Raw genomic sequence first — 51348 nt, 5'->3', positions numbered from 1 at the left:
TGTACAGATCCTTGCGACATGGTACGTGTATTACCATGCTCAAACATGAGGATATGGCGGTGGATGAATGGCACAACAATTGGCCTCTCATCACGGTATCTCTGTTCATTCAAATTGCCATCGATAAAATGCAATTGTGCTCATTGTCCGTAGCTTATGCCTGCCCATACCATAACCCCACCACCACTACGGGGCATTCTGATCACAACGTTGACATCAGCAAACCGCTCGCCCACACGACATCACACACCCTGTCTACCATCTGCCCGGTACAGTTGAAACCGGAATTAATCCGTGAAGAGCGCACTTGTCCATACTGCCAGTGGCCATCGAAGGTGAGCATTTGCCCACTGAAGTTGGTTACGACGCCAAACTGCAGTCAGGTCAAGACCCTGGTGAGGACGACGAGCACGCAGATGAGCTTCCCTGAGATAGTTTCTGATAGTTTGTGCAGACATTCTTTGGTTGTGCAAACCCACAGTTTTATCATCTGTCTGGGTGGCTGTTCTCAGAAGATCCCACAGGTGAAGAAGTGGAGTTCCTGGGCTGGCGTGGTTACACGTGGCAACAGTTATGAGGCCAGTTGGACGTACTGCCAAATTCTCTAAAATGACATTGGAGTTGGCTTATGGTAGAGAAATCAACATTAAATTATCTGGCAACAGCTCTGGTGGACATTCCTGCAGTCAGCATGCCAATTGCATGCTCCCTCAAAACTTTGACATTGTGTTGTGTGACAAAACTGCACATTTACAGTGGCCTTTTATTGTCCCCAGCACAAGGTGCATGATGCTGTTTAGCTTCTTGATATGCCACAGCTGTCAGGTAGATGGATTATCTGAACAAAGGAGAAATGCTCACTAACAGGGATGTAAACAAATTTGGGCACAACATTTTAGAGAAATAAGCTTTTTGTGCATATGGAACATTTTTGGGATCTTAAAATTTCAGCTCATGACACATGGGACCAACACTTTACATGTTGCGTTTAAATGTTGTGTTCAATGTTTATGGTAAACTATTTAGCAGACTTGTGGCTTGGGGGTAGAAGCTGTTCAGGGTCGGTACAGCTTGCCGTGCAGTAGCAGAGAGAATAGTTGAGGGAAAAGTTGTTGTCCTGGCACCTCCTCCCTATAGGTTGTTTCATCATCGTTGTTTCATCGTCGTTGTTGATCTGGCCTACCACCATTGTGTCGTCAGCAAACTTAATGATGGTGTTGGAATCGTACACAGTCGTGGGTGAACAGGGAGTACAGGAGGGGACTAAGCAACCACCCCTAAGGGGACCCGTGTTGAGGGTCAGCATGGCAGATGTGTTGTTACCTACCCTTACCACCTGGGCGCAGCCTGTCAGGAAGTTCAGGATCCAGTTGCAGAGGGAGGTGTCCCAGGGTCCTGAGCTTAGTGATGAGCTCGGAGGACACTATGGTGTTGAACGTCCCGCTGTAGTCAATGAAAAGCATTCTCTTTTAGTTGTTCCTCCCACCTCTTTTAGTTGTGCAGGTGGGAGAGAGCAGTGTGGAGTGCAAAAGAGATTGCGTCATATGTGGATCTGTTGGGGTGGAATGCGAATTGGAGTGGGTCCACAGTGTCTGAGGAACACAATTTATTTCCAGTGACTGCACATTCGCCAATTGCAGTCTATTTGTTCGCCGATGTAATCTCATTTTGAGGCTGCCTCGCCTGCCTCTTTTTCACCGCCGCTTCCTTTTCAAGTCCCGGGATTAGGTCCTGGTCCAGAGGAAGCAGAACGTCTAGAGCTGCTATCTCGTTGAAGTAAAAATCTTCATCCAAATCGAGGTTACTGATTGCTGTTCTGATGCAGAGACATTGTGTACAAAAAAGTTAAGATCAGCATAATAAAACACAGAAAATATCAGAATTAAAATCCACACGCACACACCCTTATCATACCCCATCTGAATTACAAATCACTTACATTACCTGCTTAGTTTTATTCTCTGTATCCCTGCCTGGCACACACAAACATCACTGTAATAACAAATGCCTTTCTGGCTGCCTAAATCGTGTGGGAGACGCTGGCAGTGGCCAGTTAATGTTCACGTAGCTCCTTTGCCCCTTATCCGCCACACACGCCCGCTGCAGGGTTCCGATTTATCGGTGCTAGTCACATTGGCAACTCCTCTGGCAGCGCCATTGCTCCCAGGCTCTGGCCATGCTAATGTAGCAGGCTGCTCCAACAATGGCCCAGGTCAATGGAGCCTCCAGTCGCTAATTGTTTGCAGAGATAACAGAGTTTAAAGATGCAACAGCTAGAAGCTCTGGGAGCAGACAGAGAGTGGAAAGGAACCTAGTGAATCCCCAGTAATTTCAGCAACAATATCAAATCAAATTGTATTTGTCACAGTGTGAAGTGCAATAGAGATTGCATCATCTGTGGATCTGTTAGGGTGGTATGCAAATTGGAGTGGGTCTAGGGTTTCTGGGATAATGGTGTTGATGTGAGCCATGACCAGCCTTTCAAAGCACTTCATGGCTACAGATGTGAGAGCTACGGGTTGGTAGTCATTTAGGCAGGTTACCTTAGTGTTCTTGGGCACAGGGACTATGGTGGTCTGCTTAAAACATGTTGGTATTACAGATTTGGACAGGGAGAGGTTGAAAATGTCAGTGAAGACACTTGGCAGTTGGTCAGCTCATGCTCGCAGTACACGTCCTGGTAATCCGTCTGGCCCTGCGGCCTTGTGAATGTTGACCTGTTAACAGGTCTTACTCACATCGGCTGCGGAGAGCGTGATCATAGAGTTGTCCGGATCAGCTGGTGCTCTCATGCATGTTTCAGTGTTATTTGCCTCGAAGCAAGCATAGAAGTAGTTTAGCTCATCTGGTAGGCTCGTGTCACTGGGCAGCTTTCGGCTGTGCTTCCCTTTGTAGTCTGTAATGGATTGAAAGCCCTGCCACATCCGACGAGTGTCGGAGCCGGTGTAGTACAATTCGATCTTCGTCCTGTATTGACGCTTTGCCTGTTTGATGGTTCGTCGGAGGGCATAGCGGGATTTCTTGTAAGCTTCCAGGTTAGAGTCCCGCTCCCTGAAAGCGGCAGCTCTAGCCTTTAGCTCAGTCCGGATGTTGCCTGTAATCCATGGCTTCTGGTTGGGGTATGTACATATGGTCAACATGGGGACAACGTCATCGATGCACTTATTAATGAAGCCAATGACTGATGTGGTGTACTCCTCAATGCCATCGGATGAATCCTGGAGCATATTCCAGTCAGTGCTAGCAAAACAATCCTGTAGCTTAGCATCTGCTTCATCTGACCACTTTTTTATTGACCGAGACACTGGTGCTTCCTGGTTTAGTTTTTGCTTGAAAGCAGGAATCAGGAGGATAGAATTATGGTCAGATTTGCCAAATGGAGGGCGAGGGAGAGCTTCGTATGCATCTCTGTGTGTGGAGTAAAGGTGGTCTAGAATTATTTTCCCTCTGGTTGCACGTGTTACATGCTGATAGAAATTTGGTTAAACGGATTTAAGTTTCTCTGCATTAAAGTCCCCGGCCACTAGGAGCGCCTCCTCTGGATGAGCGTTTTCCTGTTTGCTTATGGCGGAATACAGCTCATTGGGTGCGGTCTTAGTGGCAGCATCGGTCTGTGGTGGTATGTAGACAGCTACGAAAATACAGATGAAAACTCTCTAGGTAGATAGTGTGGTCTGCAGCTTATCATGAGATACTCTACCTCAGGTGTGCAAAACCTTGAGACTTCCTTAGATATCGTGCACCAGCTGTTGTTTACAAATATGCATAGTCCGCCCCCCCCTTGTCTTCCCAGACGCCACTGTTCTATCCTGCCGATACAGCATAGAACCAGCCAGCTGTATGTTGATAATGTCGTCGTTCAGCCATGACTTCATGAAGCATGAGATATTACAGTTTTTAATGTCCCGTTGGTAGTTCAATCTTCCTCATAGGTTGTTGGTTTTATTTTCCAATGATTGCATGTTAGCTAGTAAAATGGAAGGCAGTGGGGGTTTATTCTCAGAAGACAGCCCGACCTCCGTCCTCTTTTTCTCCGTCTTCTCTTCACACAAATGACAGGGATTTGGGCATGTTCCCGGGAAAGCAGTAGATCCTTCACATCGGGCTCGCCGGACTCGTTAAAGGAAACAAAAGCTTCTGCCAGTTCGTGGTGAGTGATCGCTGTTCTGATGTCCAGAAGTTATTTTCGGTCATAAGAGACGGTAGCAGCAACATCATGTACAGAATAAGTTAAAACAAAAAAGGTATAAACAATGCAAAAAAACGAACAAAAAAACACAGTTGGTTAGGAGCACGTAAAACGTCAGCCATTTTCTCTGGCGCCATGATACAATATCAGCCCCACACCGGCCCTGCAAATTAATCATTAAAGCTCCTGATTGTTTGATTGATCGTTTGATTGAATTCAAATGTCCTGTGTTGTTGTATTTGTTGTTTAAGACAGTGTGACTAATATAATTCATGATCACGCCATCACCTGAAGGCTAACAGAGTGGGTTAGCCAATAAGATCATGTCATACTATCATAATATGTCCCTCAGGGAAATGTAGTTACATTACATGAATGAACCACTCTCTCATTTAAAGAAACACATATGATGAATAATGCATTGGGAATGGGGTTGGAAATAGCATGGTCATTGCTCTACAAAGTCTGTTTGAATGAATGTCACGATACTCACTGTTATACCGTATGTGATACTGGTCCCTTGTGATACTGGTCCCTTGTGATACTGGTCCCTTGTGATACTGGTCCCTTGTGATACTGGTCCCTTGTGATACTGGTCCCTTGTGATACTGGTCTCTACATTATACCAAGTAAAATGCTAGAAAGGTTTGTTGTCCATCCATGATAATCCCATTTCAGAGAGCTGAGCTGAATAGTCACGTACATTTCACTGCCTATGACAGAATCAGTTGTTCATCAGAAGATTACCATTCTCACTGAACATGAATACGCCCCCCATTTCCAGGATTTGGCTGGAGGGTAATACAAATTGGACTTGACAATAGATGAGTGAAAAGCCAAAGTAGCTGTGTTTCCTGGGTTGATTTTCCCCCTCAGGTTGTGATTGTGTAAACTGCCGGGGAGTGTGATGATGGACCGGAGGAGCCGCACAGTTTGCCAATGCAAGTGGACTCTCGGGATCCACTGAGCTTAGAAAATAAACAATAGGATACTTAAAATACACCTCCCCTCTCTCTCTCTCTCTCTCTCTCGCTCTCTCACCCACTTTATCATTCTCCAATGGTCCCTCTCACTAACTCCAATTACTCGCAACCTCCATGTCACCCATATCTCCGACTCTTTCACACTCCCTCCATTCTGTCTGTCCTCATTTTAGTATCAATCTCTCTCTCTCCCTCCTGCTTTCTCTCTCTATCACTTCTTCTCTCATTAGCACGTTAATATGTAGTTAGTCCTGTCCTCAGGGCCACCAACTTCATAAGCTACCCAGAGATGAAAGGGACCAATCGCCATGGGCCATTTATCCACCAATCAAACATTCAGGCCAGATACCTGCAGACAGAGAGACACACCCCCTCCCAGGGACACCTTATTAGTACCTGTATAACAGAATATTACATATGGAATATGACAAAAACAAAAACCCTTTCTTTTATAGTATGACAAGGCATTTTTTTTTACTATTAAATGTCTTATCATGTAGTCCCAGTGTACGTCCTTCAGTAAAAGAGAGGCGACTCTCGATAACCCACCTGAATGTATAAAGGTTATTGAATGGGGCCAATGCTGCTGCCGTTCCACTCTCATCCTGCACAGGCTTGTGTTCAGGTGATGGCTGTTGGCTTAAAGGAGGGCAGAGTTCCTCTATTTCCTGCAGGGTTGTCTCTTCTCCACAGCAGTGGTAATTGTATACATGTTGTGCTGTGCAGTTTCTCAGTGAAATAATGGTGAACTGAGATGGGCTGTCTCATCTCTTCCTTTCCAAAGCCTGACTGGAGCTGCAGTGTCAGGCTCTGGCCACCAGGGAGCAGCGCCGCGCAAATTGTCCTCAAATATTGATTCTGTTGCAGAGAAGTGCAGGACGGTGCACGGCTCATATACAGCCCATAGCCCACTAAACCTCCCTCCAGAGAGCAGGGGAGAGGAAGAGAGAGAGAATGAGGGGGAGGGAGGCGGGAAAGCGAGCCATCGTCTGGCTTACTTTTGCACAGTAGACATACAGTATGTTTTGTGTGTGTGTGTGTGTGTGTGTGTGTGTGTGTGTGTGTGTGTGTGTGTGTGTGTGTGTGTGTGTGTGTGTGTGTGTGTGTGTGTGTGTGTGTGTGTGTGTGTGTGTGTGTGTGTGTGTGTGTGTGTTGACTTTAAATGGACCATTGGAGTTGAGAGAGAGGGCAGAGAGAGTGTGGCATTGCAACAATAAGGGCCCTTACACATTAGAGCCTTAAAATACATGTCAGTGGTCCTGAGAGGGGGCTAGTGCTATCCAGGCCTGGGTAATGAGAGAGTGGAGCTGCCACTAGCCATGCTGTCCCCAGCTCCCTTTGGCCTAGGGCTTAGCATTGGAAATGCACCATCTCAGATAGATTTATCATATCTCTCAAAGCAGCCAGTCTGAAGGGCCTCGCCTCTCACCCTGAGAAGGAGAGAGAGAGAGAGAGAGAGAGAGAGAGAGAGAGAGAGAGGGAAAGGGAGAGGGAGAGGGAGAGGGAGAGGGAGAGGGAGAGGGAGAGGGAGAGGTACAGGGCACCATTATGCTAAACACACAGTTATGATAGAGGCCTGTGGGGGGAAAACATGTTGGATGAAAATGCAAGCCAACAGCGGGCTGTAAAATAAAGCATTATCATAGATATTGTTCAAAATGTGGATGGACTGAAGGGTTAGTTATTAAAAACATGTTGTTTCCTTGTCAAACTGAAACACAACACAAGCAGAAGCATGTTTTAATGGTTTATGGGTGCTCTATTTTACAGTTTACATAAGAGATGTCAAGGGTATCATTGACTTTCAGTTTTCAAATGTTTCTGGACAGAACTAGAGACATGGGAAGCACATGTTGCTAGTCCACAGTTAGTGACAAGCACTATAAAAGGCTCTTTAGGGTTAGTTAAATCAAATTACACATTTCATTTATTTTATGGATAACTAGAAAGTAACATTCTGATCTAGAGAGTCGGTGACCAATTGATGTCTAGATTACTAGCTTCTTCTCAATGAATTAAAGTATAGGTTGCTATCAATAATAGGTCACAATAAAGGGAGCAGAATGTTCGATTTGGACTGCTGGGGGCGCAAGGAGACGCCAGCTCCGCTAAAACCATTGACAATCGCATGCCGTTTTCAAGGGATTGTTAAATAAATGTTAACTCTTTGGTTGTAATATCATCACCTCTTGAAGAACATAGTCAGAACTACAAATGTTTGATTATTCCATGCAAAACAATTGCGCACATTTAGCTCTCGATCGACAAAATTATACAGCAATAACTGCATGCTTTCATTGATCATGTCCTTTCAAATAGCCAACATGAGGGTAGCCTTACGATGTCCCTCAATATTGGCCAACATTAATTGGATATTTGAGTGATATAAAAGTGAACTATACCTGACAATTCTGAGTGGTTTAGGTTAATTTCCCGTCCTTTGTGGGTTCCACATTTGCCGATGTACTGTTAGCTGATAATGTTAACTTTGCAAGCTACCGGTAGAAACTTTGTGCAGTTTGTTAAACATAATGTTAAGTACACCTAATGTACCTTTTCCTCCAACCAACGTAGGCATACCTAGCGAAGTTAGCTAACATTATCCCCTCTTCAACATTGTTTTTATCACAATTGCGGCTGACAGACATGATAGGCTACATTGATTGATGAACCACATCAAATTGGCTAGCTAGCTAATAACAGATCATGTCAATATGGCTGTTTAACAAGCTACATTTCAGGGGATAAACTAGATGGCTAGCTATATCCAAATATTGTTTGATTTGCTTGCCATCTATTATGGTGATGGCAGTAACGTAAGTCCGACCAACAATTTTACCAGGACGATGTCAAGCTCTTTCCAAAAGCCTAATCTCTGACGAGGCAAGCTAAAGTGACATATTGTTTGCTTTGCTAGCTAGTTATTTTCCAAATGGATAGACTACTCTGATGTTAGATCTAAATGTGGAATCATTGGAAATGTGTAGTTGTGACTATGCTCTTCAGGAGGTGATGATATTTAAACCAAATTGTTCTCACATTTATTTAACAATCCCTTGAAAACAGCACATAGCCAAATCGAACACTCTGCACCGTATTGTGACGTTTTATTGATAACAACCTATAGAGTTAAATATGTTCAAAGTTAACTATCCCTTCAATCTGAGCCATGGATTAACTTGTATTATAATAAGCAAATCTACCAGGGAGAAGGGCAGTGGCATTTCTACTTCAACATCAGAGGCAGAACTCTTACAAAATATCTTCCTCTCTTTAATTCCATGTGACATCTACAGCAAAAGACGAGAAATAACTAGAAAAACAAAACATTCCGAAAACGGTTTTCAACTAGTGCAAATATCTTACATGAATTTTTTATATGTTATGATCCTACTTAGCAATCCTAATTAAAACTGCAAAATTACTCTCAGAAAACATCTCCATGGTAGTGACTTGACCCACAAGAGTAATTTGACAATAATGTGCAATTCACAAGTGATGAGCTCCACCCCCCTCCCAGCTCATGAATAGAAAGTAATCCTGATAGAGCAGCAAGACCCCACTCTCTAGTCGGAGTAATTCAGGATCCAGTCCAACAACCCTAGAATCACACTCTAACACAGTCTTTCTGCAGCTCTGGCGGCAACACATGTCCACAAATGCTTAGTCAAAACAGCCATCCATTACAACTCCTCAGACACTGTTCAAACCACCTCTCTTTGGATCTCCCCATCTCTATTAACAGGCAAAAGTCTTCCGACATGGTCTTCTCGAAAGTCTTCAGACGTAGTCTTTATTGACCATAAAGTATGCCCCCTGGGTATCCATAAAGTATGCCCCCTGGGTATCCATAAAGTATGCCCCCTGGGTATCCATAAATTCAGTAGTCCATAGTTGTTTTGGGCTGTACGTGTGACACTTTACCTCAGTGTCTCTGTCAATCAGAGTGTGTTCTTAATGGTTCTGTAGTTTTTGTCACACCTGGTATGATGGGATGACTAACAGTCTTCCCTTCATCGTCAGTCTAAGTGTCTCAGTTATGATTGCCATCCTTTCTTTACATATGGAGTTAACAGTTGAGAGACTTGGTGATGTCACTGCTCAGCGATTCTCTTGCTATCGTGTGACCTAGAAAAGAGAAAGCAAAGCACAGTAGATAAGAGAGTTGAACCAATGACACAGAAACAATTATCTTTGAGTGACAGAGCATGCACCTCTACAATATAAAACCTCTGACAGCCCCTCCCACCGCTCACATGATGTTAGAGGGAACTGACATCCATGAACCAGTGTATTTCCACTGTTAGTGATATCCTTCATTCTAAAGGACCATCAGAGCTAGACCCCCTCAGGCATCTACACCCCTGCAACGTGGGAGTGAGAGAGACAGACAGAAAAGAAAGGGAGTCTGCGTCACACAGAGGAACGCAGAGATAGATAGAGAGAGGGAAAGAAGGTCACAGATAGACGGAGGGAGAGAAAGAGGGAGACAGTCGCTGGAAGGAAGAGCTGTTGCCGTGGCGTCGGCTTCGTTACAGAAATCTCCTGTGACATCTGCCACCAAGTCTCTTAGTAACTGTGCTCCTATTCCACATTGAGCAAATGCAGAATGAATTTCCACTGATGCAGCACGGTTCTTCCTCGCCCTCCCTCCCCTCTTCTTAATAGCTGATTGGTTAGACAGTCAGAGAGAGAGAGAGAGAGAGAGAGAGAAAGCGATAGAGGATGGTGATGACTTTACCTATCAGTTTTTCAGCGGTTCAAAGGCCCAGGGTCATTCATTCTAACGGTAGTCTCTTAGCGGCCATTCATCCCTCCGTCTTTCCCCTCACCAATATAATTAGGACTCTTAAATTGAAAGCCTCCATGGAACCCCTAGCCATAATGCATTCTAATGAATGCGACAGATGTTCCGCTGTTATTCCGTCTCTCTGAGCAATTACTCTTATGGTGCCTGTGTGCTCCCCACAACTATTCTTCTTTTTATATTTCACCTGTGAGTAAACCACACCTGCTCCATCCCACAACACACAGACCCACACCACGTCTGTCAGTCAGTCCCGCAAATTAACTTTAACACATCAACAGATTAGAAAGACTGTGAAGGATCTTCATTAAAATCAATTTATCTCATATGAACAGCAATGATTACCATACTGCTTGTCAGGTTTACCGTTACAGTGTGTACATACAGTATGTGCAGCTTTGTTTTCTCTCTGCCATTCATTTTCCATCCCTCTTGTCACATCTTTACAGACGATTAACAAACAATGCTCACTTGGTGCTCCACAGACGATTGGTTCATTTCTTCCATAGTCTTCCTGTTTATGAAACATAAAGTGGGTCTTTTTGTGGTTATTTCTGATCAAACCATTCTGTGTTTAGAGGATTAGCCTAATACACTACCGTACCTACACTTCTGCCTCAACTTTGCCATCTTTAAAAAAAAAATGAATACCAGTGTAAGCTTCCTCACCTTGATAGTTTCTTTACGAAACATTCATTGAGACAAAATGCTGTATGGGAGAAAAGGGTGTCAATTGAAAGGACAACTGTCACGACTTCTACCGAAGGTAGTTCCTCTCCCTGTTCGGGCGGCGCTCGGCAGTCGGCATTGCCGGTCTACTAGCCACCACCGATCCTTTTTCCTTTTCTGTTTGTTTTGTCTTTGGTTCTTTTTCACACCTGGTTTCATTTGTGTTAATTTCTGTGTGTATAACTGTAACCTGTTGCCTGCCTAAGTTTGTGCGGGATTAGTCTTTTATTGTGACGTGCTCGATTAGATTATACCGTTATTTGTTTTCAAGGATTCTTAAGTGTAATCGTGTCGGAACTTTGTTTGTTCCTCCGTGCGTTTGTACGGGTTCTCTGTTGTCGAGGGCGTTGTACCTTTTCGATTGTGCCATTCCTGTGTTGGTGGACTTTCTTATTAAAACACGCTTCTCAGACATCCCTGCTCTCCTGCGCCTGACTCCTACACCTACCACCTAGACGCACATTATCACAACATCAAACTTTACCCAAGCTGGAGAATGTGATAGAACTGTCAGACATTTCCTAAGTACTTTGTGGACTTCATGGGTTCTTCAAGGGACACTTTCTGCTGTAAAAACTGATAGGATGTTTTCTTTTGTTGTTGATTTCAGACTGCATATTGATGAACCGCCCCCACGGAAATCTAATTAGCATAATAACAACATCCCCTTCAAAATCCGTCAGTTTAAGCTAGAGATATCTGTTTTTAGCATGGGCTGCTTCCCAATATATCGTATCCACCGGTCACCCTTCCTCTGCGGTAGAAGGTGGTAGAGCTAAAGCAGTGTTAGTCAGACCATGAGACATCCCGGAAATCGGACAAAAATGTCTGTAGCATCCTAACGGTTTGACCTGCAAAGTATTATAACCCCTATTGGAAAGATAAGACTCTCACAAACATCATGGACTTCTCTCCCACAAGCGTCACGGGACTTGTCTGAAGTTGGTACAGCCGATCTGTCACCTTCTGTCTGTAGCATCCAAAACATGGAATGGTGGGTCTCTCATGATCACGTACATGTAAGTTATTTTGCTCTAGGATGGCCACTAGCCTCACAAGACTAGTCTGAAGGTAGCTGGGTACCGGTTACATTTTTTTATGGAAGTATATATGGAGATAGTTTAGTGCCTAGAATACGGGGTTAAATATGTAAAAATATATATATCGTTTCCTGACCTAAATGATCCTTGGTATTACCATCTTAAAACAATTCCATATGTTAGCTTAGTAGAACTCCCCCCATAGCTTAGAATCTGAAGGATATAATGAAGGAATGTTATTTTGTCATTATCAAATACTGTAAATGAATTAGTGGCTAAACAATAATCTAAGTATAAACTTAAGCTCAAGTATTCTTCAGTTACACCTTCAGCAAAGACAAAATTGTGACAAGCCAAGGACCAACAAGGTCTCTTATTCGCCCCGTCATCCACACACACACACACACACACACACACACACACACACACACACACACACACACACACACACACACACACACACACACACACACACACACACACACACACACACACACACACACACAAAAGGAAAAGGACCCAGTCTTCTCACCTTGGTGGTTTTGACTTTGTTCCCAGTACTGCAGGACCAGCCGGTGAGGTCAGGGAGCACCTTACACTCCTCTCCCTCCATGCAGGGGTTCATCTGACACCACCACTTCTGAATCACGATGGAGGCTGGAGGAAGGGACAGGAGAGAGAGAGAGCACTGAGAGACCTGATACTGAGAGGATGGAAAGTACAGGGCAGAGCAGTGTGCAGGAGAGAATAGATTCTATAGAGAGGAGAGTAATCTGGAAGTAGGAGTAGATTGGCTCAGCCAGTCAGTATGTTTTTATACATTGATACAGCACAAAAGCAGACGTCCACCTGTTAAAACCACAAAAGCTTTTGCCAGCATTCTATCCTATTAAGCTATTAAGTGAACATTGTGAAAGCCTATTAAGTGAACATTGTGAAATTAAAACTTTTCAATGTCAAACCTGCATTTTTTTTGCCCTCTGTGTTTGGCGCGCGCGCGCACACACACACACACACACACACACACACACACACTGCAAATAGACAAACAGATTTGTCTTTACAGCAAAAAGAGTATGTGTAAGAAGTATCTACATTTACATTTAAGTCATTTAGCAGACGCTCTTATCCAGAGCGACTTACAAATTGGAAAGTTCATACATATTCATCCTGGTCCCCCCGTGGGAATTGAACCCTGGTCCCCCCGTGGGAATTGAACCCACAACCCTGGCGTTGCAAGCGCCATGCTCTACCAACTGAGCCACACGGGACCATCTGAGGATCTGTCTCCATCCATCCATCTATTCTTCCTTTTATACTGGTATGGGAGGATGGGAGAGTCATGGTGTGAACTCTCCAGCATGTATCCAACTTTGATAAACCAATCAATTAAAAGAGGCAAATGATAGTGGTTTAGAGGGAGTCTGCCATAGAGTCCTGTTATAAGGCCTATTGTTCCTCACAAAGGGAGGAGGGGGTGAAATCTGCAGCAAAATGGGCTTTAAATGGAATTATGCAAAAGAACACGAGCAAATCCTCTCAAGCGTCATGTAAGAACCCCCGACAGAGAGAGAGAGAGAGATGACGGGAGGAGTTCACCAAGACTGTTTCTTACCAAAGAGAGAGAGAGAGAGAGAGGGAAATATTGAAATTGTGAAATTGAGGGTGAAATTGAGGAAGAGATAGACGCAGAGGAGAAGAAAGAGAAACAGAGAGAGACAGAGCGTAAACGAGGGAGAGAGAGGAAGAAACCATTCAAGTAGACAAAGACTCCCCTCAATAAATGACGCTAAGCCTGGCAGAGCACTCTAGAGAACATGTTGTTATGATGCATGAGCTCCGTGACAGTAAGTGGTTCTAAAAACCAATGACTGCGTAATGGTCGTGAATGTTTCCATTATGGTGTCTGCCGTGGTGCTTTACGCTACCACCATGTTATTTAGAGTTAATGAGTATGGCCTGGAGAAGAGCCATTACAGTTGGAGTTCTTCACCTCAGGTTCTAGAGGGTGGGCGGGGAGGCTATGACATCGCAGACCTGCCTGTTATTCTGCAGAATGGACGGGAGTGGCTAATAGCTCATGTCATTGGAGGGTCAGAGGCTATTGGATAGATAGCAACAACAAGGCATCAGAGAGGAGTAGTGATGAGCCATGATAATGAAGAGAAGTACTGAGAGGTGCTGACATGGACTAGTTATTCATAGCCTACCTGTTCATCATAGGCTACCACTCAGCTACATAAATACATGCACTGCACTTACACATCCCTGATTCATTTAATTGATGTACAAATATGGAAATATGAACCAAACTTTTCCTAATCTCTTCTCCCAGAGATCCACCTCTCTTCATCAGCAGTCTGTGATGAGTCAGTCTAATGACAGAATTACCACCATTATCTGACAGAGAGCAGAGCAGCATGTCGCTAGCTACCCTCCAGAAGCCATACTCCACATAACATTAAACATCTGAATACTGGAGCTTCACTCAGAAATGATTCTAAACTTCTCTAGGAAATGTCTCAGTAACTCTGTTGAAAGCAGATGTCAATGGCACCTTCTATGAATGCCGTAACAGTGAGTGACTTAGTGTTGTCTTCCCAAATCCCTGGGTTTGTGGCTTGTCTCAGGGTGTGTCTATCTAAATAAGGTCTGTGGGGGAGCCATACCTGAAGTCTGCCTAGAGGATTACACAGAGATGATGTCAATCCACCGCAGCACTGACAAATGTCACAGGTCACAGCAGATTCATTCAGCCTGTGAATACACTGCCTGTCAAAACAGCAGGTTAAGTGTGTGTCTCCGTGTGTGCAGAAACAGATTCAGACTCACAATGCCATACACACACACGCGCGCACACCTGAGCGTAATCACATAGATGAACAGCGGGGTCGTATTAGTTAAGAGAAAACCAGCATTGAGGAGAGAGCTCAATAACACAGCACCTCACACAGAGTCCCCCACCGAAGCCAAGCTCAGCGATAACAATCTAAATCCATTCACGCTGCTCTATTAGATTATGCCTCTCCTCCCCCACCCTGCACTGCCCAGCCTGAAATGGCCTGATTTACATCCATATTGACTTGGCTGGTAATGCTGACTTTGACACAGGATAATGTTGTATAATAATGTAGTATAATCCAGTGCAGGCACCGAGCGCCCAACTCTCCACATGGACATCCCTACGGAGCATCCTGATAAATAGAGGTGATCTCCTCGACCTTTGCTTATTGGCCATTATGCGTTTCACCCCAGAGACTGAATTTAAGAGCCGTGAGCCGCCTGCAGCAGGAATGAAGTCATCAGGGGACTTCTCACCCTCTGCTTCTACCTCCAATCCAGCCGTTATTAACCACCACACAGATAAAAACAGTATTTCCCATGTAAAGCCCAAAGGGAATGCACTTCAAGAAAATAACAAAAGAAGAGGGAAAAAGCGGTGATATTCTGATATACAGTAATCAAGGAAAATGTTAGCAGGTGCTCTTTAGTAATCTAGCATATTGATAATAGGTGGGACTTAACGACCAGTAATGGACCAGACCATTCAGCACATGTCTCTTTCATTGACCATCAGTAATGGACTGACTATTTTCAGAATGTCTTTCCAATGTAGAGCTGTTGGAAACTGCAGTCTTTTACAGTTAATGTAGACGTCCCTCATCTAAACCTTAGAACACTCATCACCAGTACACCATAGAAGGTGAGGGGAAGGCCATCTGGCTGGTGACAGAGTATGGACGTCAGTCTGCCGAGGATACTTTATGGTTCTGAGCCGTTACGTCAGGACTTCTACTGTTACTGTGAGTGATGTGCCGCTCACACAGTGGAGACAGTATCTATAGTGATAGTTTGTTATATAAGACATGTTTTACTGCACTTCACCTTTATAATCATGAACTATATAACTATATAGGCCTACAAACATTTAGGGGGGAGAGATTGAGAGAGAAAAGAAAGAGACTTGTACTGTAACAGTATATGTTAACTGAGTTCAGTGTGTCAAATCGGAGGGCCTGTTGGCCTGTTGGACCTCTGGCAGTCTCAATGGGGGTGACACAGGGTTCAATTCTCTGGCCGACTCTTTTCTCTGTATATATCAATGATGTCGCTATTGCTGCGGGTGATTCTTTGATCCACCTCTACGCAGATGACACCATTCTGTATACCTCTGGCCCTTCTTTGGACACTGTGTTAACTAACCTCCAGACGAGCTTCAATGCCATACAACTCTCCTTCTGTGGCCTCCAACTGCTCTTAAATACAAGTAAAACTAAATGCATGCTCTTCAACCGATCGCTGCCCGCACCTGCCCGCCCGCCTAGCATCACTACTCTGGACTGTTCTGACTTAGAATATGTGGACAACTATAAATACCTAGGTGTCTGGCTAGACTGTAAACTCTCCTTCCAGACTCATATTAAGCATCTCCAATCCAAAATTAAATCTAGAATCGGCTTCCTATTTCGCAACAAAGCCTACTTCACTCATGCTGCTAAACATACCCTCGTAAAACTGACTATCCTGCCGATCCTTGACTTTGGCGATGTCATTTATAAAATATCATCCAACACTCTACTCAGCAAATTGGATGCAGTTTATCACAGTGCCATCCGTTTTGTCACTAAAGCCCCATACACTACCCACCATTGCGACCTGTATGCTCTCGTTGGCTGGTCCTCGCTACATATTCTCTGCCAAAGCCACTGGCTCCACGTCATCTATAAGTCTTTGCTAGGCAAAGCTCCACCTTATCTCAGCTCACTGGTCACCATAGCAACACCCACCCGTAGCACGCGCTCCAGCAGGTATATTTCACTGGTCATCCCCAAAGCAAAAACCTCTTTAAGCCACCTTTCCTTCCAGTTCTCTGCTGCCAATGACTGGAACGCATTGCAAAAATCACTGAAGTTGGAGACTTATATCTCCCTCACTAACTTCAAGCATCGGCTGTCAGAGCAGCTTACCGATCGCTGCAGCTGTACATAGCCCATCTGTAAATAGCCCATCTAACCTACTACCTACCTCATCCGCATATTTGCTTTTAGTTTTTTCTGCTCTTTTGCACACAAGTATTTTTACTTGCACATCCTCATCTGCACATCTATCACTCCAATGTTAATTGCTAAATTGTAATTACTTTGCCACTATGGCCTATTTATTGCCTTACCTCCTTACTTAATTTGCACATACTGTATACAGATTTTCTATTGTGTTATTGACTGTACATTTGTTTATCCCATGTTTAACTCTGTGTTGTTGTTTTTGTTGCACTGCTTTGCTTTATCTTGGCCAGGTCGCAGTTGTAAATGAGAACTTGTTCTCAACCGGCCTACCTGGCTAAATAAAGGTGAAATAAATACAAAATAAAAACAACATTGGAGTCCTCAGTCCAGTCAGCTCCCTCATAGAGAGCTGCCCCAGAGGGACTACACCATAACATCATGGACGATAGTGGAAAGAGCCTCTGTCGTTCTCTCTCTCTTTCTCCATTACCTGAGAGGCCACAGTGCCTGGCAGCAGACTCTAATGATATTTTAATAGCCATGTCCACAGTGGACTAGCTCCCTCTGACATTGTTGATGTTAGGAGGGAAAAGAGCTTTTCTGTGTACTGTATGTATGTTTATTAATTGAGGGTTTCGGCTCTTAACCAATACCTAACATACATCAAATCATAGTTATATTATTTCTCTTCATCATTATTTTCCATCAGGTTAAAAGATGCATGACAGATCTCTGGCTTCTCCCTAGCTTTGGGTACCAGCAGTCTACTACAAGACATATGACTGGTAAAGAGTGTCCTCTATTGGTCAGCTATAGGAAAAGCATCCCATATGTTTGATGTGTGTGAAAATGAATAGAGAAAAAAGCATTCATATGACAACATTCATACCATGATCACTATGCAATAGTTTATTTAAGTATTGTTGTTGAACATTGACAGTGTTATGGTAGTTTGTCATAAAATGACATAATTTACAAGCAACAACTGTACTTAATAACTGTAAGATGCCCTTGATTTGCAAATCTCCCATCAGTTCAATGCTTTTGTCCTTCATACACAGTACAATGACAAAGTCCCCCTCCAAGGTCTCCACATCTGTATCTGAGACATAAAGCAGCTTTTTGACTGGAGGTTCAGTCTTCACTGGAGCTGACCTGACCTTGCCAGCCTAGAACAACCTCTTTCTAAGGAAAGAGACGCATGGAAGAAGCTAAACAGAGACATTAATGCTAGAGTCTGAGGTTACTTTACCAGTCGCTGCGGGTCTGTCTGTCTACACATTTCTGTTCTGTTTGATTCATCCTCTCTGCTCACGTACGTGAAACCTATCTATTTTCCACTGGAGGGGGGTTAATGCATCTGGATTGGTTGTGAGACAGAGTTAGAGTTGAGTGTGTGTGTGTGTGTGTGTGTGTGTGTGTGTGTGTGTGTGTGTGTGTGTGTGTGTGTGTGTGTGTGTGTGTGTGTGTGTGTGTGTGTGTGTGTGTGTGTGTGTGTGTGTGTGTGTGTGTGTGTGTCTGTGTGTGTGTGTGTGTGTGTGTGTGTATGAGGGGTGATACAGGCCATAAATGAACCGAAGGGGACGACTGAACGCCTTACTAACACCGTGATGAAGTTGTGAATAAAAATATATACTGTACGTTTGCGTGTGAAAGCGTTTACGTGTGTGATTTTAATATTTTGTTATTAATCTTTTTATTATTTTTATTATTCAATACATTGAGCCAAAGCCTAGAACTGGATGCATGTGTGTAGCAGGCTAGCAGGCTATTGTCACTCCGCGGAAGGAGTGACAATATCAGGACCATGGCCGAACTCTCGGCCAAATTGATAATTGATAACAACCAAAATTAATGAATTTACTTTAGGAAAATGTCTTAATGGACATTGAGAGAATTAGCAAACTCACACACACACACACACACACACACACACACACACACACACACACACACACACACACACACACACACACACACACACACACACACACACACACACACACACACACACACACACACACACACACACACACGTCAAAAGGACCCATCAATCAAAGCCACCAGCGCAACTCAAACACACAACAGCTAATCTCATTTGTCACCGACCGGCTCGATTCTGTCTTACATAGCAACATTTGAAATGCTGTTTTTTACATTGAATAAAAGTAGAGACTAAGAGCTAAAAAATTCTATATCATACACTACAGTTGAGGAACAATGGGAAAGTAATTCTGCTTTGAAAGTAGATAAACTTGTAAGCTCACTTTTGAGAAAATGTCCCTTGAATATTTTGGTACACCTACTGGAGATGTCTTCTTTGTCTACACCTATTCAGCATCTTTCACACCCTCTTAAGCTTTAGCCCCACCCAGCTTTTTAAGGATTCACATGTGAGGCCATGTACTAAACAACCAAAGATTTCAAGACTAAAGGCTGGTTTATTCTATGAGTGTGTTCCACTGTTCATTCAACTGATTTCAAAACTCGGTCCTCCAGAAAGGGGAGAGCAACACCTTTGCAGTTCTACTACGTGATATATATTTTTTTAAAGCAGCATTAGAAAGGATTACCTACAAATACTGACCAGCTCATGTTATAGGCGTGCTACATGGTAGACCAATCCGAACTCATCTCTCAGCATGTCTAGCCTACCCATTTTTTCAGCCAATCATGGCTAGCGGGAAGGTTCCTGACTTTTTCTGTATCTAAACCAACTAGGCTCGTAATTTAACAATTTATTTGTATTTACAGATTGCATACAAGTTTGTTATTAAGTCTAGTGGCGCAGCGGCCCCCCGGGTGGCGCAGCGGTCGAAGGTACTGCATCTCAGTGCTAAAGGCATCACTACAGATCCTTGTTCGATCCCGTGCTCGTGATCGGGAGTCCCATAGGGTGGTGCACAATTGGCCCAGCATCGTCCGGGTAGGGGAGGGTTTGGCCATGGTAGGACATCAAAGTAAAATAAAAATATGTTCTTAACTGACTTGCCCAGTTAAATAAAGGTTTGATAAAAAATAAAATAATAAGGCACATGAAAGTTTACATGTTCCAGAAGGCATTTCTGCCCCAAAAAACGCATTTAGTTTAAAAAAAAAGTTTACGTTCAAATGGCACTCCTGTGAAGTAGTGACGCCCAACATAGAACTAGTTTCCTGAAATGAGTCACACTTATCCTTTCCTAAAAATGTTGGCCATTAAAAACCTATAGGCCTATAGGATAATGCTAAAACAATGTAGCCTATCAAATTAATTGACAAGGAAAGTTTTAAGGGGGATAGACAGCTATGCGATAATAGCATATGATGAAGATGACATGTACAACCATTAGACATTTTAGTGTGATTATGCTGATTGCTGACATCACATTTTAATTTGTGTTTATGAGAGGCCTATCTAAATCTTCCTCCAGCGGATATTTTTTGCCTCTGACTTGCATAGCACATGCTCAGGTGATATGGCAGCATAGGGTTATGAACAATAGATTAATATATGAATTACCCAAATTTTTTATTTAGACATCGCTCTGTTTTCACTGTTCCCATCTTGCACAATTCATGTATCTCCACTGGCATCAGTTCCACTGGCCTTTCTCTCTTCCCCTCTCCTCTCTCTCTTCTCCTCTCCTCTCTCTCTCTTCACCCTCTCCTCTCTCTCTTCACCCTCTCATCTCTCTCTTCCCCTCTCCTCTCTTTCTGCCCCTCTCCTCGCTCTCTCTTCACCCTCTCCTCTCGCTCTTCCCCTCTCCTCTCTCTCTTCCCCTCTCCTCTCTCTTTCCCTCTCCTCTCTCTCTTCCCCCCTCCTCTCTCTATTCCCCTCTCATCTCTCTCTTCCCCTCTCCTCTCTCTATTCCCCTCTCCTCTCTCTCTTCCCCTCTCCTCTCTCTCTTCCCCTCTCCTCTCTCTCTTTCCCTCTCCTCTCTCTCTTTCCCTCTCCTCTCTCTATTCCCCTCTCCTCTCTCTATTCCTAATAGATCTTGTACCGAATGAGTAGCCTATCACTCAATGTGATGTTAAGCAGGCATTCATTGCTCAAGGCATTAGGTGGTCACAGAATTTATCATAGTTTACCAATACCTTCTAGATAGCTTAGTTAAGAAGAAGTTTGGATTGGATAAGCCAATACGGCAATAACAGAGGCAGACAAACACCTTTTTTTTTTTTTACTAAATGCATGGGTATCATGAATAAAGACGTAATCAGACCAAAAAAATGGCATCCCTTTTGCATGTAGATTCCGTACCCTTGCCGATATCATGGACAGTAATGGTTTGAGAACATTCCAAGATTTGAAATAAATATACATATTACCAGGCAACTCTTTCTTTCTATATTTAGTTAGGTCAGCTATGCTGGCCTATGGTGTCCCTTGGGAAATCTAACTACCAAACCATCCAATGATGGGATTTATGGGCTGCTTAAATGGCTGATCTCTATAATATACAAACAACTTTTGGAAAGCTAATATTCTGAGATAGCCATTAAACTATGGTCCACAGATCTACGTGAATCTGAACGACCCTTTTACTGGAACAGAATGAGGAAAAAAATGATCTTGGCATCCCGTAATCCAAACAATCAATTTATACATTTTAAGTTTGTTCACAGAAGTTTTACGAGGAAATTAGCCCCAACTCCCAACTGTTTACTGTGTCCCCTATGATGTGGGAGTGTCCTGCAGTCAAATGCTTCTTGGACAAAGTTACAAAATGAATTTAGAAGTGTATGAATGTCAATATTCAATGTGTTACATCTGCTGTTACTTAACGATGATAGCTCCATAAATCTCTCAATCAGTCAGAGGCGATTACTTCTCGCATGCAGGCAGCAGTGACGCAAAAATAAAATATGTTGGCAATCTCCCCACTCTATCCCAATTCACCAGTGGTTACAGTTACTATTGGGAGTTATAACATTAGAATTATCAACAGCGAGAATGAATGGTTCTAGTCAAAGAACAATTGGACAAATATACTTGACTTTGTAAAGAATAATCTCAACTAAAGCACAACACATACAAACAAACAATCTATAAAATAAATGATTGTTCACATACACATATTTAGCAGATGTTATTGCAGGTGTAACGAAAAGCCCAACACAAACTTACAAACAAAAACTACAAAAAATATATGTATATACAGTTGGAGTCGGAGGTTTACATACACTTAGGTTGGAGTCATTAAAACAAATTTTCAACCACTCCACAAATTTCTTGTAAACAAACTATAGTTTTGGCAAGTTGGTTAGGACATCTACTTGTGCATGACACAAGTCATTTTTTCAACAATTGTTTACAGACAGATTATTTAACTTATCATTCACTGTATCACAATTCCAGTGGGTCAGAAGTTTACACTAAGATGACTGTGCCTTTAAACAGGTTGGAACATTTCAGAAAATTATGTTATGGCTTCAGAAGCTTCTGATAGGCTAATTGACATCATTTTAGTCAATTGGAGGTGTACCTGTGGATGTATTTCAAGGCCTACCTTCAAACTCAGTGCCTCTTCGCTTGACATCATGGGAAAATCAAAAGAAATCAGCTAAGACCTCAGAAAAAAAAGTGTAGACCTCCACAAGTCTGGTTCATCCTTGGGAGCAATTTTCAAACTCCTGAAGGTACCACGTTCATCTGTACAAATTATAGTACGTAAGTATAAACACCATGGGACCACGCAGCTGTCATACCGCTCAGGAAGGAGACGCGTTCTTTCTCCTAGAGATGAACGTACTTTGGTGCGAAAAGTGCGGAACAATTCCAGAACAACAGCAAAGGATCTTGTGAAGATGCTGGAGGAAACAGGCAGGAAAGTATCTATATCCACAGTAAAACAAGTCCCATATAGACATAACCTGAAAGGCCGCTCAGCGAGGAAGAAGCCACTGCTCCAAAAGAGCCATAAAAAAGCCAGACTACGGTTTGCAACTGCACATGGGGACAAAGATCGTACTTTTTGGAGAAATGTCCTCTGGTCTGATGAAACAAAAATGAAACTGTTTGGCCATAATGACCATTGTTATATTTGGAGGAAAAAGGGGGAGGCTTGCAAGCCGAAGAACACCATCCCAACAGTGAAGCACGGGGGTGGCAGCATCATGTTGTGGTGGTGCTTTGCTGCAGGAGGGACTGGTGCACTTCACAAAATAGATGGCATCATGAGGATGGAAAATTTTGTGGATATATTGAAGCAACATCTCAAGACATCAGTCAGGAAGTTAAAGCTTGGTCCCAATTGACCCAAGTGAAACAATTTAAAGGCAATGCGATCAAATACTAATTGAGTGTATGTAATCCATTCATATAATTTAAGCTTTATTTTTTTATCACGATTAATCACTTTGATTTAAAGAGGTTTGAGTCATTGACATGAACATTTATTAAAATATATTCAATCGTTTTTTTTCACAAGAAAACCAATCAATGATGAAGCTAGTCAAGATGCTCTCAATGGTGCAGCTGTAGAACGTTTAGAGGATCTGATGGCCCATGCCGAATCTTTACAACATCCTGAGGGGGAAGAGGCGTTGTTGTGCCTTATTCACGACTGTGTTGGTGTGTGTGGAACGTGATAATTATTAATGATGTGGACACAGAGCAACTTGAAGCTCTCGACCCACTCCAGTACAGCACTGTCGATGTGAATGGGGGCATGCTCGGCCCTCCATTTCCTGTAGTCCACAATCAGCTCCTTTGTCTTGCTGGCGTTGAGGGAGAGGTTCGGTTTCCTGGCACCCCACTGCCATGTCAATTACCTCCTCCCTATAGGCTGTCTCAATGTCATCGGTGATTAGGCCAACCTTCATTGTGTCATCAGCAAACTTAATGATGGTGTTGGAGTCATGTGTGGTGACGCAGTTGTGGGTGAACAGGGAGTACAGGAGGGGACTAAGCACGCACCCCTGAGGTTCCCTCGTGTTGAGGGTCAGCGTGGCGGATGTGATGTTGCCTACCCTCACCACCTGGGGGTGGCCGGATCCAGTTGCAGAGGGAGGTGTTCAGTCCCAGTGTCCTCAACTTATTGATGAGCTTGGAGGGCACTATGGTGTTGAATGCTGCGCTATAGTCAATGTTGATGTGAGCCATGACCAGCTTTTCAAAGCATTTCTTGGTTACAGATGTGAGTGCTACGAGGCGATAGTCATTTAGACAGGTGACCTTGGCGTTCTTGGGCACAGGACTATGGTACTCTGCTTGAAACATGTAAGTTATACAAACAAGGTCAGGGAGAGGTTGATATTTATATAATCCGTGATAGTTTGCAAGCCCTGCCACATCCGACGAGCATCAGAACCGGCGCAGTAGAATTCGATCTTAGTCCTGTATTGATGTTTTGACCGTTTGATGGGTCGTCTGAGGTCATAGAGGGATTTATTATAAGCGTCCGGATTAGTGTCCAGTTCCTTCAAAGTGGCAGGTCTAGCTTTAGCTCAGTGCGGATGTTGCCTGTAGTTCATGGCTTCTGTTTGGGATATGTAGTACAGTCACTGTGAGGATGACGTTGTCGATGCACTTATTAATGAAGCCGGTGACTGATGTGGTAAACTCCTCAATGTTATCAGATGAACACCGGAACATATTCCAGTCTTTGCTAGTGATAAAGTCCTGTAGTTTAGCATCCGCTTCATCTGACCACTCCCACTGGTACTTCCTGTTTGAGTTTTTGCCTGTAAGCAGGATTCAGGAGGATATAGTTACAGTCAGATTTGCCAAACTGAGGGTGAGGGAGAGCTTTGTATGTGTCTCTGTGTGCAGTAAAGGTGATCTAGAGTTTTGTATGTGTTTCTGTGTGTGCAGTAAAGGTGATCTAGAGTTTTATATGTGTTTCTGTGTGTGCAGTAAAGGTGATCTAGAGTTTTATATGTGTTTCTGTGTGTGCAGTAAAGGTGATCTAGAGTTTTATATGTGTCTCTGTGTGCAGTAAAGGTGATCTAGAGTTTTGTATGTGTTTCTGTGTGTGGAGTAGAGGTGATCTAGAGTTTTGTATGTGTTCCTGTGTGTGGTGTAAAGGTGATCTAGAGTTTTGTATGTGTCTCTGTGTGTGGTGTAAAGGTGATCTAGAGTTTTGTATGTGTTTCTGTGTGTGCAGTAAAGGTGATCTAGAGTTTTATATGTGTTTCTGTGTGTGCAGTAAAGGTGATCTAGAGTTTTGTATGTGTTTCTGTGTGTGCAGTAAAGGTGATCTAGAGTTTTATATGTGTCTCTGTGTGTGGAGTAAAGGTGATCTAGAGTTTTGTATGTGTCTCTGTGTGTGGAGTAAAGGTGATCTAGAGTTTTATATGTGTCTCTGTGTGGAGTAAAGGTGATCTAGAGTTTTATATGTGTCTCTGTGTGCAGTAAAGGTGATCTAGAGTTTTATATGTGTCTCTGTGTGCAGTAAAGGTGATCTAGAGTTTTATATGTGTTTCTGTGTGTGGAGTAAAGGTGATCTAGAGTTTTATATGTGTCTCTGTGTGCAGTAAAGGTGATCTAGAGTTTTGTATGTGTCTCTGTGTGTGGAGTAAAGGTGATCTAGAGTTTTGTATGTGTTTCTGTGTGTGGAGTAAAGGTGATCTAGAGTTTTGTATGTGTCTCTGTGTGTGGAGTAAAGGTGATCTAGAGTTTTATATGTGTCTCTGTGTGCAGTAAAGGTGATCTAGAGTTTTGTATGTGTTTCTGTGTGTGGAGTAAAGGTGATCTAGAGTTGTATATGTGTCTCTGTGTGTGGAGTAAAGGTGATCTAGAGTTTTATATGTGTCTCTGTGTGCAGTAAAGGTGATCTAGAGTTTTGTATGTGTTTCTGTGTGTGGAGTAAAGGTGATCTAGAGTTTTGTATGTGTCTCTGTGTGTGGAGTAAAGGTGATCTAGAGTTTTGTATGTGTCTGTGTGTGGAGTAAAGGTGATCTAGAGTTGTATATGTGTCTCTGTGTGTGGAGTAAAGGTGATCTAGAGTTGTATATGTGTTTCTGTGTGTGGAGTAAAGGTGATCTAGAGTTGTATATGTGTTTCTGTGTGTGGAGTAAAGGTGATCTAGAGTTTTGTATGTGTCTCTGTGTGTGGAGTAAAGGTGATCTAGAGTTTTGTATGTGTCTGTGTGTGGAGTAAAGGTGATCTAGAGTTGTATATGTGTTTCTGTGTGTGGAGTAAAGGTGATCTAGAGTTTTGTATGTGTCTCTGTGTGTGGAGTAAAGGTGATCTAGAGTTGTATATGTGTCTCTGTGTGTGGAGTAAAGGTGATCTAGAGTTGTATATGTGTTTCTGTGTGTGGAGTAAAGGTGATCTAGAGTTGTATATGTGTATCTGTGTGTGGAGTAAAGGTGATCTAGAGTTTTGTATGTGTCTCTGTGTGTGGAGTAAAGGTGATCTAGAGTTTTGCATGTGTCTGTGTGTGGAGTAAAGGTGATCTAGAGTTGTATATGTGTTTCTGTGTGTGGAGTAAAGGTGATCTAGAGTTTTGTGTGTGTCTCTGTGTGTGGAGTAAAGGTGATCTAGAGTTGTATATGTGTCTCTGTGTGTGGAGTAAAGGTGATCTAGAGTTGTATATGTGTCTCTGTGTGTGCAGTAAAGGTGATCTAGAGTTGTATATGTGTTTCTGTGTGTGGAGTAAAGGTGATCTAGAGTTTTGTATGTGTTTCTGTGTGTGCAGTAAAGGTGATCTAGAGTTGTATATGTGTCTCTGTGTGTGGAGTAAAGGTGATCTAGAGTTTTGTATGAGTTTCTGTGTGTGGAGTAAAGGTGATCTAGAGTTGTATATGTGTCTCTGTGTGTGCAGTAAAGGTGATCTAGAGTTGTATATGTGTCTCTGTGTGTGGAGTAGAGGTGATCTAGAGTTTTGTATGTGTCTCTGTGTGTGGAGTAGAGGTGATCTAGAGTTTTGTATGTGTCTCTGTGTGTGGAGTAAAGGTGATCTAGAGTTTTGTATGTGTCTCTGTGTGCAGTAAAGGTGATCTAGAGTTTTGTATGTGTTTCTGTGTGTGGAGTAAAGGTGATCTAGAGTTTTGTATGTGTTTCTGTGTGTGGAGTAAAGGTGATCTAGAGTTTTGTATGAGTTTCTGTGTGTGGAGTAAAGGTGATCTAGAGTTGTATATGTGTCTCTGTGTGTGGAGTAGAGGTGATCTAGAGTTTTGTATGTGTCTCTGTGTGTGGAGTAGAGGTGATCTAGAGTTTTGTATGTGTCTCTGTGTGTGGAGTAAAGGTGATCTAGAGTTTTGTATGTGTCTCTGTGTGCAGTAAAGGTGATCTAGAGTTTTGTATGTGTCTCTGTGTGTGGAGTAAAGGTGATCTAGAGTTTTGTATGTGTTTCTGTGTGTGGAGTAAAGGTGATCTAGAGTTTTATATGTGTCTCTGTGTGCAGTAAAGGTGATCTAGAGTTTTGTATGCGTCTCTGTGTGCAGTAAAGGTGATCTAGAGTTTTGTCGCCTCTATTTGCACAGGTGACATGATGGAAACAATTTGCTTAAAGGAATTTCAGTTTCCCTGCATTAAAATCAATGGCCACTAGGAGCACTGCCTCTTGATGTGCATTTTCTTGTTTGCCTTTGGCCCTATACAGCTCATTGATTGCGGTCTTAGTGCCAGCATTGGTTTGTGGTGGTAAATAGACAGCTACGAAAAATATAGATGAAAAGTCTCTTGGTAAATGGTGGGTAAATCATGAGGTAATTCTAAATCAGGCGTAGCCTGCGTGCAACGTTAAGCTTGACTATGTTGTTTGAGATCAATTGTTTTGTACTGTTTTAACTAACAACGTTTTTAAATACCATGGAAAGAACAAATAGTTTAATGAAAAAAGAGCTGTTGTGTTTATATCTACTATTTAGGACGTACATATGGGTATTCGGACATGGCCACTCAGTGGCTCTGTCTCTCCCTCCAGGGCATAAACCCTCAGAGCCAACAGACGGCAATGGAAGTTCGATCAAAATGATCCCTGGGTTTTCTCTCACTAGCATCGCTAAAACAACTCCATCCCCTTTATAACTTAATCTCGCTCCAATTTTCCATCAATCCATCAGTCTCTCTCACATACACATACAACCCTCTTCCACATACATAAACAAACACACACACACCTTTTCCCGCAATCTTTTAATAAATAAATATAATATTTCTTCTTAGTGCAGGGTCTTATTTGTGTTAACATAATCCAACCATGTTGAGTCTAGTGATATGACAAAGTGCAAGAGATGTCTTCTATGAACATCTGGTATATGGTGGAAAGGCTTGAATAGATGTGAAATGGAATGTTTTCCCAAATTAAATCATTCCTTTTAAACATCAGGCTGACAGATGTAGTATATTTCCCTCTCCTGTCATAATCCACTAAGGGATATGAGGAGGAAGGCGACAGTGCAGAATAATCCTCCATTACCTGCATTAGCCTGCTGTGGCCCCAACCTTTAATGTTACATGATATACTAAAGACAGGATGGGGGACAGACTACTGTGCACAACAGAGAAATACAGACCCACTTTATCATGAAGTAGAGAGCTAAAGCACTTTGTGAGACTATTCAAGCTCGTGCCAGCTTCCTGTGTCTGGCTGTGAGGTGAATTCATCAAGACCTTCAAACACAGCTCTGGTGTGATCTTCTCACACATACACAAAGTATGTTTACCTTCCACACAGGAGGGCCTGGTTCTGGTTGTGCCAGCGACCTGGCCTGGGAAACAGGAGCACTTGACGGTCTGAGAACGCTCCTCAATCTTGTTCTTATTACAACAGCGGTGGATGGCCACCACCTCACACGTCCCCTGCTTCACCTGGTAGAAGGCTGAGAGAGAGAGAGAGAGACCATATAACATTGTTCAATGTGGTTGCTGGTGCAGTAGTATTTCAATATTTGCACTTAAAAACAGCCACTTCTATCAAAATACAATAATGGACAAAACCACACATTGAGTATTCAGAGTTTTTACAATAGAAAGAACTGTTGAATTATTTACAGTTGTATAAACACAAGGAATTATTCTAAAGAGGCAGACAGTTTCATTTTCAATATAAGAGTAACTGCAGTTATGTCGACACTGAGGTCCTTTCTCAGCTCAACAGCATCATTAACATTAAAAGCCTGACCTTTCATGTGTGCAGGGTTATCTTCTAAAGAAAATTCTACTAACGTTATTTAAATGAGGATATAATCAAACCAAAAGTTTTTCTTAGTCATAATACAGTTTTTTTATAACTTTGTTGCAATTTTCACCAGTATGTGGTGCATATTTTCAATTGACTAAGCACAAACAAATTCACAAAGTAACTTGTTCACTGCAATAAAAATACATCTTTCAATTTGGATACATGATCAATCTACTGTAAGTTTCTGCTTTCAAAATGCAATATAGTAGTCAATTTAGACTACTTTTGATATGATTTTCTTGTCATTTGTTAACAATACAATTAACTATCACCTAATCAAACTACTAAAAACGGATAACTGCTGAACCATTATGTAGTGCCTAGTTAATGTATATAGTTTGATAACTGCTGAACACTGTACATTTCTATATTTTTACTTCATAAATGTATACATTTTATGTTGAAGTGAAAACCAAATCATATATAGATGTGGTTATAAATACTACACCATCATTCTACATCATTATCAGTTACAAAGTGTAAAGAGTCACTCTATGTGCTACCATTTGGAATGATATTGTAGTGTACAATGCACTGCTGAAATACCTGGGTTGTATATAATATATTCCACTCATTATCTGAATGTCATTGATAAGCTGATGGATGTCAAGCAGAGAGACAGGCGATACTGTATCAGTTGACAAGTCACGTAGAAAAGGTGATCTTTTACAATGTTGCGTGGGTCAGAAATGGCATCCAACACCATGATATGTTTTCACAGTAGCCAACTGGTTTACAATACCCCTATTTCTGATGATTTGTCCTTGTATGTACTGTATAAGGATAACGAAACTGTAACATTTAAATATTTATCAACATGCTCACAACCTGCCATTGGTTACAAATTATTTTATAAAACTCTCCACATAATGAAGCCTAACAATTTTAGCCTTCTGTTTTACTCCTTGGATTTAATTCTCTCGTGGCTATTTCTTATTGATGAATATAACCTTTAGCTGTTTAGATTTCTACCCAGATGTTTTGTGTGGTTTTACAGTAGTCCGTACACAAGGTTGCAACACATTTGTGTGGGAGTACGACAGAGGGAAATGTTTGAGTGTGGGATACAAACTGTCTGTACATGTTCAATATGAATCCATTTACAGTATGTTACATCTACGCTAAAGTCAGATTTCACAACACTTTGTTTAAAGTTCAAATCATTTCATGCTTAACCCTGAGTTGAATGAGCATAGTAACCTTTCTAACACACACACACACACACAAACATGCACACTCAATAGAAGGTTCTATTTCGACAGGCCATGGCCCCTCTCATCTTTCCTGATTTAAGGTTTGTTTGTTCTCTTCTCCAGAAAGCCCTCCCAATGATCCCTCGCTCTCAGAGGGCACTCCTCCGCCATCATCCCTCTGTTTTCATTTTCCTCAGTCCTCTGTCCCAATCTCCCCAGGGGCACAAGGAGCTGGCGGATTACACCTATAGATGCTCTCACACACACACACACACACACACACACACACACACACACACACACACACACACACACACACACACACACACACACACACACACACACACACACACACACACACACACACACACACACACACACACACACACACACACACACCATCCCATTTCTCACATCTATCTCAAACACAAAATTCCCTTCAAAAACAATCCCCTTGTTAGTGTGGCATCCTGTACCACAGTCTGCATACCAATGCCTGGGTAAAGAAGGGATAGCTAGTGCCCCATCTGAAAAACAATCTTGTTTTTTTCTACCATGGGTAAAGTAGAGAGAGAGAGAGAGAGAGAGAGAGCGTGCGAGAGGAAGAGGGAGAGGAAGAGGGAGAGGGAGAGAGAGAGATTCAGGAAGCTGGGGAGGCGGAGTGCTCTGTCACAGGCAGTAAGGAGAACAAAGAGCACGCTGCCTCCTGGTGGCATAATGAGGTCACAGGGGCAGAAGTCCTCTAAACACAGAGCAACATCTCTCTCTCGCTGTCTGTCTCTCTCTCTCTCTGTCAGTCTGTCTGTCTCGCTCTCTGTCTGTCTGTCTATCTCTCTCGCTCACCCTCTCGCTGTCTGTCTGTCTGTCTGTCTGTCTGTCTGTCTGTCTGTCTGTCTGTCTGTCTGTCTGTCTGTCTGTCTGTCTGTCTGTCTGTCTGTCTGTCTGTCTGTCTGTCTGTCTGTCTGTCTGTTTGTCTGTCTGTCTGTCTGTCTGTCTCCCTCCCTCCCTCCCTCCCTCCCTCCCTCCCTCCCTCCCTCCCTCTCTCTCTCTCTCTCTTTGTGTGTGTGTCTGTCTCGCTTTCTCTCCATGTGTCTCTCTCAATTTCTCAATTCATTTTTCTCTCTAAAGTATTTTCCTCATCCGCCAATCTATACTGTATGAGTCTGGATCCGACTTAAAAGAAAAACATGTTTTAGGAAAGGAAAGTCGACTGTGTGATCTCGCTCTCTATAGGCGACGTGAGTAAGACCTTTAAAACAGGTTAACATTCTCAAGGCCACGGCGCCAGATGGATTACCAGGATGCGTACTCAGAGCATGCACTAAACAGCTGGCAAGTGTCTTCACTGACATTTCCAACCTCTCCCTGACCCAGTCTGTAATACATATATGTTTCAAGCAGACTACCACTGTCCCTGTGCCCAAGAACGCCAGGGTAACCTAAATTACTATCGCCTCGTAGCACTTACATCTGTAGCCATGAAATGCATTGAAAAACTGGTCATGGCTCACATCAACACCATAATCCCAGACATCCTGCACCTTCTCCAATTCGCTTACTGCCCCAACAGATCCCAGGATTACGCAATCTCTATTTCACTCCACACTGCCCTCTCCCACCTGGACAAAAGGAATACCTACTTGAGAATGCTGTTCATTGACTATAGCTCAGTGTTCAAACAACACCTGTTGTTTAAGACGTGTGACAAATAAAATATTATTTGATTTGAAGTACAGCGTTCCATAACGTATTCATATCTTTGTATGAATCACTGCTGTAACCATGAAGCAATGTCTTGTCTTGACTGTCCCTGATCTATAAAGATGATTCTGGGGCACTGGCTTGAGTCAGAGAAATACGAACAGTATCTGAGAGCAGTGGATGTAATGTCTCAGTGCTCTTCTTAAACCGTCTTGTTCAGGATCGCAAAGTGATATAATGGCAGTCTTAATGTAATAAACCTCAGCTCAGGCTGAAATAAAAACACATTTACATTCCTGTGACAACCAGACAAGTGTTTGCTGGGTGGCAAACTAAGCAGTGCTCCTTTGAACTGATGGAGCAGCCAGCCGACTGATGTATTCTGACAGACAGAATTGTGCAATTTATCAAAAAGCCTGTCTTTCCCCTGTCAATAACTGACTAGCATGTCTGCTGCGAAAGGCCAGACATTTGCTGTCTCTGTCTGAGGGAGCTCAGTCAATGTTGACGACAGACACAGACTGCACCCGCAGCACAACAACAGCAACATGAGCTACACCTAAACGAATTAAACAATGGAGCTGATGAGGACCTGAATGAATGAAATCAGAATGATTTAGAAAATGCCTCTATGTTTTCAGGTAACAGAATAAGTCTGGATATATTTGCTCTGGTGAAATGGAGTAATGTCACAAAATGTCTCCACGGCCTCACACATTTTTACGTTGTCTTCCACATAAAGTAACCCTTTTAGAGTAAATACTATTATCTCCCCCATTCCCCCTGTCACCATCCACATCCTCCTCTTCCACACCTCTAACCCCTCTCTCTTCACCATCTCCCTTGTTTTCCACCTTCTACTGATTAATTCCCTCCTATCCCTGCACCCTTCTTCTCTCCACTTTCAACCCCTCTCTCTTCCATCTCCTCTCCCCCACCTCCCACCACACCCCACCTTCGTATCCTGCACTCCCACCCCCTCCTCCTCTCCTCTCTCCTCCCCTCTCCTCCGATCTCCACCCCACCTCTCTCCTTTCCCCCACCTCACACCACACCCCACCATCATATCCTGCAATCCCACCCTCCTCCTCTCCTCTCCCCTCTCCTCGGCTGTGAACGCTCCTATCCGACACAGCCCATCAATCAGGCTGACATTATCTGTGTTTAACAGGCCCAAATCAGGCCCCGTCCACAGATTTATGCTAATCTAACAGGTTGTTTGTACGGCTGAGTGGTCCTGTGCAGGCACCTCATTTATAAGCAAATCTATCCCCAATAAAACCCACCCACTGTGACCGCAAAGCAGTGTTTGTCAAGGAGGAAAACACACAGAGGAAGCACTTCTAATTCGAACCCCACTCACACTGTCAAGTGTAGCTCGTCTGAAGCCCTCGTGTCATAACTGGAGCAGCTACTTGGACACATTTCAATGTGTTACAATAACATACATGTTGAACAAAGCCAAGGAGTTTGATACAGTATCAGCTCTCAGCTCCCTGAGCTCAGACATGATCTTTTACTATGGTAATTACCCAAGAGATATGCAATATTAGTCCCTTATAAGAGGGAGATAAGCATGTTTAGGGTGATTGTGGTGCATCTTCACTCAGCAGATACTCCAGTATTGGAGTGAGGTTCTGGTCTGCTGAGGGTGACTGCAGTGAGGTGTATATGTCTAGTTGTGGGCTCATTGACTTTGATACGGTGATGTTAAAACTCAGGCTCCCAGAGAAAAGAGGAGCGACAGTCTCACCCACTCAGCAATAACATCTTCTCTCTCTGCCCAGAGTGAGGTGCATAATGATGTCAGGGGACAGTATAGCTGCCATACATGTCCTGTTTAAAGTGAAGATGACAAAGTCAACCGTTTTCTCTCTTTTAAAAAGGTGAATGCCCAGAGAAATCATTAAGCAGCACCGGCAGGTGGGTGGATGTGTTGGCTTCTCTGTGTCCCCTAACTTCCGGTCTAGCTTGTTCTTGATCAAAAGCTACTGTGGCAGGGCTAGGGCCCAAAAACAGCTAACACAACACAAATTGGTTTTCGGCCTGAGAGCCCTGCACCCTGCAGCCACCTATCTGTGATCTGTCTGTGTGCAGTACAATAGTTTGTTTGATGGTATATAGAGGACTAAAAGTGTGTGTGCGTGTGTGTGTGTGTGTGTGCGTGTGCGTGTGCACTGTGTACAGATGTAGGATCTTAATTTGATCATACTGTTGCAGGACATTTAAAACGTGTAGATTATTTGAGGTTTAAAAAGGCTTCTGGCTTTTTAATTTCCACTTTTACATTTCAGATTTGATTTTCCCTTACGAAAAATGCATCAACCACTACAAAAATGTTAATTAACTATAATCCACATAATAATTCATATTTCCTGTTGCTGCTGGATTATTTTCCTGCTGTAGAAAACTGGCTTAAATTAAGATCCCACATCTACATGGTCAGTGCATTTAACAATCAGAAGGCCCACGTACCACACAAGCACACAAGCAGACACTGTTGTTGGGAGAGAGAGACCATTACTGTGAGAAAACAAAGACGTGGACTCGGAGTCGACTGTCTTTCATGGCCCTGCAAACATTGACAGGAAACAAGAAACAAGCTGCTGTTATATGTTTCCTATCTATTCTCCCTGACAAGCATCAGTCAAATCTTCCCTCCATGGTTATAGATTCAGTCTCTCCGTTCCTATTAGTGTAGCTGTTTCCTGGTGAGCACCGTCAAAACGGCAGAGTGCCATTGTTGATGACATTGAGTAAAGGAGCCTGAGAGAGAAAACAAAGGTGCTTCCGTGAGGTAGGCTATTTCTTTTAACCTCCAGAGCCACCATGTGGCCACCTGTGATACAGCAGGACATTGAACCAGAACAAACGGCACAGCATTCAAAACTAGAAATAACAGAACAGTAACACTAACTCAAAAACCCAGGAAAACGAATGTGTGGATCGTAACACCAGATCAATTATTTTCTATTTTACAAATCCTTTTGGTATAACACATAGCATTCATGCAAACAAGTCCTACACTTCTCCCAATTAATAGAAAAGCTCTAATGAATCGCTGCAGTGTAGGAACTGAGTCGTCTGGCTGCTGTTGTCGGGGAAGGAAAGCAGAGTGTGAAATCAGATGGCAGAGGAGACCCCAGCTGACCTTCACAAAAGACTGGGACTGCAATTAGTGCTGTACACACCCCACCGCCGAAAACACCGCCTCACCAGCGCCTGCCTCCACTCCCTCTGTCATAAAGAAACTAATACCATCAGTCACCAACACTGGATGCTGGTGGCATTTCTGTGCCAGCTAAAGGTCACCTTGCATCCCAGGCAAAAACTTGAGGAAGAGAGAGAAAATGGTGAAGGATAATGAAGGAAATAGTCATAATTAAATGAGAAACAGAGACTCTGGGGGAAGTGGAGGTGGAGGGCATGCCTGGAGAGGTTTGACTCAGCACTACTGTCCCTTTGGCATCCTGAAATATTTATGGGGTTGTGTTCGTCACTTTTTTAGCCACAAGGGGAACCATGGTAATGAATTATGCAAATCACAACGCATTAGCTTGTGGGTGTCAATTAGTGTTGGGTGGCGAACGTGTTTTAGCCCTGGACAGGGTCTTCCTCTGAGGGGAGTGATAATGGAAATAGGGAGGGTGGGGTCAGTTGTGGGAGGAGAAGTTATGTATATTAGTATGCTTATTACTGAGCCAGTTTTCACACTCTCCTACTAAGGCAAGCAGCTCTTACATTAGTCTATATGTCCTACAGTAGCACTAACCCTTCTATGAGTCAAGCACAGGGAAATGGTTTACAAATAATAGCCTACTAACCAGTCTATCTACCCCGAATGGATCTCAGATCACACATTTTGTGACAGTTGGCAGATGACTGAAAATGTTATTTGCTGTGGGCTATGTTATCCAATGACGTGGTGTTTGCCTTCATGCCCCTGAAACAGGTCCTTCTAGATCCTAGTGTGCTGTCACGGGGACAAATGAAGTGTCACTGAGGAGGTATGCTTAATGACAGACTCCAGGCACACATGTGGCCTCAATGAAAAACAAATTAACCTCATGTGGGGTTTGGGTCGAGAACAGGTCCTACTGTACCTGTCTGTCCCCGATGGTTACGGCTGCCAGCGGACACAGGGCAACCGCAGAACATCACCACGGCGAAAAGGAGGGCCACTTGCAAAGGCCACACTGAGCTCCCCCACAACTTCATCCTGAGATAGAAGGGGGGGGGGGGGGGGGGGGTAAAACAAATCAGTTTTTCCTCTGTTTTAAAGGAAAGAGAGGAGTGGGGACTTCAAAAAGAAGAGGACAATGAAATATAACCAGTCTTACCTTCCTGTCCTCTCTGTCCTCCTTTCTGGTCAGTCTTGCTCTGAGTAGGATGCTCTATGGGATAAGGGTCACTGTCATGGCAAACACGTTCTCCACCTCTTCCTCTTTCTCCTCTCATACAGCACCGGCCCCTGGGAGTACAGAGGGGGCAGTCAGAGAGGGAGTCCCCTAGTGGCTCCTATGTGTGTCCCAGCACCAGCACCCCTCCCCTGCTCCGGGCCCTGTCCCTTCCTGCTGTAGCGGGCTGTATGGGGAGCCCCGTGGTGATGGAGAGGAGATGTGAGGGCCAGGATTCTGTCACAGATTCATTGTTTACAGTGGGCTCACCTACCCCGAGGCTCTACGTGATCCCCGCTACATCACACACAGCTTCAGAGAGAGGAGTCCAGCAGAGAGGCAGGCAGAGAACTCAAATGCACACACACACACACACACTCACACACACTCACACACAAAGAAAAACACCAAACATGCACACACACATACACACACACACACAGAGAGAGAAACACACCAAACATGCACACACACACACACACACACACACACACACACACACACACACACACACACACACACACACACACACACACACACACACACACACACACACACACACACAGAGAGAGAGAGTATCATATATGAGAAACACACTAAAGCACAGATAATCTCATACACAAACATTCAGTTCAAACAAGCCAAAACACGCACACACGTGCGCACACACACACTGTTTGTTGTGTACATTCAGATGGCACTGGAGACTGCAGGAGACTCCGACATGTCTGTATCTGTACACACACACACATACACACACCCCAGTGTTTCAGCACCCCAGTGAACGAGTGTGTCAATATCTGTGATACGGGCCTCTTACAGAGTCAGCAGGCCCAGTGTTGGCAGTCTGTTCTTAAACCTAAGTATCCTGACAACAGATGAACGATCAACTTGTCTCTCATGTTTTACTGGATTATTTCAATTCATTAGTATGGTTTTATTCACCTGGGAATATTGTACATGTTAGGTAGCGGAGTATTCAGTCCCTGAAACGATCTCCTCTCCTGTGAGTCGTTGAGTGTGATGCTTCTGCCCCCTGGTGGTGTAATTTGAGACCTTCTCTGAGGTAGAATAAAACCAGACAGTAAAACACTCTTCTGCTAGTGCAAGTAGTTAGAGATAAGACCAGAGACAAACCACTGATAACACAGGTCACCAAAGAGAGAGAAGATGTGGCAGAGTGTGAGACAGGGGGGAGGGACAGAAAAGTGGGAGAAGATCTGAGATAAGGAGAGAAAAATATGGATAGAGGTGGAGAGAGAGAGAGAGAGAGAGGGGAAGAGAAGGAGGGAGAGAGAGCTAGAGAGAGAGAGAGGAAGAGAAGGAGGGAGAGGGAGCTAGAGAGAGAGAGGGGAAGAGAAGGAGGGAGAGAGAGCTAGAGAGAGAGCGGGGAAGAGAAGGAGGGAGAGAGAGCTAGAGAGAGAGCGAGACAGAGAGAGGACAGATTTTAGGTAAGCAGGGATGGGGGTAGGAGTAAAGATACAGGTACAAAGAAAGCCAGGAGACGGGAGGAGGAGAGAGAGAAGGGAGGAGGAGGAGAGAGGAGGAGAGAGAGGAGAAGGGAGGAGGAGGAGAGAGAGGAGAAGGGAGAGGAGAAGGGAGGAGGAGAGAGAGGAGAAGGGAGGAGGAGAGAGAGAGGAGAAGAGAGAGGGGAAGGTAGGAGGAGAGAGAGGAGAAGAGAGAGGAGAAGGGAGGAGGAGAGAAAGAAGAGAAGAGAGAGGGGAAGGGAGGAGGAGAGAGAAGAGAAGAGAGAGGGGAAGGGAGGAGGAGAGAGGAGAAGAGAGAGGGGAAGGGAGGAGGAGAGAGAGAGGAGAAGAGAGAGGGGAAGGTAGGAGGAGAGAGAGGAGAAGAGAGAGGAGAAGGGAGGAGGAGAGAAAGAGGAGAAGAGAGAGGGGAAGGGAGGAGGAGAGAGAGGAGAAGAGAGAGGAGAAGGGAGGAGGAGAGAGAGAGGAGAGAGAGGGGAAGGGTTGAGGAGAGAGAGGGGAAGAGAGAGGAGAAGGGAGGAGGAGAGAGGGGAAGGAAGGAGGAGAGAGAGGAGAAGAGAGAGGGGAAGGGAGGAGGAGAGGGAGAGGAGAAGAGAGAGGGTAAGGTAGGAGGAGAGAGAGGAGAAGAGAGATGAGAAGGGAAGAGGAGAGAAAGAGGAGAAGAGAGAGGGGAAGGGAGGAGGAGAGAGAAGAGAAGAGAGAGGGGAAGGGAGGAGGAGAGAGGAGAAGAGAGAGGGGAAGGGAGGAGGAGAGAATAAGAGTACACGGATGAAGGACAGGGAAAGAGTGAGGTTAAAGATGGGGGGAGGGGAGGTGAGAGAGGGAATGAGAGGTGGAGAGATCAGTCACCCGGGAATGACAGGATTATTGTACAGCTGTGGCTCTGAGTCTGACTGTGTGTTGGAATCAGGGACAGTATGTACTCTAAAGAGTTTATGTAATCATCCTATGTATAGGGAATACATGTTGTGGAAAGTATACCAAAATAATATATTTTTTGGTATAAACATGGATATTTTTTATTGTTCTCTGTGCGTGTCCTCAGATGCGCGTGTCCTTGTATGTGTGTGTCCTTGTATGCGCGTGTCCTTGTATATGTCTGTCCTTGTATAAGTGTGTCCTCGTATACAAGTGTCCTCGTATGCGCGTGTACTCGTATGCGCAGGGTCATCGTATGCGCGTGTCATCATATGCGCGTGTCCTCGTATGAGCGTGTCCTCGTATGCGCGTGTCCTCGTATGCGCGTGTCCTCGTATGCGCGTGTCCTCGTATGCGCGTGTCCTCGTATGCGCGTGTCCTCGTATGCGCGTGTCCTCGTATGCGCGTGTCCTCGTATACAAGTGTCCTCGTATGCGCGTGTACTCGTATGCGCGTGTCATCGTATGCGCGTGTCATCATATGATCATATGATATCATATCTCTCTCCTCGTATGCGCGTGTCCTCGTATGCGCGTGTCCTCGTATGCGCGTGTCCTCGTATGCGCGTGTGCTCATATGCGCGTGTCCTCGATTGCGCGTGTCCTCGTATGTGCGTGTCCTCGTATGCGCGTGTCCTCGTATGCGCGTGTCCTCGTATATGCGTGTCCTCGATAGCGCGTGTGCTCGTATGCAAGTGTCCTCGTATGCGTGTGTCCTCGTATATGCATGTATCCTTGTATACACGTATCCTCGTATGCACGTGTCCTCGTATGCGCGTGTCCTCGTATACGCGTGTCCTCGTATGCGTGTGTCCTCATATACGCGTGTCCTCGTATACGCGTGTCCTCTTATGCGTGTGTCCTCATATACGCGTGTCCTCGTATACGCGTGTCCTCTTATGCGTGTGTCCTTGTATGCGTGTGTCCTTGTATGCGTGTGTCCTTGTATGTGTGTGTCCTTGTATCTGTGTGTCCTTGTATGCGTGTACATGAGAATTATGTGTGTATCTCCATGTACAGGACAGTATTTGTGTGTGTAAGTGTGTGCATGTGTGAGAGATGCATGAGTGTGTGCAAGGTGTATATGTAGTTTGTGAGAGGTGATTACGCATGCTGCACCACAGCACAGTAGCACATCTCCTATTCTCTTTCTAAAGGCAGGACCACGGTGTGCATTTTTATCAGCTTACTTCTCTGACACGTTCATTAAATGAGCACAATGCTGTGTGTGTATGTGCTCTGCATTGTCCCTTTCTCCAGATGCCCCTCATTCTCCTCAGGACTACGGGGACAATGAGTACTGTCAGACACACGGATATCACCCTGCTGTCTCTTATAACACTCAATGTTCATCCTCTCAACAAACACATAGACACACACACACAGTTTGAACTGTACAAACACAAACGTGTGAGAATACACATCTAAAATGCATCCATCAGCACAAACACGGACGTACGGACGTACACACGCCCGCCCGCCCGCCCGCCCGCACGCACGCACGCACGCACGCACGCACGCACGCACGCACGCACGCACGCACGCACACACACACACACACACACGCTAAGACAGATACACACACACAAACACACACACACACACACACACACACACACACACACACACACACACACACACACACACACACACACACACACACACACACACACACACACGCTAAGACAGATACACACACACAAACATACACACTAGATGTTCTGGAGCAGATGCGGCAGACATAGCAGAGGTGTGTGTGGGTCTAAGCTGCTGCATGCGTCAGCTGTTGAGGAATGTTAGGTTTGGCAGTGCATCAGTGAACAGTCCTAACGCAACAGAGGAACACATACACACAGGAACACACACACATTCATACACACAGCAGAGGTCACGATTATCTGAAGAGGGATCAGCTCACTCTATCACTCTCTCTCTCCCTCTTTCTCTGTCTTTCTCGGTCTGTTTCTCTGTCTCTCTGTTTATCCCTCTCTCTCTCCCTCTTTCTCTGTCTGTTTCTCTTTCTCTCTTTATCACTCTCTCTCCCTCTTTCTCTGTCTGTTTCTCTGTCTCTCTGTTTATCCCTCTCTCTCCCCCTCTTTCTCTGTCTGTTTCTCTGTCTCTCTGTTTATCCCTCTCTCTCTCCCTCTTTCTCTGTCTTTCTCTGTCTGTTTCTTTTTCTCTCTGTTCACCTTCTCTGTCTCTCCATCTTTCTTTTCACGTCTCTCTCGCTGTCTCTCCTTCTCTTGGGCTGAAGGTGGGATTGTGTTGATTTGCGTTGGCTTATGTAGTAATGCGTTGGTTTATGCAGTAATCTCACAGGCGTGACACAGGGGCCTCATTGACATGCAGTGAAATCCCACCTCTGTTGGAAATATATCTGTTTGCCCTGTATCCAAAGCCCATCACCTGTCAGCACTCCCTGAACACGCACACGAAAACGACACAAGGCACACACATGCACACAGGCACATCACACCCAAGGAACACACAAGATATTACATCACTTGAATGACAAATACTGCACTACCCCGTAATGTTTTGTACACTCAGTGTAAAACCTATCCTGGGGGCTGTTTGGCTTGGCAGTGGCACTACTCCCTCTAGATGGAGAGAGAAGACTATTACCATCCACCGGGCACAGACGTCACTTTAACGTCTATTCCATGTTGGTTCAACATCATTTCATTGAAATGACGTGGAAACAACGTTGATTCAACCAGTGTTTTCCCAGTGGGCAAAGGATTGAACTAAACATGAACACTGTACATGGACAACGTCTCCTCCCAGATCCATCCTGAAGAGGCTTGTATAGCAGCAGCTGGGGCAATTGTAAAGGTTGTTGTTTCTCTGAAAATGAAGCGTCAAATGTCACCTGTCCATTGCCAGATACATGGTTGTTGTTGTTGTAGTAAGAGAGAATATCCATCAACAACAGTCACAGTCATATAAAGGTTAATAAACACATCAGTCCATAGTCTCCGTATTCTTCCATAAATGCTCGAAGACTAAATTGTCCAGAGACACATCAGTGTTGGCTTTAGGATACTGGACACTAAACAGACAAAACCATATATGTGTAAAACAACTGGTGTCTCCATGGCCTGAGAAACAAGGAAAATGAAGAGCACAGAGAGAGCCCGATATAGGCTTCTTAAAAGCGTTTCACATTTCCACAGATGTGCACAATATTACAATTATGGTGGGGCACAGCAGCGAGATTCCATGTCCTGTGCATTTATCTGGCTGAGAGCCCATTACAACACGCTGTTCTTTTCCTTTTCCTCCGGGTTGCAGAAAATGTCCAGCCCAGCCACCACTCTGGACAACAGGTATTTATGAACCATGACCTCCCTCGTTCTCTGTCTCACACAATCTCTCTTTCCTCACCCAGTCTCTCACTCTTCACTCAGTCTCTCTCTCCACTCAGTCTCTCTCCTCACCCAGTCTCTCACTCTTCAGTCAGTCTCTCTCCTCACTCAGTCTCTCTCCTCACTCAGTCCCTCTCTCCTCACTCAGTCTCTCTCCTCACTCCGTCTCTCTCTCTTCACTCAGTCTCTCTCCTCACTCAGTCTCTCTCTCTTCATTCAGTCTCTCTCCTCACTCAGTCTCTCTCTCCTCACTCAGTCTCTCTCTCTCTTCATTCAGTCTCTCTCCTCACTCAGTCTCTCTCTCCTCACTCTGTCTCTCTCTCTTCACTCAGTCTCTCCCTCCTCACTCAGTCTCTCCCTCCTCACTCAGTCTCTCTCTCCTCACTCAGTCTCTCTCCTCACTCAGTCTCTCTCTCCTCACTCACTCTCTTCTTCTTGCTCTTTCTTTCTCTTTCTCTCTCCCTCTCCTTTTCTGTCTCTGCTCTCCTCTCTCTGTCCTTGTCTCTTTCCCATTTTCTACATCTCCTGTCTCTCTCCATCTATCTCACTCCTTCTTTCTCTTCATTTCTCTCTCTCTATCTACTGTATGTGCTGATGAGTATTTCTGCCTTCTCTCCGTCTGCTCCAAACTCAATATCTCCCCACTGCTATTTCTAATCATGTAGGACCAATTTGTCTGCCTCCTTCCTCGTTCCAACACATTTCTGTGTGTGAGAGAGAAAGAGAGAGAGAAAGAGAGAAAGAGAGAAAGAGAGAGAGACATGGCGGTGTATTCTCTGTTGAGGTAATATAAACACATGAGGTGAAGTAATTGTCATATCTTAAAATATTTCATCTTTCTCAGACATCGCTGTCTGATTAAAAAACTCTGTTTTATTTTTTACTCCTTGGCCATGCTGAATGTTTAGTGAGAGCCTCCTTAGACTAACACAGATATAACCACAAACACTTCCACACCAGAAATGTATCAGTGATAAAAAAGCAACTGCAGTTGCACAGAAAGCGTGAGGGTTTACTGCATTTGTATTCATTAATGATAGAATTTTGCTGTGCAGTCTAACTATACAACGCTAGCCAACGTTCTTAGCAGTTAAGAAGAATACAGCCTATGTAGCAGAGGTGGTTCAGTGAACTATGCATGCATAATGACAAACTCTGCCTGAGACCTGAAGACGTAACTTAGCTCCCAATACTAATACTAATGCCATTGCTCTAGTTTAATGGGCTAATGGGTTCTTAAATTATTATTTCTGTGCTACTGGGGTAATCTACTCTGCTCATTTAAACAAATAATATAGAATATAAAACTTCCCTCAGTTAGATGGCTTGGTCTGTGCTGTGTGTGGGCTGCCAGAGAGGTCAAGGGGCACCCCTGGCAGACACTCCCTCACACCTACAAGCTATTCATTTAGTATCACCCCCAGGCTGTGTAAAAATGTCTCAGAACAAGGGAAGAATGGCTGATTCCACAGCCATTACCTGCTGTGCCCCTCTCCGGGTATTGACTGCAGAGCTCAGAGAGGACGATAAGGTGAGGTACCATTACAGCACAATTGATCGGCATGCACTTAAGTCCAATCCAGAGCCTGTTGCACAGGCCAGAGACTCCGCCCCCCAGATCCAGTGACTCGACCAGATGTGTGTCTTTGTGTTTTTATTCTTAGGGTTTTCTCTTTTTCACCCTTCTCCTTTTTCTGCACCAAGGATGAAAAGCAGACGTGACCAGAGTCCCTTAGCGTGTTTCATGTGGCCAAGCAGGTTACCAGCAGCTCCAGGGAGTCTGGACCCCCTGCCAACACGCACACACACACACACACACACACACACACACACACACACACACACACACACACACACACACACACACACACACACACACACACACACACACACACACACACACACACACACACACACACACGCATAGAAATAGGGTGTGTACAACATCCTGCATGTATCTTTCCCTGGTTGGGCATGACAGTCCATTTCCGAGGCCAACAACCAAAATCAGATAGCAGCTAGCTGGAAGGGATGGAGGGTATTCTCCTGTTGAGGGTGGGAGAGATGGATCCCTACTGCTCCATGCTTTATGGAACAACAGACACAGACACTAACAGGCTAATAAACATTAGCTCACTGAGCCAACCTGCCTGCAGCCCCACCCCCAGCTCAGCCCAGCCATACCCAGCTCTGTTGCTGTGTTCTTTACGAGGGCGTCTTTTAAACCCAGACAGCCAGCGTGGCCTGACATAGATCAGAGCAGCTCCTACAGCGCTCTGACAGACAGAGTCACGGCCCACGCCATAAATCCAGCGCTCGCTAATAAAGCAATAAAAGACCATTAAAAGTCAGCGTCCCTCAGGACACAGAGATGGATGGGAGACAGGCAGTGCGTCCAAATACCTGACTCCCATCCTTTATGTTGACACTTTGGATACATCCCCTACACTGTAGACAGCTTGGAGACTGTATAAACATCTGAAATCTTTATGCCCGTCTTTGCTACTCTTTCTTTTCATGCAACGAGCAGTGATTGAATTGTCCCTCAATCCCCTCCCCCTTTTATTAATACCTTATTCATCTCTCTCTCTCTTTTCTCTCTGTCCTCTCTACCTCTTCATTTTTTGTCTTTCTTTGTTTCTCTCTCGTCTCATCTCTTCAATTTGTTCTCACCCCATGGAGGTGAAGGATCACAAAGTTTAGAAGTTGAGAGCACGGCGGTGAACCACTGTAGACCGAGAGCAGTTGGAATTACAGAGGGTGTGATGAAAGATACAGAGAGAATGTTCAACAGTGAGTCACTGAATCCCTGATTGAGAGAGAGAGAGAGAGAGAGAGAGAGAGAGAGAGAGAGAGAGAGAGAGAGAGAGAGAGAGAGAGAGAGAGAGCAAGAGAGAGAGACCAGCCTCCCGCAGTCTATCGAGCAAACAAAGCCAAAAGAATTTCTGACAGGCAAATCGCCCGATAACCGTAGTAATTCATTGTGCTTTGTGTCCAAATTATGATTAATGGAAAATAAACAAAGTTGATGTGGAGCTAGGTTTGATTTTCTATGCGCGGCGCCACAGCCCCTCTGAAGTTGAGCTAATCCTGGGTCTTTAGCAGTGAGGAATGCACTGGGCTCATTGACTCCTCCACCTAGCTGACTACGTGCTGTTTGCCTATGGACCAGACAAATCAATGGGCCTTGTCTCATGGAGAGGGGAGGGGCTGAGTCCTCGGCCCTTAGCCCGCACACTCACGGCCAACATCCTGATTATTTCAGGCCCCTCTGCTGCTAATAACCAGGCTGGTGCCGGCTAGCACATAAATGTATTAATGGCCAAATGTGCCACGCGTGCAAACGGGCGGGCCAAGGAGAGAGAGAGAGAGAGAGGGGCCAGAGAGAGAGGGATGGGAGAGAGGGGGGAGAAAGAGAGAGGGCCTGATCAATTGTTCATTTTACAAAGTCAGTGAGTTGTGTCAGTGGTGTCAATAAGTGAATTAATTTGTCTGTGGGTCTCTAGAGCATGACATCGTATCACTCTGTTCCCCTCTTACCCTCGCACTCATACATAAAACCAATGCTAACACACACAGAGAGACAGCCAAACACACTACACCACACACACACACATTGAATTATACGTGTCATCCTCTAACACCCCTGAGCAGGGCATTGTCCAATGATCCTGTGAGTGACACAGTCCTCCTCAGAGACAGTCTCCTGACTGGTGGCAGCCTGGAGCTCACAAAGCCATCACCTCGAACACACTACCACAATACTCAGAGAGATCTCTGGCTCTGCCTTCAATACGAGAGAGAGAGAGAGAGAGAGAGAGAGAGAGAGAGAGAGAGAGAGAGAGAGAGAGAGAGAGAGAGAGAGAGAGAGAGAGAGAGAGAGAGAGAGAGAGAGAGAGAGAGAGAGAGAGAGAGAGAGAGAGAGAGAGAGAGAGAGAGAGAGAGAGAGAGAGAGAGAGAGAGAGAGAGAGAGAGAGAGAGAGAGAGAGAGAGAGAGAGAGAGAGAGATCACAGCAGCAAGATTTGTGACCTGTTGCCACAAGAAAAGGGCAACCAGTGAAGAACAAACACCATTGTAAATACAACCCATATTTATGCTTATTTATTTTAACTTGTGTGCTTTAACCATTTGTACATTGTTACAACACTGTGTATATATAATATAACATTTGTAATGTCTTTATTGTTTTGAAACTTCTGTATGTGTAATGTTTACTGTTAATTTGTATTGTTTATTTCACTTTTGTATAATATCTACCTCACTTGCTTTGGCAATGTTAACACATGTTTCCCATGCCAATAAAGCCCCTTGAATTGAATTGAATTGAGAGAGAGAGAGAGAGAGAGAGAGAGAGAGAGAGAGAGAGAGAGAGAGAGAGAGAGAGAGAGAGATCTAAATCCCCCTTCAGCCTGTAGTGTTTCTCTGGGTGCTGCTGTGACTGTGACTGGTGTAGGCTCTATCAGTGGCGTTAGTTTGCAGCCCTTCACAGTGGCCCCATGCTAGGCCTACACTGGGAGCCTTTAATAATCACACACACACACGATGTCGCTCACGCTTACCTGCACATCTGCCAGCATGCCGCGAGCAGGGACAGGAGCAGATTGCATCCTGGGTGATATATACTGCACCATGGGTAGGAGCCGTGTCTGTTCAATTACAATCATTACCGTCGCTTACAGGGGATCTGTCATCATCACAATGAATCTTATCAATGCACAAAATCCCATTGTGATCAACCAACCAACCCAACTGTGAGGAAAAATGTATTATTTACTTTATCCATAAAAGTGTTTGCATCCTAAAATGAAGATGGTGCTCTTTACTATGGGATATGTGAAATGAGAGAGCAAGACAACTTCCTTATACTTTTTCCATAAGAAATGAAAGTCTGTACAAGTGTGAGATTCAGGGAGAAAGTTTAGAGGGAAGTGGGTTTGTTCTGTGATCAGCCAACATCTGGACTGAATACATTTAAGAACTCTTTTCTTTCAACCTCAAAACTCCCACCACAAAATACATTACTTGCGCAAACAAATGCCTACCTCCTTCGTACTTTCTCTTTCTAAATGGCTGCTGTTCCTTAATCCCAGGGCTTTCAGGTTGAGCTGTCCATCAAAGCCAGCCCTGCTAAATGGAATCAAACTCCTGCTAGATTGGCCTGAGCCAAACAGCCAAACAGCTCTGCCGGAGACAATAGCGCCTCAGATTCCATTACGTAGAGTGAGGCCAGACATCACAGAACCCTGGGAGGCAGTGGAACACATGCAGGACGAACGAAGGAGAACAGCTCAATGGACCACAGTGCAATATGTCTCGCCTCCCTCTGTTCTGCCTCTGTCTTCCAGGGCTCGTCTTCCTCATTCACACACTACTTTTCCAGGCTGTTACACACCACACATTTTCATCTCCCTCACTGTATTACTGCAGCCTCATGGGGCACAGAGAATACATACACTCAGAGAGAGAAAAGGGGAGAGCGAGAAAAAAGAAGATAGAGGGTGAGGGAAAGTAAGAGAAAGAGACAGAGACAGACAGAAAGAGAGAGAGAGGGGGAAATAAGGGGAGAGAGAAGGGGAGAGAGAACACAGGGGCTTCCATCTTTCTTTAATGGGATCCCTTAAAGGTTCAAAGCAGCCATTTTTATCTCAAAATCAAATCATTTCTGGGTAACAATTAAGTACCTTACTGGGATTTTCTTTCAATTAAATTAATCAAAAATAAACAAAAATAGCTTCTTAGCAAAGAGCAATTTCTCAAGCAAGAATTTTGCTAGGACTGCCTGGGAGTAGACTGAGTGGGGAGGGGAAACCTGAAAACTAGCTGTTATTGGCAGAAAGGTTTGGAACTCTCTTTCGTAATGGGTCTATTAATTAATTTACCGCCTGGTGATGTCACCAGGTAGACCAAAACTCCATCCCACCAAAACAGGCTGAAATTTCAGGTGGTCTTATCAAACAGTTCTTAACCTAAAAGGGTATTTTTATAGTTTTCACAATTTCACACTATTATTCCAATCTAATAGTGTTGAATTCTCATCGACAGGGCTGTAGTGGAGCAGGTTGAGAGCTTCAAGTTCCTTGGTGTCCACATCAACAACAAACTAGAATGGTCCAAACACAACAAGACAGTCGTGAAGAGGGCACGAAAAAGCCTATTCCCCCTCAGGAAACTAAAAAGATTTGCATGGGTCCTGAGATCCTCAAAAGGTTCTACAGCTGCAACATCGAGAGCATCCTGACTGGTTGCATCACTGCCTGGTACGGCAATTGCTCAGCCTCCGACCGCAAGGCACTTCAGAGGGTAGTGCGTACGGTCCAGTACATCACTGGGGCTAAGCTGCCTGCCATCCAGGACCTCTACACCAGGCGGTGTCAGAGGAAGGCCCTAAAAATTGTCAAAGACCTCAGCCACCCCAGTCATAGACTGTTCTCTCTACTACCGCATGGCAAGCGGTACCGGAGTGCCAAGTCTAGGACCAAAAGGCTTCTCAACAGTTTTTACCCCCAAGCCATAAGACTCCTGAACAGGTAATCAAATGGCTACCCGGACTATTTGCACTGTGTGCCCCCCCCCCACCCCCCCCCCTCTTTTACGCTGTTGCTACTCTCTGTTGATCATATATTCATTGTTACTTTAATTATACATTCATGTACATACTACCTCAATTGGCCCGAACAACCAGTGCCCCCGCACATTGGCTAACCGGGCTATCTGCATTGTGTCCCATCCACCACCCGCCAATCCCTCTTTTACGCTGCTGCTACTCTCTGTTTATCATATATGCATAGTCACTTTAACCAGATCTACATGTACATACTACCTCAATCAGCCCGACTAACCGGTGCCTGTATGTAGCCTCACTACTGTTATAGCCTCGCTACTGTATATAGCCTCGCTATTGTTATTTTTCATTGTCTTTTTACTGTTGTTTTTATTTCTTTACTTACCTATTGTTCACCTAATATATTTTTTGCACTGTTGGTTAGAGCCTGTAAGTAAGCATTTCACTGTAAGGTCTACACCTGTTGTATTCAGCGCACGTGACAAATAAACTTAGATTTGATTTGATATATATAAAACACAGGGAAATCACGTTTTTGACTGCACTCGGCCTTTAACCATTCACTCTCTTTAGAGAGGCTCCCTTTGATTAAAAAAAGCAAGGGCTCAATGGATTTCTAACTCACACATCATACTCTTCATGACAGGGGGTTGTGTCCTCTGCCTTCTGCTGCTCATGGCACAGGCACACATACTCCCTCTAATGTTAAACTGCCCTGCCCTACCTTCCTCCCGGCTACCCCAGAGGTGACACTGATCTCTGGCTGCACCCTCCATCTCAGCCTGGCCTCTATGGAAGCTCTGATGGAGTGTTTTTTCTCCAGCTCCTGTGCTGCATTAGGATGTGATTGACTCTAATATCTCTCTGGAGACTACCCTGTACAGTACAGTATGGTTCGGGCAGAAGAGGAGAGGATGAACGGCCATCAGGACCAATCTCACTTACAGATGAGAGGCCTCCCACTCTCCTCTCTCTCTCCTTCTCTACCTCCCTGCTGGGAGGATCTCTCCTCCCTCCTCTCTGGATTGCACAGCATCAATCACAGTGGCACACAGTGAATCTGCTAATGCCAGCGTACAGCTGATCTCAGATCAGTCTGTCGCACTGCTATCCGTGATCCCTGTTATTCATCTAGCTTATCGCCCAGGAGTATCTGGCCTGTCCCCTCCCTGCCTGCTTAGCCTCGTACTCATGCACAATCACAAATGCACACAATACACTCCTCCGCATTCACAATCACTCAGCCAGATAAATCCCCTGCATGTCTGGAGGAAAAGGATGGCCATGCCGTGTAGGAGCCTCACAGGATAGGCCTTATTGCTGTCTGGTGGGGGTTCTGAAAGGTGGGAGATGAGTCTGGATGTGGGAAGGTATAGAGGAGGGGGTATGTGGAGATAAAATGGGACCACAGAGGCTGACAAAGGGGAAGCAACACAGCTTGGAGATATGCTGGTGAGAATCCTCAATTCTATCGCTTTCCCTCAAAAAAGTATGCCAGGCCCATGTACAAAGACGTGTGTGTGTGTGTGTGTGTGTGTGTGTGTGTGTGTGTGTGTGTGTGTGTGTGTGTGTGTGTGTGTGTGTGTGTGTGTGTGTGTGTGTGTGTGTGTGTGTGTGTGTATTGATGATGGTTCAGTGAAAGAGGAGGCCAGGTTTGCTAGAGTAAGCTCCTTGAAATGTAGAGTACTGCACCTATCTTCATGTTACTGTCATTGAGAATTAAGTCGCCAAACCTTTCCTCTCTCTGGGGACCTCTCCATCTCCCCCTCTGCACTGTACTAATGACACGGTCCCTGCAGACTGTCACTACCGGACAGAGAAACAATGGGGAAATAATTACACTCTTTCTCACTCTATACAAAATGCAGAACAGAGGATGAGAGAGAAGAGCAGAGAGGAGGTGGTAGGGAGGAGGAGGGTGGGGGTTAGAGACCAGGATGAGAGAGAAGAGCAGAGAGGAGGTGGTGGGGAGGAGGAGGATGGGGGTTAGAGAAAGGATGAGAGAGAAGAGCAGAGAGGAGGTGGTGGGGAGGAGGAGGATGGGGGTTAGAGAAAGGATGAGAGAGAAGAGCAGAGAGGAGGTGGTGGGGTGGAGGAGGATGGGGGTTAGAGACCAGGATGAGAGAGAAGAGCAGAGAGGAGGAGGAGGATGGGGGTTAGAGAAAGGATGAGAGAGAAGAGCAGAGAGGATGTGGTGGGGAGGAGGAGGATGGGGGTTAGAGAAAGGATGAGAGAGAAGAGCAGAGAGGAGGTGGTGGGGAGGAGGAGGGTGGGGGTTAGAGACAAGGATGAGAGAGAAGAGCAGAGAGGAGGTGGTGGGGAGGAGGAGAGTGGGGGTTAGAGACCAGGATGAGAGAGAAGAGCGGAGAGGTGGTGGTGGGGAGGAGGAGGGTGGGGGTTAGAGACAAGGATGAGAGAGAAGAGCAGAGAGGGGGTGGTGGGGAGGAGGAGGATGGGGGTTAGAGACAAGGATGAGAGAGAAGAGCAGAGAGGAGGTGGTGGGGTGGAGGAGGATGGGGGTTAGAGACAAGGATAAGAGAGAAGAGCAGAGAGGAGGTGGTGGGGAGGAGGGTGGGGGTTAGAGACAAGGATGAGAGAGAAGAGCAGAGAGGAGGTGGTGGGGAGGAGGAGGGTGGGGTTAGAGACAAGGATGAGAGAGAAGAGCAGAGAGGAGGTGGTGGGGAGGAGGAGGGTGGGGGTTAGAGGAAAGGATGAGAGAGAAGAGCAGAGAGGGGGTGGGGGGGAGGAGGAGGGTGGGGGTTAGAGACAAGGATGAGAGAGAAGAGCAGAGAGGAGGTGGTGGGGAGGAGGAGGATGGGGGTTAGAGAAAGGATGAGAGAGAAGAGCAGAGAGGA

The 51348-nt window shown here is 44.6% G+C and overlaps 1 protein-coding gene across 1 annotated transcript; it reads right to left on the bottom strand.

Moving 5' to 3' along the window:
• Positions 1-9241: 9241 nt before the first annotated feature.
• LOC120020454 (chemokine-like protein TAFA-4) lies at positions 9242-35982 on the bottom strand. The gene is made up of 4 exons (XM_038964136.1): positions 35868-35982; positions 28353-28508; positions 12268-12405; positions 9242-9300 (listed from the first exon to the last, which is right to left on the bottom strand). The coding sequence occupies exons 1-4, from the start codon at positions 35980-35982 to the stop codon at positions 9242-9244; spliced, it is 468 nt and encodes a 155-aa protein (XP_038820064.1).
• Between the last annotated feature and the right edge of the window lie 15366 nt (positions 35983-51348).

The sequence above is a fragment of the Salvelinus namaycush genome, chromosome 2 (genome assembly GCF_016432855.1).
Source record: "Salvelinus namaycush isolate Seneca chromosome 2, SaNama_1.0, whole genome shotgun sequence".
NCBI classification, from domain to species: Eukaryota; Metazoa; Chordata; class Actinopteri; order Salmoniformes; family Salmonidae; genus Salvelinus; species Salvelinus namaycush.
This window is presented reverse-complemented; position numbering and strand designations above follow the sequence as displayed.

Bases quoted from the DNA above. Each gene is read 5' to 3' on its own strand.
- LOC120020454 (XM_038964136.1), bottom strand. From the start codon at position 35,982: ATGAAGTTGTGGGGGAGCTCAGTGTGGCCTTTGCAAGTGGCCCTCCTT. The intron at 12,406-28,352 runs GTAAACATACTT...CCCTTCCTCCAG, and splicing joins CAGGCCCTCCTGTGTGGAAG to CCTCCATCGTGATTCAGAAG. The intron at 9,301-12,267 runs GTCCTTTTCCTT...TCTCTTTTCTAG, and splicing joins CACCAAGGTGAGAAGACTGG to GTCACACGATAGCAAGAGAA.